This window comes from Pristis pectinata, chromosome 2, assembly GCF_009764475.1.
Source record: "Pristis pectinata isolate sPriPec2 chromosome 2, sPriPec2.1.pri, whole genome shotgun sequence".
Lineage (NCBI taxonomy): Eukaryota > Metazoa > Chordata > Chondrichthyes > Rhinopristiformes > Pristidae > Pristis > Pristis pectinata.
In genome coordinates, this window is record NC_067406.1 from 74,652,098 (window position 1) to 74,724,186 (window position 72,089).

Here is a 72,089-nt window from a genome sequence, read left to right on the forward strand (position 1 = left end):
AGCCATGTTTCCCCGGATCCCATGCTTCCTGACTTTCTGAATGAGCCTCCCATGAGGAACCTTATCAAATGCCTTCCTGAAATCCATGTACATTACATCCACTGCTCTACCTTCATCAATGTGCTTTGTCACATCCTCAAAGAATTCAATCAGGCTCGTGAGGCATGACCTGCCCCTCACAAAGCCATGCTGACTATCCCTAATCAGCCTATGCTTCTCTAAATGCTCATAAGTCCTGTCTCTAAGAATCTTCTCCAGTAATTTGCCCACCACTGAAGTAAGACTCATTGGTGTGTAATTCCCAGGGTTATCCCTACTCACCTTCTTGAACAAAGACACAACATTTGCCACCCTCCAATCATCTGGCACTACTCCTGTGGCCAGTGAGGATCCAAAGATCATCGCCAAAGGTGCAGCAATCTCTTCCCCTAGTTTCCTTTAATAAACTTGTATACTCCTATTATTAATGTCAAGCTAACTGGTCTACAGACCCCTGTTTTCTCTAGCCCTCCATCCTTTAAAAAGAATTACTTATGCTTCCTTCTAATCTGTGGTAACCATTCTAGTATCTATGAAATTTTGGACAATGGCAGACAGCATATGCATTTACTATCATTCCCACAGGCATGGCTATTTTTCTGTTTCTTGCTAGCCTACTCTATTCTATTTTCCCTGTCCATATCAAAGCATTGGGCCTCTTTTGAGAATTCTGATCCTCATTCCAAGCTTACTGTTTCTTGGCAACATTATCTGTCTTCTCCTTTAATCTAAAACTATCTTTAATTTCTCTTGATAACTATGGTTGGATCACTTTTCCTGTGGGGATTTTTTTTTGCCTTAAAGGGGATATTCTTTGTAAACTATGTATTGATTTTTTTTAAGTTATTCTATTACTAGTTTACTATAATACATTTTAACATTGTTTCCCAATCTATATTGCCAACCTATGCTTCATGCATTCACAGTTTGTTTTATCCAGATTTAAGACACTGGTTTTCTCTTGAACCAAATCAGTTGCAATCATTGCATAAAATTCTATCATATTGTGATCACTTTTCTCCTACTGTGAGATCCTGAATTAACCTTTTGTCATTAAACATCAGGTCAAAAATAACCTGCATCCTCACTGTTTCCTCAACATACTACCCCCAAAAAATCAATCTTTTATATGTTCTGTCCATACATCCTCCAAAAATTACTAATAATTTGGTTTGCTTAATCTATGTGTAGATTAGAGTCCCCCATTATTATTGTATTACCCTTGTTACAGACACCTCTAATTTTCTGTTTTATGCTGTGTCCTACAAGCCATTACTGTTTGAGAGCCTTTCTGCAACTCCACCAGTGTTTTAGTTCTTTGCTTTTTCTTAGCTCAACCCAAACCGATTCCACTTTGTGATTTTCTGAACTAGGATCCTTCCTCTCCACTGCCTTTGTCCCACTTTTTAAATTCAGAGCTATCCCACTTCCTTTTCCATGTTTCCTTTGCCTAAAAGTTAAATATCTAGAATATTTAGCTACCAGTCCGGGTCATTTTGCAACCACACTGGTAAATTAAATTAGTAAATTGGTTTCTTATTGTGACATGTACCAAGGTGCGGTGAAAAACCTGTCTTGCATACCGTTCATACAGATCAATTCATTACACAGTGCAATGAGGTAGTACAAGGTAAAGCAATAACAGAACGCAGAATAAAGTGTTATAGTTACAGAGAAAGTGCAGTGCAGGTAGACAATGACATGTAAGGTCATAACAAGGTAGATTATGAGGTCAATAGTCCATATTAGATTCTAACCTTTTATCTCCATGTGCCATTAATTCATCTACCTTGTTACAAATGCCACACACATTCAGGTAAAGAGCCTTAAATTTTGTCTTTGTACCATTTTTCCCAGCTCTTACTCTAACTGGAGACATTGTGTTATGCTTGTATGCTCTGTCCCTTCCTGAGACTCTGATGATCATTACCCATTTTGCTACCCATCTCTCCTTCACTTTCAAATTTCCCCTCATCAGCAAACACCTACCCTACTATGTAGTCTAAAACCGTATCTAAAACCCAAATTATTCAATTCACTAGGACACAAGTCCCAGTCTGATTCAAATAAAGACTGCCTGAGTGGAACAGCTCACCTTCTCCCCAGCACTGGCACCAGGTCCCCATGAATCATAATCCATTTCTTCAACACCAACCTTAGTCATGCATTTAAATCTCTTTACTTATTTACCCTATGCCCATTTGTACATCTCTGATGGAAATCCACTTCTGTGGTTCTGCTTTTTAATTTGGACTGATGCTGCTCATATTCTTCAGCAGAACCGCCTTCTTTGTCCTATCTCTATCATCGGTTCCCATATAGACCACAACAACTGACTCCTTCCCCTTCAAGTTCCTCTCCAGTCGTAATATGTCATTCACCCTTGCACCAACTCACCAACTTTTATCGATGCACAACAGAAAACATCCTACCTGGATGCATCACAGCTTGGTACAGCAACTGCTCTGCCCAGGACGGCAAAAAACTGCGGAGAGTTGTGGACACAGCCCAGTGCATCACGGACACCAGCCTCCCCACCTTGGACTCTGTCTTTACCTCTCGCTGCCTTGGCGAAGCAGCCAGCATAATCAAAGACCCCACCCACCTGAGTCATTCTCTCTTCTCTCCTCTTGCATCAGGAGAAAGATACAGGAGCCTGGGGTCACATACCAGCAGACTTAAGGACAGCTTCTACCCCACTGTGATAAGACTATTGAACGGTTCCCTTATACAATGTGATGGACTCTGACCTCATGATCTACCTTGTTGTGACCTTACACCTTATTGCACTGCACTTTCTCTGTAGCTGTGACATTTTACTCTGTACTGTTATTGTTTTTACCTGTACTACATCAATGCACTCTGTACTAACTCAATGTAACTGCACTGTGTAATGAATTGACCTGTATGATTGGCTTGTAAGACAAGTTTTTCACTGTACCTCGGTACAAGTGACAATAATAAACCAATACCAACACCAATACCCAGCAGGCAACACAGCCTTTAAGACTCATGGTCATAACACAGACAGCATTATTATTCCTCTAACTACTGTATATTGCCCCCTTTTATGACAATATTCCTCTTCACAACCCGAACTTGAATGATTCTCTGCACCAAAATGCTAAGGTTAGTTTTCTAATCAACCCTGCTGTCTCTGCTCTCCCCCAGATACTGTAGGCTGCAAAAATTGCATAATGTTGGACAAGTGAAAGGATTGAGGCTCCAGCTATGCTACTTCTGGATCCCTTTACCTGCCTTGCTGTCATGCCCTTTGTTGCTCCTTGACTGACCATTTCTACAATACATAATCAAAGTGTCTGACCACCTCCTGGAATAAAATATTTTAATGAAGTCCCTTATTCACTTAAGTCCACACGCCATGGACACTCCATTAAAGCCATTTAGATAGGACAACAATTTTATATTTCCAGGTAGCAGTTCCTTTGTTTCATTTTTCTTCAATTAACCAGTTGTAGCTATTTATCCAATTACCTGGAATACTAATGCTGCTTGCTTATTGCTTGCTTATCACTGCAATTTTAAACTATGTTTAAAAGAATTTATCTGTAAATCCAAATTAAACCAATATTTTTTTTAAATGGTCATAAATTTACCCCCTTACGTACCAAAATCCACACTCTGAGAACATTGCACTCAGAGGATACTGTGCTGAAAACACATGAAAAATATGATTATGCAAAAATGCTGCTTTCAGTGTCATTTAAATGAAATGTTGCAGCAAAGATGCTGTGCCTGCCTGTCGTACAACCTTTCAATCACACTGTAAATGGCGCTTGGATTTTAAAAGCAGTCTTACTGTGCCTATTCATTTCAAACATGAGGCTTATACCCATCAGAAACCAAGGAACTTTCACCTCATCTGTTTAAGCTTAGTACAAATACAAGAGATAGGAGAGTGTCCAAATCCACTTTATCATCTAATCCCCAGAATCAATTACTTATGATTCCTAGAATTAAAAAAAATGTCATGTTGATTCAGATAGTCTAAATAAATAAGTGGCGTTGTCTGATCTGTTGCAAAAAAAAGAATGATTAGAAAAAGTGAGAATAATTCATAGAAATCATGTTCCAAATATTAATGAAATGAAAAGAATTACCTTATCCCTGAGTTTTTTTAAACAGACCCTAATCTAGCTATTCTTACTTTGAGTGCCCATTTTTCACTGTAAAGTTTTGCTGAATCTTTCCTGTTTTGCCTCTGTTCAATTCCCTTATTGTGTTTTAAAGCGGTGGAGGAGTTACCTGTCTATTTGTTGAAAGATGCATGTAAGATACTGCATAATATGTTTTTGTATCAAACAATTGATTTATCATCATCTCATTCTGTTTTTATAACACTCAGCTTGGAATTCTTGTGCATTAAGTTCCAGATGGAAATCAGCTTATAGAGGCCAATACTGAGACCACAATATTATCGGGCAATCATAAAGTTTTTTTTCCATGATTTCTTTTCCTTGTGCCAATTATAAATTTGAGGACTTGATGCCTACTGCTGTGGACCTCTGCACTGTCACAAGGAACAAAGACAGAATGAGCAAGAGGCAAGAGACCAGCTCACCATTATTACAAACTTCACCACTCCGTACATATGGCAAAGGTGCATTGAGAAGTTCAGTAACCTCTATATCAAGCACAGTAAGAAAAAAAACATTTTTCCAGAGAAAACTATCCAGCCCCTTCAGCCTATTCCCCATTTAATGAGATGGAGACTAGTTTTGGCCCAACTCCTTGTACCTGCCTTAACACCTATCCATAAAGCCTTTGGTTAACAAATGTAGAACAATCTCAGGGGTAAAATTGGCAACTTACCTAACATCAAATACTTTGGTGTGAGACGTCTCTTTGTTGAAGGGATTGCTTGTAAGAGAATTCCAAGCTTCACTCCTAGAAAGTTGGGCTCTAATTTTCAGACAGATGGCTTTTAGTCCTAGATTCCCTGAACCAACTGGAAAAGATTCTCCCCTATCAATTCCACTTAACGTCTTGAAATAATAATGTCCATTTTCCACACAATTTGTGCTACCTCTTTGTTACCATTTTGTGACAGAAGAAATTCCGGACCTTCCATTGCAACCCTGGAAAAGATTAGTGGGATACTCATCTACTTCTTCTTCAACAGTGCCATGGGACCAAGGAGAACTTACTTCCAGTCAGTTTTTGTGAGTTCCCAGGTTGCTAATGAGACCAAAATAGGAACTGCAGACTTATTAACAGAAGAAGTAGGAAATGCCTGTGTAATTTGGAGAGGTGGTCCTCTCCTTTCACTTTCACAGTATTTCTTAATATTCCCAATGGATGAACTTGAGATTCTCAAAACCATCCTGAAAGCTCAAGAATTCTAATTTAGTTTACCAATGATAAAGTGTGAGCTCTGCCTGAGCTTGTAGTACTTCCCTCACATCAGTGGATAGCGATAACACATACCACTACTTCTCAACAATCCACAATTACTTGGGATCATTTAACAATAAAATGCACAAAATAAATGAAAAAAAAGACTGTATTACACATGCTGGAATACTATCAGGAAAATTGTTCTATTAATAGTTATGAATGTTTGAATAGCAAAATACATAAAAATAATTATTAACCATAATTACTTTGTTGAGGAAATTTTCCATTCTCTTTGCCAATGGCAGAATTCGAGAGTGGGGATGTAGGAAGTTGCTGCTCAGAAGTTTGCTGGGTCTGTGTGGCCCATTAAATTCTTGGCAGGCTATGCCATCTTTTATGGCAGATTGAGCTTCTGCTGCCAGTAAGTTTTTTCAGCATTCTTGATTTACGGGAATGAACATATTTCACCATGTCTTTTTCTGTCCTTATTGACCTCCAGTACACATTTCCAAAATCACCTCTGTCCTCAGGATTGGTACACTAAAAGTGGTGGGTTTCCAAATGATTTTGATCTCTATTTCCTTTCAAATTTCCAAATTGTTTTCATTGAATTTGTTCCTGAGCAATCCTGCCTTGACTTCTGCAGTAATCCCAATGACCTGTTAGAACAGATCTTGTACTCACCCCAAGGATCAAGGCAGGAATTTTCCATGGTGAAAATTGGAATAAAGAGTTGATGCATTTGAACAGGCAAGATGTTCTTGCCCAACTGCTGGCAACTAAGGGGATTATCTAAGTATTTGGAACAAAGTTTTAGCCTAGACACTATTGAACAGTCCCCTAGTATGATAAGATGGACTCTTGACCTCACAATCTACCTCGTTGTGACCTTGCACCTTACTGTCTGCCTGCACTTCACGTTCCCTGGAACTGTAACACTTTATTCTGCATTCCGTTATTATTTTCCCTTGTACGACCTCAATGTACTGTTGTAATGAAATTATCTATATGGATGGCCACAAAACAAGTTTTTCACTGTACCACGGTACTTGTGACAATAATAAACCAATTTACAGAAAAACAACTTAAAGGAACAATTGACAATTGGAAATAAAAGCCCCAAATTATTTTCCTGGGAATGACCCAATGTGACCCTATTAATATCTAGCAATCTTTCCATAGATTTTGTTGCCCCTTCTATAACTGGGAAGCCAGAATGTGTCCCTGACACACAGGTATTCAACATCAACAACAGAGTAAAGCTCCTCTGAAAAAACTCAACAGAAGCAGCAGTGGAAGATTCTCAATTTATGCTGAGGTGCAGCCAATCATAGATTATCAAAGGCATTATGCTCAGCTGCATAACTCTGCATAACTTTTATCCTGTAATACTTTTTATTCAAGGGCCCTTCATTACCGATTTAAACACCGGTGGCACGAGGAATTTCATGGAGTCATAGAAAAGAGTCATAGAAGCATATAGTACAGAAACAGGCCCTTCATCTCACCAAATCTACACTAACAATCAACCACCCATTTACACTAATCCTACATTAATCCTATTTTTTTTAATTCTCCCCACATTCCCATTAATTCTCCCCAGATTCTGCCACTTATCTACACACTAAGACAATTTGCAGTAACCTATTAACCTTACCATCTGCACACCTTTGGGATATTGAAGGAACTTGGAGCTGCAGGAGGAAACCCATGTGGTCACAGGGAAAACATGAAAACTCCACACAGACATCACCGGAGGTCAGAATTGAACCCGAGTCTCTGTCGCTGTGAGGCAGTGGATCTACGAGCTGCGCCACTGTGCCACCTGTATTTTCAGGGTTCCTATTGCCATCAGAAGCCTTGGAGACAGGAAGAATTTTCACCAAAACAACCAGAGCTTGGTATGCTGGTCTGCGAGGAGATACAGAAAGGCCTCAGGGCAAATAGACAGGTTACTTGAATAAGCGAGGACATGGCAGGTGGAATTTGATGTGGAAAGATGTGAGGTCTTACATAGCAAACATAGAATACCTTTGGTTACATGTGTAGCTGCATATCTTTTGGGTTTTATTGCTTTGGCCAGGAGGTGTTGTGTGAAAACTACGTCCATAGCATTGGTAATTGATTTATTATTGTCACATGTACTGAGGTACAGTGAAAAACTTTTGTTTGAATGCCTTTCAGACAGATCATTCCATACGTAAGCATATCCAGGTAATACAAAAACAAAACAGACTGCAGAAATATATTGTTACAGTTACAGAGAAAGTGCAGTGCGGGTAGAGAAGTAAAGTCCAAGGGCCATAACAAGGTAGATTGAGAGATCAAGAGTTCATCCTTATTGTATAAGAGGTCTATTCAACAGTCTTATAATAGTGGGATAGAAGCTGTCCTTGAGCTGTGTAGTATGTATTCTCAAGTTTTTGTAACTTCTGCCCGATGGGAGGAAGGGAGGGAGGGGTCCTTGATTATGTTGGCTGCTTTTCCAAGGCAGCGGGAAGTGTAGACAGAGTCAATGGAGGGGAGGCTGGTTTTCATGATGGACTGGGCTGCGTTCACAACTTTTGCAGTCTTGGACAGGGTAGTTGCCATACCAAGAACTAATGAACCTGCTTTCTCTGGTGCATCTGTAAAAATTGGTGAGGGACATTGGGGAATTAGTGAGGGTCTGAAAAATTTACCCTTCAGATCCCCTTTAAACATCTTCCCTCTCACCTTGAACCTTTGTCCTCTAGTTTTAGACACCCCAACCATGGGAAACAAACACTGACTTTCTACCATATCTATGCTTCTCATAATTTTATACATCTCTATCAGCCTCTTTTGCTCCAGGGTAAAAGACCTAGCCTATCCAATCTCTCCTCATAGTGGATATGGGGATGATGCTTCTTGTGGCTTAGGTGTTTAGAAACCAGGGGTTAATGTTCCAGAATAAAGGGTTGTCCATTCAGACCAGGGATGAGAAGAAATTTCTTCACCTTATGAACCTTTGAATTCTCTACCCAAAAGGGTTGTGGAGGCTCAGTCGATCAGTATAATCAAGATATAGATCAATAAAATTTTAGTTACAAAGGAAATCAAGTGATGTGGGGTGAGCACGGGGAAGTGGTGCTGAGATACAAGAACAGCCATGATCTTACTCAATGATTAGGCAGCACAGGGAACCAAATAACCTAGTCTTCCTCTTATTTATGTTCTTATGACTTGATGTGACTTGCTATTGCTTTAAAGGTTAGAAATACTAAGGCGTAGCAAGTCAAGTCGAGTTTATTGTCATGTGCACAAGTACGGTGAGGTATAGATACTGTGAAAAATTTGCTTGCAGCAGCGTGACGGGCACATAGGTTCAGACAACATACAGATTATAAATTATGCATAAATTATACATGTTATACAAGACAGTGACGGGAAGAAACGACATTAGTGCAAACAAAAAACAGAGGCAAGTTCATGGTAGTGCATGAGGTGGTCCGTAGTATTGCATTGCTGAGGTAGGGTTAAGGTTGTGCAGATTGGTTTAAGAACCTAATGGGTGAAGGAAAGTAGCTGTTCTTGAACCTGGTGGTGTGGGACCTCAGGCTTCTGTACCTCCTGCTTGATGATAGCAGCAAGAAGAGGGCATGACCCAGATGATGGGGATTCTTGGTGATAGATGCCACCTTATATCAAATCATCAGTATAAACCTGAGCAAAAGACAATTCCAGAACCTCCCCAAAGTTTTTTCACCATCTATAAGCTATTACTTAGACATACGCTGGAATGCTCTCCACTTCATTGAATGAGCAAAACAACAATCCTCAAGAAGCTCAACACTACCTAGAACACACCACTGGTGCACCATTGCCGCAATCTGTACCATCCATCAAATACACTGCGTCTTTTACCGGAGCCCTCACCAGCTTCCCCCATCACCACCCCCCCCCCCACCCCTTGCCCACTTCCTCCTAAAAGACAAGGACAATAGGCACAAACCACTACTCCCAATTTCCCTCAAAGGCTCAAACATTCTAACTGCAATATTCCTTTACTGCAAAGGTCTCAAAATCCTGGAACTACCTAGCAGCATAATGGGAATACCTTTACTACAAAACTGCAGCAGTTGAAGATGGCAGCAAAAGTTAGAAGAGAATTTGTGCAGTCGAATTTTACTGATTTCATCAGTAATGAAGAAGGAATGTCCATGGGCAATCTCCCATTTTCACACCAGAAGGCTTAAAGTGCTGTGGACAAAGCAGATACAAACAAACAAATTAGGCCACTTGACCCTTTGCGTCTGTTCCACCAATGGCTAATCAGATTGTAATCTCAACTCTGCATTCTCATTTTCTCACGGTAACTTTTCACCTTCTAATTTATCAAGAATCTATCCACTTTGTTTAAAAATATTTAGAGATTCTTCTTCCACTGCCTTTTGAGGAAGAAAGTTCCAAAGACTCAGGACCCTCAGAGAAAAAAAAACTTGCTTATGTGTCTTAAATGGGCAACCCCTTATTCTTTTAACAGTGACCCAAGTTCTAAATTTTCCCATTAGAGGAAGCATCCCCTCCATATTCACCCTGTGAAAACCTTTCAGGAGCAAGTGTTTCAGTCAAGTCCCCTCTTACTCTTCTAAACTCCAGTGGATCTAAGCCGAGACTGTCCAACCTTTTTTCATAAGACGACCCACCCATTCCAAGTGTTAGTATAGTAAACCTTCACTGAAGTCCTTCCAATATATTAACTTCCTTATCCTTATTTACATAAGGAGGGCAATACTGAACACAATACTTTGGATGTGATCTCAGCAGGTCCCTATATAACTGAAACATAACCTCTTTACCTTTTTCATTCAATTCCCAAACACTAAACAATGATATTCTGTTAGCTTTCCTAGTTACTTGCTGTACCTTTTGTATATTGTGTACTAGGACACCCTCTGCACCTCAGAGCTCTACAATATCTCACCATTTAAATAATATGCTTCTTCTTCAGTTTTCCTCCCAAAATGGGCAATTACACATTCTCCCAGATTTTCCCCCATTTGCCAGATCTCTTCCCACTCACTTAACCTATCTATAACACTTAGTAGCCTTCTTATATTGTCTTCACAACTTACTTTCCAGCCTATCTTCCTTCTTCAATCAATTCGGCAAACATGCCTTAGGTCCTTTCATCCGGGTCTTTTATCTTAACATCAGCTGTGGGAGTATTGCAATGATTTATTGCTTCCAGCATGCATATATCCATTGTCGTTAACTGTCATGCAGTGGGGTTGCTACTTCATGCATGTCACTAGTTTCAGTTTAATAATGTCTTCTCTCAAAACCGTGCTGTTCCATTCTCCATAGCAACCCAAGATTTCTCCTTGGTAACCACCTGTCCTTGTTTGACGGATAATGTCTGTTAATGTTCCTGTCCTTCAACTTGAAATTTAATGTGGTTTAGCCGCCACTGAAGTCCTTCCAACGTACTATTATTCACATTTCCAGCATCGGCAGTATTTTGCTTCTGTTCTAAAGTTCTTGTTGTTAGGGATTCATCGTTTGAAAAAGGTTTTTCTTTCAATACAAGATTTGAAAAATAAAAGATAAAGCCACTAATTCTCAGACTGGGGATGTTTCATACCCAAATTACTAAAACTTTGCTTCACTCTATATTCAGGAACTGCCTCTTTTGATTAAGGAGCTGCCACTGTCTCTTATATTAAAAGAAATGAGGAATAAGTGGATATATTGAGCCATGTTGTAGATGTTGAGTGGATCAATTGACACAAGTGTCTACATGGACCTCTGTTCCTATTTTGTTAGGAATAAACTGAGCGAGTACATGGACCCTGAAAGCTACCATGAACTTTCAATGGTAAGTCATGGCTAACAAATTATATGGATTTGTTTTTTTGAGGAAGTAACCTACAAGATAGATAAGGGAGAACCCTTGAATGTCATTTACATGAATTCCTGAAGAAATCTGAAATCATTCTACATAAGAAACCATTGATGAAATGGAAGATTGGGACGTTGGCTATCTACTGTAAGACAGTTTAACTGAGCAAATTGTCTAGAATCAGTTAATAACAAGGAAGGACTTCAATCAAGTCCGGAAGTAAATGGAAAGAGTAATGAGCTCAGTGAATGGAACAGTACTAGTACAGTAAAACTGATGACCCTCTTGATTAAACAATGTGACTGTATACTGAGTGGCTTGTAGGCCCTTAATAACGACAATGTCATGACCAATTTTTGAACAGTTCCATCATTTAAAGAAACCTCACCCTTGGCTTGTCATGTGTGAGACCACAAGTGTAAGTGTACATCTCATCATGGTATAAAGGCGTAGCCACCAGACATACAGCCCAAGACAAAGCTCAAGACCAATAAGACCAGCCAGTGACTTGAACTGGGTAATTTTGTATCCACAATCATGCTGTATATTATCTCTTCTCAATATTGGAATTGTAATTGCCTGCTTCCAATAACATCTTGGAAATTTGCTTTCATATCATTGCTTATAATAGAGTACAGGAAATCCGAATCTCTAATTAATTTGGTAGGGCATTACTTTTGCTCTCCACAAGGGATCTGTATTCAGGCTTTAGTCTTTCATTATATTTATATACTACTTGACTGAAGCTGATGACATTAAGCCTAGTGAGGTTGGAATTACATACAGATAGGAGCAGAAAGCTGCAATGGAATACTAAATAGGTGGGTAAAACTGTGGTAAATGAGCTCAAGGTGAAAAGCTGTGACATTAATCACTTTGGTTATAAAAAAAAATAAGACTGGAACAAGAAGCAAATGTAAACACAAAAGGAGTCAGTGACCAAAGATCTGCTCAGTCACTAAAATGTCTCATTTGTGGCTTAGGGTGAAACTTTGCTTGGGAAACCTCAGTATATCATTTTGGGATGTTCATTTCTTTAAACGTCCTTTATAAATGCAACATTATTGATTGTGTGGATGAGCTGAGAGATGAAGGGTATAGGTCCACAAAATCACTTAAGACTGGTGGAGAGGTAATAATATGAATAAAGGTGTTATTGAAATGTTTTACCTCAAGAAGAATGAAATGCAAATGGATAAAAAGTTCAGTTCCATCTGTTCAGAGACCTACTTTGAACACTACCATCCCCCCCCCCCCACCCGTCCTCCACCATCCTGGTCTGACAAAGTGTTTTTGACCTGAAATGTTAAGTCTGCTTCTCTTTCCACAGATGCTGCCTGACCTGCTGAATCTTTCTGTTATGGATCCTGGTTTGACTACCACCTGGAGTCAGTATTCAGCTCTGGCTAAAGCCCTTCAGGAGGGACAAGTTGCCCTTGGGAATAGAGTAGCACAGATGGAACAGAATGATACCGAGGTGGAAAGGGTTACATCATGAAGTTGGGTTGCAGGCTAGGCCTGTATTATCTTGAGTGCAGAAAACCAAAGTGTAATCTAATTGAAAAGTTTGAGATGATCAAAGAGGTTGATAGACAAGTTGGAGGAAGTTCAGAACAATGCTGAACCTTAAAATTAGAAATCTCTCTTCTCTATCTTGTTGGCTACTTCCTTAAAACAAAAATCCATCTAACTTGTTAGCCAAGACATTGGTAGCTTTCAGTCGCCAAAGAGGATAATGGAAATTTGGAACTCTCTCCTACCCCACTGCCCCTACGCCTCCCCTCCTCCAACTTCCCATGGCATACTTGGTTTCCCCTTTCACGTCAGGCTTTGTGATATCCCAACTCCAATTACCTCATTCTTTCTCCTGAGTTAAGGCAGAAAATACCACCAGATTATGCATTCAGCTCAATATAATAGGCATACATCAGAGATGTACATCACAGACATACATCATAGGAAGTATTTTATATAAAAGAAACAAGACGGAGCAGGGTATAATGGGAACCGTACAAGTTTGCACTCCAGAAGTAAGCATTAGTAACATCTCCCTTTTTAGACTATATTACATAGAAACAAGAAGGACCTAATCACAGAAGAATAAGACACCTCATCTGAGAAATGATTCATTAAATAATTTGATAATCCACCAAATCAAACAAACAGTATTTTGTCAACCTTCTTGTTGTGGTAATGTGTAAACTTCCTAATCAGCCCGCAGGGTTTAGAACTAAAACCCAAATCCTGGAAATCTGGGAGTGCAGAATCTCAAGACCTGAAGTGTGTTTAATGTTATATCCTCTGCCCAGTCAATGTGGATTGAATGATCTGGTGACATTATGGGGTACCTGATGGGAGCTCAGTGTCTGTGGAGGTTCTTGGGCTAAAGAAGACCAGGACGGTTGAGTGCAGCAATAGAACTGGGATGGAAGGTGATGCAGTCAAGTGGCAGCAATTGCAGAGAAGGAAATAGCAATAGCAGTGAAATGAGGAAGTAAAGTTCCATTGGGATTGGGCTACACAGGGCGCAAGTGGTTTGGCCACCAGCACCTACAGTCAATGAATGTGTTAAGTACATTTATAGATATTCAAGCTCATTCACGTAAATATTTTAATCCTTACCACGTCAATGTCAGTTGTGAAAGTCTTTCCCTTTAAGGCTATTTTTAGATCTGGAGGTTTTAAGTGCAAACTGATGTGTCAAGGGGTTTCAATGGGCATTAGTTTCTTTACATGTACATACATTGATATTTGGATATGTTTTCTCAATTTTCTTTGGACTTAGTAATATGGTGAGTAGTCCACATGCAACTCATAATAAGCTGGCAGTTCTTGCCTGTTCCCTTCCATAGCCAGGTACAGAGATTTATTTTACTGCACACGTTTCACTAATTTTCATGGGAGCTATCAAAGATCAAAGAAGGTATTAACCAATATCAAATAAGAGCCTGTTTTAACTGAGAAAACAGGTGAATTTCTTGACCTTGAGAACATTTCTTGGTCTTAAATAAACCAAAACTTCTGAATTCTGATGCTGGTTTTCCTTTATTAATGATACAGTGAGTGTGTATAGACTTATCAGGGTTAAGTGCATCCTGGTTTGAGTTTTTACTGAACAGACTTGAATCTCCATTTTAGAACTTGGTTACTAAAGTCAGTTTCCTTTTACGATCTCACTACTCTATTGTAATGCCGCCTTGGGAAAATCAAAATATTCTTTTGCCGGAAGAAAATGGCAAGTCGGAAAATCCTGAGTTTGTCATTTTGCTGGATCCCCATTTGCTTTGTAATCTTTTCACTTGGCTGCTCGCCAGCATTGATTGATGTCAAACAAAATGTACAAGAGCTGTGTCATATTGTGAAATATTATACCAAGAAGGTCAAATTTAGCCTTGCCCTTGGTTTTCCAAGTTCATCATCCAGCATAAAGTCTGGTGATTCATCCAGGGAGCAGGTAAGGCTCTCAAATCAAAGAATATTGACAAAACAATATATTTGGCCATCTACATGAATCCCATTTGCTTGCATTAGGGTCCGTATCCTTCTATATTTTGCCTATTTAAGTACCTGTTTAAATGTCTCTTAAACATAATGATTGCATCTTGACTCCACCACCTCCTCTGGCAATGAATTGCAGATATAGGTCACACTCTGTGCAAAAAAACTTTCTCCTCAAATCCCCTTTAAAGCTTTTCCCTTTACCTTAAACCTATTCCCTCTTGTTTTTGATACCCCTACCATGAGAAAAGGTTTCTGGACCAACTATCCTATCTATTCTTCTTATAATTTTATATACATTTATCGGGTCACCCCTCAGCCTCGTTCACCCCAGGAAAAACGTATCTAGCCTATCCAATCTCTCCCCATAACTGAGGTCCTCCAATCCAGGCAATATCCTGGTGAATCTCCTCTGCACTGTCTCCAGCATAACCAGATCTTTCCTATAGTGTGGTGACCTGAACTTCATACAATACCGTCTAACCAGTGTTTTGTAAAATTGCAACATACATCTCAACTTCTGTATTCTACCCTATGACCTATGAAGACAAGCATACCAAATAACTTATTCACCACCCTATCAATCTGTGTTTCTATTTTCAGGGAACTATGGACTAGAAACTCAAGGTCCCTCTGTTCATCAAAATTCCTTAGCATACTACCATTTACTGTATATATCCTACCCCTATTTGACTTCCCAAAATGCATAATGTCGCTCTTGTTGAGATTAAATTCTGTCTGCCAACACTCCACCCAACCTTCCATCTGATCTACCTCCTGCTGTAGCCTTGGACAACCTTCCCCATTATCCACAACACCACCAACGTTCACATCATCCAAAAACTTACTAATCATACCTCCTACGTGCACATCAAGTTGTTCAAACATATCACAAAGAATAAAGGTCCCAGCACCGAATACTGTGGTACACTACTGGTCACAGACTATCAATCAGAAAAGCACCTTTCCACCACTACCCTCTGCTTCCTTTCACCAAGCCAATTTTGGATCCAATTAGCCACTCACCTTGGATCCCAACTCCTTAACCTTCAGGACCAGCCTACACTGTCAAATGCCTTACTAAACTACATATATATCATGCCTACTGCCCTGTCTTTATAAATGTCCTTAGTTACCTCCCCAAAAAACTCAGTCAAATTAGTGAGACAGGATATCCCCCATAGAAAGCCATGCTGACTATTCCTGATCAGCTCCTGTCTTCCCAAGTGTACATAAGTCCTACCCCTTAGGATTTTCTCCAATAATTTTGTGATGCAAGGCTCACTGCGCATCATGCACTAAAATACATGAGAGACAATGAAGATCAAAAAAGGTTCTCTCAAAAGGAACCTTCCTGAATTCACCAAGCTGTATATGCTACCTGGCTATTATTCACTTGTGCCTTTCTTATTGCTCACTTTCTCATCAAGATTTGTATCATCAGCAAACTTGGACACATTACAATCAGTCCTTTCAGTTAAATTAGCAATATAGATTGTATACTTTCATCAAGGTTTCCCTATATCAGCTAGTCAATGACTTCTTACAATAGTAAAAGAGTTGTTTATTGATCATAGCAATCAATTTCTATCAACTCATTTATGAAAGATGCAGATATGACATGAAGAAAAGTCATGGAGGGCTCTAACAACCATTGGTCATAATTGAACCACATTACTCAAGCACTGTTCCTCAAGTCCAATGACCACTGCTTATGAATACTTCAAGGGCAGCTTCACTGAAGCTCAGGAGTAACCAAGGGTTCTAGGTATCGAGCAGAAAAATTGAATTGAGGACAATAGGTCAGATCAGCCATGATCTGGCTGAATGGCAAGGAAAGCTCAAAGGGCTGTGTGACCCACTCCTGCTCCTGTTCAGTAGCTCTGGGCTGGAGGCCAATCCATCCAGTAGAGCATTAATTAAAAATCAGCTGTTGGGCCACTGCTATACACCAATGATGCATACTTGAGTACTGTGGGAAAATTAAATTGCCTTGGTTCTGATAAGAGTTATCCATCATTGCGGGCTGCCCCCCAGCACATCCTCAGTAACGCAAAAAGATGCATTTCACTGTGTGTTCTGATGTACATGTGACTAATAAATAAATATCTTATCTTACACAGGATGTTTAACTAATTCTTCCCTTCCTAGCATTTCTGTTTTAATTTTTAGATCTTCAACACTTAGCTTTCAATTTATCCCTAGCATAGCAGTTAGTGTAACGATATTACCCAGCTTCAATTCCGCCACTGTCTGTAAGGAGGTTGTACGTTCTCCCTGTGTCTGCGTGGGTTTCCTCCGGGTGCTCTGGTTTCCTCCCACATTCCAAAAGATGTACAGGTTAGGAGCTGTGGGCATGCTATGTTGCACCGGAAGCATGGCAGCACTTGTGGGCTGTCCCCAGAACACTCTACGCAAAGATGCATTTCACTGTGTGTTTCGATGTACATGTGACTAATAAAGAAATCTTATCTTAATCTATGTTGAATATGTATTTTGGGAAGTCAAACCAGGGTAGGATCTTCACAATGAATGGTAGGGCCCCGGGGAGTATTGTGGAACAGAGGGACCTAGGAGTACAAGTACACAGTTCCCTGAAAGTGGCATCACAGGTAGACTATTGTGGTGAAGGCGGCTTTGGCATGCTGGTCTTCATCAGTCAGGGCATTGGGCATAGGAGTTGGGACGTTATGTTGCAGTTGTACAAGACGTTGGTGAGGCCACACCTGGAGCATTGTGTACAGTTTTGCTTACCCTGTTATAGGAAAGATGTCATTAAGCTAGAAGGAGTGCAAAGAAGATTTACGAGAATGTTGCCAGGACTCGAGGGCCTGAGTCTTGGAGAGAGGTTGAGCAGACTAGGAGCAAAGGAGACTGAGGGATGACATTATAGACATGTAATAAATCATGGGGAGGCATAGATAGGGTGAATGCACACAGTCTTTTCTCCAGGGAAAGAGAATCAAAAACTAGGGGGCATAGATTTAAGGTGAGAGGGGAAAGATTTAAAAGGGACCGGAGTGGCAGCTTCTTCACACAGAGGGTGGTATGTACTGTATATGGAACAAGCTGCCAGAGGAAGTGGTTGAGGCAGATACAATACTACATTTAAAAGACATTCAGACAGGCACATCGATAGGAAAGGTGAAGAGGGATATGGGCCAAATGCAGGCAAATGGGACTAGCTTAGGTGGGCATCTTGGTTGGCATGGATGAGTTGGGCCAAAGAGCCTGTTTCTGTGCTATATGACTCTATGATTCTAAATGATTAAACACGAGGATATGGGGGGGGGGGGGGGGTGTCAATCCCTGAGTAGTGGGTATCCAGGTCAGCAGGGTTGCTCCTCAAACCCCTACAAAACAAACTGCATTTCAGGGATTGGGGGCAGAGCAAAGCTGTGCATGGCAGCCACACCACACGCTCATTAGTTCCCCAGAGGTAATGTTAATTCATCATTGCAAGGCATGCCACTAACCAATTTGGTTGTGGGCCTGTTGCTTAAGAATTCAGTAGCACTGAACACTAAGGTGTCAGATGTAACATGAAGGTAGGGTTTATGCTTCCCCATTTCCTTTTTTTTAAACAGGTCTTCCACCTGGCTCCCCCCCTGTTATTGATGGAACCCTCACCCGCATCTCTATTTCCCACACTTCTGCCCTTATCCCATATTCCTCACCCCAAGGCAGAACAGAGATAGAGTTCCCCTGGTCCTCACCGACCACCCCACTGGCCTATGCATCCAATATATCATTCTTTGCAACTTCTGCCATCAACAACAGGATCCCACCACCAACCACATCTTCCCCTCCCCTCCCCACTTTCCACGGGGACTACTCTCTCTGTGGTTCCCTGGACTGCTCATCATTCCCCACCCATCCCCCTCCCTCCCCAGGCGCTCTCCCCTGTAACAGCAAGAGGTGTAACGCTTGTCCCTACACTTCCTCCCTCACCACCACCCAGGGCCCTAAGCAGCCTTCCAGTTGAGGCAGTCTTTCACATGTAAACCCTGCAACATTATTTATTGCATCCTGTGCTCCTGTTGTGGCTGCCTCTACATCAGTAAAACCGGACACAAATTGGGTGGCAGCTTCATCAAGCACCTTTGCTCCATCCTCTGAGGCCACCTAGACCTCCTGGTTGCCAGCCATTTTAATTCTCCTTCCCATTCCCACACGGACATGTCTGTCCTCGGTCTCCTCCACTGCCAAGTTGAGGCTAAATGCAAATTAGAGGAACAGGACCTCATATTTCACCTGTATAGTCTCCAACCTGGCGATATGAACTTCGAATTCTCCAGCTTCTGGTAATTGCTCCTCCTCTGTCCTTTTTCTCTCTCCTCCTGATCCACCTGGCCCCTAACGCCATTTCTCTTTCCCCTCTCCCACCTTCTCCATCTGCCGATCGCCCTCACAGTCCTCCCACTGGTTTCCTTCACCTCCCCCCCCTTTTATTCCATGCTCCACCTTCCTCTTCTATCAGATTCCATCATTTCCACCTATCACCTCCCAGCTTCTGCCGATAGTCCCACTCTCTCCTCCCCATCTGCCTATCACCTGCCAGCTCTTGCTCCACCCCTTCACCTTTTTATACTGGCCACCTCCCAGCTATCTTTCAGTCCAGATGAAGGGTCTCGACCCAAAACATCGACTGTCTATTTCCCTCCATAGATGATGCTTGACCCACTAAGTTCCTCCAACGTTTTGAGTTGCTCCAGATTCCAGCATTTGTAGTCTCTTGTGTCTGATGCTTCACTAAGATCATGGCCTCGGCCAGACACAAGCATCCATGAGGTAGAGAGATCCCTGTAGTGAAGAGAGGTTGGGTACAGGAATCAGAAGTAGGTTCGGGTGAGATTTGACTGCTGGTGGATGGTGATATGATCACTAGCTGCATGGCGGGATTGAGGAATTGCTGGGATGGCAGTAAGTCTGTAGGTGGTCAACACTGGGGGACAAGTTGAGATACTGTGAGCTAGGGGCTAGAGAAATGGCCCTCGGTGGTTGAGAATTCAATGAGTTGGGGGCAGGGTGGGGGCAGTTCGGACAAGGATCTTCAGCTTAGTGAGTGGATGATATTGGCACCATTTTGCGAGAGGTGTAGCTTGAAAGCGATCATGTTGGTAAATAAGATATTTACCAGCTTTACCCAGTCGGGTTCCAATCTCTGGGTTGGGACCTGATCAGGGAAGCTCCGCTTAACTTATGCTGCTGTGAAGAAAGACGTGCTATAGGCTATTTGGTCTGAGAATACCGAATGGCAGCGGTACCTCAGAACCACATGGACCAATATCCCCCAGCAACACTCAAGCAAGTGTTACATGGGAAATAACATGACATGTGCCTGCCCAACATAGAAGGCATGTCACCATTGCCAGTGCAATTCACAGCCGGTAGAATTTACAGAGTGGCACCATTAAACCAGCAACCATCAGAATCCCTTTTCCACTCCAGAAAATATTGTCCCTTGTGCACAATATTATAAGGCAGCACTGAGAATTAGAATCAGAACTGAACTAACAAAGGGTCACTGACCTGAAGCATTGATTCCGTTTCCCTTCCCACAGATGCAGCCTGACCTACTGAGTATTTCCAACATTTCATGTTTTTGTTTTAGAATTTCTAGGCTCATGCCTTTGCAGGAAACATCAGTTAAACTAAAGCTGTGTCTGTGTGAAAACTCACCTAGCAACAGAGAAGCTGAAAGATCTGTCCCGACAAACATCCCAGGATGGAATGAGAGGAAATATTTAAACATGGCAAGCAGCACATTCATGGTAATGTTTACATAATTTCTAATGATAACACTAAATAAACACAAAAGCTGCAGGTGAGGGCAAGTTGCTGAAAGAAACAAAGGCTCTTTATCATCTACAATCAATCCTGTCCTAAGTTTCAAAGGAAAGCTAAGCAGCAATAAATTTTTTAAAATGCAAGCTCTATAAAACACAACATAAAAGCAGATACAAATGTCAAGAGAAGAGGACGAAAAAAGATCTTTGTGAAAATATTTGTTTCCGTTGAAATCTGTCGACATCTTTGTGTCCTCTAGGTCAATGTTGTACGAGAATAGAATTCTTACATTCAATCCTATGATATATGAGGTGACCGTTAATAATGGAAAATGTATCCTCTGGCATGAAGGCATCCTGAATGCAGGTCACTTTCCCTTCCTGAATGCAGAATGCTGAATGGATTCAAGTTGATATTGCAGGTTTTTCACTGATAAGTGAGCTTTTACTCACCTGTTTAACTGGATGACTCATCTAAATCCTCTATTAGTTCAAAATTAGATGTCATTATGTGAGTACAATACTCCTGACTCCCGAACAGTTTCTGCATGTCTGAATATTGTCCTTGTGATGTAACTTTTTACTTTTGTTACCGCTTTTACATATATTTTGATGAGATACAAGGAATCAACATATTTAGTAGGAACTGGTGCAGGAATGACAAGTAGAGAAATACCCTTAGCAATGACGGGTTCTCCTGTAATCTTTAATTGTAATGTACAAGACTAGGTAACAACTCCAATGAGAGTAATCTGCTTAAAATAGATGAATATATTTGCTTTTAGGACTCTCCTCCAGGTATACTCCTTCAACTTAAGTAACTTTCAATCAGACTTTTCAAAACTTTTGCCCTGATCTTTATATGAATGAGTGGTACATTTTTTGGGTGTTAAGTTAAATATTTCAGTGGCACAAATACTCTCAATAACAGGCCAAATGGAATTTAGCAACTGCCAGCAAGTTATCCCGTCCTTAGTGAACAGCTTGACTAAGAAACAAGCTAAAAAAAAAAATCGGTGGACAATTTAATATGGATCAAGTGCATGAACACAAGCAGCATGAACAGTGCACAAAAGTCATTTAGAAACCTTGCCGTTAATATATATAAAAAATAAAAGATGATACCTTCTATCCAGCATACTGTATTCAATCCTAGGACATCTTATCAAAAATTACAAAATAGTTTTCTTGTCACGATTGCTTTAGCTCTTTGTTCATTACATTCTTTGTAATAAAGTTTTATCTAATTTTGAGCTAATAGAAGATTCAGAAGAATCAATTGGTTAAACTAATATGCAAAAGCTCACTTACCAGTAGAAAAGCCATAACATCAGAGGCTGCACATAATTGCAAAACCAGCACTGAAGCAGTAAACAATGCTTGCCTAATATTCGACTATACTTTGCACATTAACCATCCATAAGTAATAGAAAAAATGGAATTTTGTTTCAATTTAATCTTAAAGAATATAGACTAGTTTCAATGGAACAATTTTATTTAGACAAATGAAAACATCAAATAATAAGCAGGCAACACAGGATGGAAGATTTGGAACATTTTAGTAGATATACATCAGCCATAAGCTGAGCAAGCTTATGTCCTTATCGATATCAGAAGTTATTTATAGTTCAAAATTTGCTGCAGTTCTAGAGAGTATTTGTTATAGCTGTTAAAATGCAGACATGGATTTATACAAAATTCAACTCAGTATAAAAGTTCCATTAAAGATAAAAGTCCACAAGTGTAAGTCGAGTCAAATTTCCATCATACATATATACTTCAGAAATGTCAACATGGCAAAAGCGTGCAAGGGTTGGCAAAGCTGTGGGGAAGGAATCCTATTTAACTAGTAAGCCAACGACAATGAAAATCCAGTGTAACGGGATTTTCTAAGCAGTATCAACTGAGTAGAACTCTTTATACCTTACTGCGATTCATGTTAATGATCTTGCAAGGACTGATCACATTGTTGTAAAAGGAGCCCAGCAAGACATGGAGACTAATACCATGGCCGCTGAGATCTGGAAATAGTTGAGGAAAAAAACAAAGTACTGGCACTTCAGGGAAATGTCATAAAAGTACAATATTCGGGCACCATCTCTGGAGAGAGAATGATTCAGGCTGAAGCCCTTTCTTCAGAACAGCCTTGATGAAATGTCGTCAAATTGAAACATCTTTGGAACAGTATTAACTTTTTCAATCAAAGGCTTTCCCATTTCCCCCACAGACCCAGAATGAGTCAGAGGCGCCATTCCTTCTCAGGCTCTCACTCAGCCAGAGGTCTTCTGTTACTCAGTGCTCTAGGTCTCCAGAACCACTGTCAGTGAAGATCTTACAATCCCAAGATTTAGGAAATTCCTCCCTCTTAGCTGCTTTGCCATCAAGCAGACAGCTGGAAGGTTGTTGGTTAAGCTATTCCAGCCACCTTCCAAACTGAAAAGGTATGTGTTTTTGGTTATGGTTCAATTACTGCGTTACTGGTCAGATGTCCGGCTCAACATCAGCTATAATGGCAAAAGAGATCCAAGTTACTTTGGAAAAAATGTGTGGAAAAAATGTTTTAGTAGCTCTAATGCTTAGAGAAATTTACTTTTTAACAATTTTAATTGAAGATGTTGCATTATCAGAGTTAAGCACTTTATAGACTGACAATGCATCTTTAGATTACAATGCCGACTAAGAAATAGCTGCATTTTGTTTCTCGTCTCCAATAGGACGCCAGCTGCACTATTCTGATTAAGGCTTATTGGGTTCACAAGTGTTTTGAGTCACCAGGAAAATTCATAAAAATTCTTATATTAAATTGGAGTCCTAAACAGATATTTTCAAGCATTTCATTAAGTTTTAGTAAATACTCAGCCTATTATTTTACTCCAGCCAAATCAAGATTTCTTTTAAATTTTGATTTAGTTTTGTTTATTTAATGAGTTTTATTTTAGAAATCACAACATCATAGAACAAGACAGCAAAAAACAAATTCATTTGGACCATTATAATGTACTCAGTCTTTGGTATATTTGTTCAATTAGAACCCTTCTCATATTCCTGTATTTTCTTTTCTCCCTTTATTTACCTATCCATTTCCCTTCTGAATATTTCTCCTAAATCTGCTTCCACCTTTCCTTCAAAGAATTAATTCCAGATCACAGCTATTTCCGGTGAAAAATAATGATTCCTCAAGTAGCCATTGGCTCTTTTTGAGAATCATCTTAAATTTGTGTCTTCTGGTTACCAATACTTTATTCACAATCTTGAACACCTAATTTGCCCACCTCCTCTTAACCTTCTCTGCTGTATGAAGAACCACCTGAGTTTCTTCAATATCTGCACAGAAGTGATTTTCTTATCTCTGGTATTATTCTGGTAAACTGCTTCAGTACCCTCTCCAAAATCATGAAGCGCTTCCTAAAGTGTGGTGCTCAGAACAAAACAGAAAACTCCAGTCCAAGACTACCCAGTGTCTCATGACCAGCAGAAAACAACTGCAAAATTCCCTCCAATCTAAAAAAATGCTCTCTGCTTTTGGTCACAGAGTCAAGTTTGTATCCATTTTGCATTGTACCTCTAATTTTATATTGGCCACAGGGGGCAGGGGGAATATTACATAGGGTTTTCAGAACTGGATTCATAACTTCTAGCTAATCTTGCCAAGACAAAAAAAGAAATGAATCGATATTCACAACATCAACTATACTACCCTCAGTGAGACTCTCCATTAATTCATCAAGGAATTCAATCAAATTATTCAAACACAATTTGCCTTTTGCAATTCAGTGCTGACTTTCATTGAGAGGCATACTTAATACTTCAAGTGGAATCCTCAGCAATGGCACAATTACAGCCAGCAGTCCATTTTAATGCTGATGTTGTATTTTCTTTAATTTTGTACAACAGCCACTTGCAAATAATTATACTGTCACCTAAGCATTAAGATGGCCCTTTAACAAAGGGGATGACCTTTTCAGTTATGAATCATTTGCTAATGTTGAGGAATTCAGAATTAGTCTACATTTGGCACATCATTAATGCTGTTGCATTTCAACAGAAATGAGCTCTGAAGATGAAGATAAAGGGTTTATCCTGAAGGAATAAACTGATAACTAATGTGTTGGTGTACTTAGAGTAGTTTTGTGATGGTACTGTTGCCAACTTTTGAATCCGCCTAAACTATTGACAACCCTTTCGGTTTTGATAATTGCAATGTAACAAACAACTCATTCCTTTCTAATTACAGTTAACTTTCCCTTGATTATTGTATCTAAACATTTCCACACCCCAATTTCAGGTGACAGGCCTGTGGTCCTCAGGTTTATCTATCTCCCCTTTTCTAAGCAGTGGTGTAATATCTGTAATTCTCCTACCTCTGATGCCTCCCCTATACTCAAGGAGAATTGGAAGATTATCATCAAAACTTCGGTTACAATGTCTCATCACATTCTTTTATCAGTGATTTTGTATGTACCCCAGTAGTCAGTTAATTTTTCCAGCACCAGTCAACTTATGAGCCTCCTATTTATCTATTTATAGCTTATTCAATATGGCTACTGCCTCCTACTTTATTGCTGCATCAACAGTATAATCTTCCTATGAGAAATCAGATGTAAAATGCCATTTAGTTCATCAACCATGCCCTTTACCTTTCTAATCCTTGCCCCAGCAATTCAAAGTAGCAATTTATATGTCACCTATCTTATCCTTAATTCTAAGAAACAATGGGAGATGTCTCCCAACACCAACCAGAAATTGTCTAAACAGATTCCCCACTCAAAACATGAAATCAATGGGATAAAACGGCGATGGCTAAAAGAAAAGGGTATCAATAACCACTAACTTATTAAGGTAGAAATAATACACAAAAGTAACTGGACCAAATCATTTGTTGCACTGCAGTCGTCATTAGGATTGAAAATGTCATGCAGTTTGTTATCACTGATGAAGTCCAATCGTAATGTTCAGCAACCGAATAATTGCACAAAATTAAAGAAAACACAAAAACTATAGATCAGGGAAATAGACTGTTGGCAGTAATGTTGTCATTGTTAAGGATGCCACTTGGAATGCTAAGTATCCCTCTTGTAAGTTCTTGATGTTAGCTAAATGTTAATGAATAATATACCATCGCAATTACACATGATTATGAAAATTGGCTGGGGACAATTGAATGAAGTTGTTGGTTCAATAACCAATCTGGTCACATACTTGTCATCAGTTAGTCACCCTTCTCCCTTTTGTACTAGTTCCCGAATTCACAATTCCCGAATCCACACCCTGTTTGTCAACAGCAGAGTTAAATGGGATTATATAGAATTGCATTGGAATAACAGCAAAGCACAGGTCATTCAGCCCAAGTAATCCAGTTAAGTCCACTCCCATCTTTCCTTATTTAAATCCATTAGTGCAATTCTTTGTTTTTATGTGTATATATATATATATATATATATATATACACACTTGTCTTTCATCCCTCAAATGCATCCATTGTATTTGCTTCAACCATTCCCTGCAGTAGGAAGCTTAGCATTCTCACCCTCTGTGTGTAAAGAACTTCTTTTCCAAATTCCCCATCTTACATTGATGGACTCTTGTTTCAGAATTAGTCATGACGTTAAAGACCACTACTGGGTCACCCCTCACTCTTCTTTTCTCAATGGAAAAGAGCCAAACTGTTTATCTTTTCCCTGACATATCTACTGTCAGATTTCTGGTTTCATGCTCATAAATTTCTCTGCACCCCCTCCAGTGTTATTGAATCATTTTTAAATAAAATGGCATTCAGAAGTATATACAGCAATCTAAATGTGATCAAACCAAGTTTTGCTCCAGGTTTAACATAATTTCCCTACTTTTCAATCCTATCCCTTTAGGAATGAACCTCAATGGCTGGTTAGCTTTTATTATGCCCTGCTAACCTGTAGCACAACTTCTACTTATTGTTGTATTTCTATTCCAAGATCCCTTTACTCCTCTACCTCACCTCACTATTTTCCCTACTTGTGTTGTACATCTGTTGTCAATTATTTGCCCATTCTGCAAATTTACCAATGTCCCAGATTTTGCTGCCGTTCTCCCCAGTACTGAATATTCCACACACCTTTAGCCACCACCACAATTTGTTATCATCTACAAATGTAGAAATTGGGTTTTTGTTTCCAAAGGCCCTGAGATATAGGAGCAGAATTTGGCCATTTGGCCCATCGAGTCTGCTCCACCATAGCTGATTTTTTTTTCTTTTCTCTATCCCATTCTCCCACCTCCTCCCCGTAACCCTTAACCCCCTTACCAATCAAGAACAAAATGTGCATTGTTAATGTAAATTATGAACAGCACTGACCCCTTGTGTTGCACCATTATCTACATTTTGCATTGTGAATAGCCACCCTTTATACCCACCCTCTGCTTTCTGTCCTGAAGCTAGTAATCTATTTGCTACTCTTCCCCTAACTCCACATTCTCTGACTTAACTTACAATAGACCACCAAGTAATCTTATGAAGAGCCTTTTGAGAATCGAGATAACATACACCTACTACATTACTATAGTCTACTTCCTCTGCTACCTTTTCAAAAATGCAATAGTTACTCAAGACTGTCCCTTTGGAAATTCATGCTGACTAGTTATTATTATCATTTTTTTTTATTTCTAGATGTTATTTTATTCTTTATTCAATAGGGATTTCATTATTTTCCTACTTCTAATGTTAAACTGGCTAGCCTATAATTCCCTGGCATGTTCTATCCACCTTCTTAAATATAGGAATTATATTAGCCATCTGCCAGTGCTTTGGCATTAGATATTTCTCTAACACTATGAAATTTATGTAGTAATGCTTCTACTATCTCTTTGGATTATTTAAAAATGCATAGATGCAATCTATCCGTGTCTTATCCTCTTGAGTTTATTAGCTTTTTTAAATATCCCCATTTTCTATTCTATTGTTCATTTCATCAGAAAAATCATGTCCACTTGTTGCCTTTCCCTGGCAAATGTCAAAGTAAAATAATGATTTAATTGCCTGTTGTTACCTGTGATATTGTCTATTTTTCATTCAGTGACATTCTTATCTCAACCTTCTTTTGTATTGTTGTCTCGGCAGAATATTTTATTATTTTGTTTTATGTTCCTTGATAATTTATTTTTATAGTTCTTTGTCTTATTTTTTTACTTCTCTACTAGTCCTTAGTATTATCTCTTATCATGCACTCTATGTAATCAATATGTCTCTTTCCTTATCTCAAATTGTTCCTTTATGCCTTTATTCATCCATGGAGTCTCACAAGTGTTCGGTTTGTTCTTTTTAGTAAAATATATTTTTCTTGTACTCTGTTGCACACTGTTTTAAATGTTTATTTTGTTGTCCTACAAGGTTTTTTGCCAACATTATTGCCCATTTTATTTTCCATTAACAGCCTCCCAAAATTTGCTTTTTCTCCAATGTAATAACGTGTTTTTATTAAACTTATGCCCTTCTCTATTATGATTTTAAAACACATTATATTATAGTCACCACCGTCAATTCATTTCTCTACTTTTACTTTTCTTACCCACTTTAGTTCACTCCCATTGCCAGATCCAACAGCGAGATCTCCCTTGTTGGACTTTATACATATTGGGTTAGAAAGAGTCCCGCATAAATTGTAAGAACTCTATTCCCTTATCCCTTTTGTCTATCTCTTCCATCCAATTTGTATTGAGGTAATTGAAATAGCTCATGCTTATTATTCTCTCCTTTTCATTCATTTTCCCCACTTTGTCTTTATATTTATTCTTCCTCTCTTCCACTGTGGAATGGTTTGCAGACTACACACGTTGGCATGATTGATCCTTGATTATCTTTTATCCCCTTCAATTTGGATCATATCTTTGTCTTTTTTACAAGAGCATCCCTTTTATCTTCTGCCATCGTGTTACCCCCTAATAAACGTAGCTACTCCACCACTTCTTTCTTCTCCACTTATTCGAAATATCTTAAACCCTGCATTTCTGACTTTTCTCAGTAATCCTTTACATGTCTGGCTGCTCCCGATACATGATTGCTTCCAGCTCACCTACTTATTATGAACATTATATTGTTGTGGACAATTTAATTCATTTTAATAGGATTTCCTTTCACTTTTTGGTTAATCATCTATTTAGACTACTGTTCTATATTGCTCCCTTGCTGTTAATATCCTCCCTTTATTGATTTTTATTGCCCTGTTTAGTTTATATTTACTAATTTTATATTTCTTCTGGATCTCTCCCTCCCGCTTTCCAGTTTAAAAACTTTTCCACTTCCCTGAATCAGACTTCTGTTCAGACACGAGTCTCACCCAGTTCAGGCAGAGCTTGTCACACTGGTACAGCTCTTTCCTTGCCCAGAACCGGTCCAATTGTCCTATCGGCCTTTGACCATGTGTTAATGGTCCTGCCCTGCCTGCTTCTGTGCCAGTTTCCACTTGTCTTGAGCAATAATGCGGATTATTACCCTCAAGTTCTGGCTTTTTAAAGTCTAATTACTGATACTCTTTTAGCAGGACCCTCTCTCAATTCCAACCAATATTGTCTATTCCAGAATGGAGTATGACAATTGAATTTACTCCCTTCCTGTACATGTTCCTCTCTAGCTGTCATGGGGTAATTTTCCTCTTGCATTGGTAGGCAACTCACACATTGCAATTTCCATTCTCGACTTCAGAGAAGACTATTCACTCCCCTAATTATAGAGTTGTCTGCTATTCTGTTTTTTTCTCCCTACCCCCATCCTCTCCACCCACTGGATATCCACTTTGAGCCACAGAGCCTTGGTCTGCATTGTGGGTATATCACGATCATTGAGCAGGGCCAGTGTCTGTGCGACCTCCTCAACCTCTGGTGAATCCCCTACTTCACTCCCCAACAATCATACACTCTCTTTTCCGAATCTGTGCTTTCCTATGGGATGTGACTGTATTCCATACAAAACTTCACAGTAATTCTTCTCCCTCTCTTTTGTGTTCGAGTGTCTCTACCTTGCAATCCTGGTCGAAGAATGTGAGAAGGACAGATTCAAGACAACGACTTCCTTGCAGTAAGTCCCCCAGAATTCCTTGCTTGGGACAGTCCTGCAGTACACAAACACATACATGGACTGCAGTCCAGACACACAACCTGCCTTGCCATTTCTTAGACTAGCCTCATTTTTACTGTCTAATAGTCAAGGCTTTCTTTAATAATTATGTAGATATTTATTTATAGCTTCCCAGTACTCATTTAAACTATTGGGTTGGTAGGTTAATTGACCACTGTAAATTGCCCCTAGTATGTAGGTGAGTGGTAGAATCTGGATGGAGTTGATGACAATGTGGGGAGAATTAAAAATAGGACTAATACAGGATTAGTGTAAATGGGTAGTTAATGGTTGGCACGCTCTCAGTAGGGTGAAATACCCTTTCCCGTGCTGTACCTCTCTATGACACCATGAATCTACTTTCCTAGTTCAGAGAAAATAAAACTTTAATATTCACCAGCCAATCACCTACCCGCTCTCCTCTGACATCACTACTTTTGCTTTGGAAATACACTGTGTTGTCTCAAATCAGGTTGGGCTATTTGCCAGTTGTTTTATTCTCCACCACTACTTGTGTATCCAATCCAGCCACTGGTGATGTTTTCCTCACTCTCCTTTGTTTCTCCTCTCACATTCCCACTCTATGTTAATAAAAATAAAACATTAAGGAGTATTTTTGACTCACAACTGTCAATTTAAAAAACACACTATCCTTGCCATCCTAGAAAACAACTGGTGTGCTCAGCTAATGATTGCACCGTTTTTACATTAACTTTATTAGCACCACAGATAATGCAAACTAAGAACTCAAATGCATGTTAACCTGGTACAATTGGAGAAAAGTGTTCTCAGAACTTCACCTTGAGGGCTCAATTTTTGGAGTGGGTCTTTCAAATATCTTTCTGTCAAATTGTCATGTCCCAGGTAAGAGCCATTTTCACCAAAACACAGGTAAAAATGATAACTCTGGCAGAAAGTATCCATATTTCTGGCCTAGTTACATATGCCTTGTTATAGCTTAAATACAGTTAAACAAAGCACTGCCTGACTCGTCTGGTAAATAACCCATTTTTACGTTCTCTTCAAGAATGCAAGATTAAAAAGTAAAAGGAGTAAGTAGGTAATACAGACCATTCAATAAAGTCATGGCAGATCCAATCATTGTTATCAGCTTCATTTCCCATCCACTCCCCAAAACCCTTGATTCCCCTTTGGTCAAAAAAAAATCTGTCTCAATCTTCAATATGCTATATGACTCATCATCCACAATGCCCTGTGGTAGAGAATTCCAAAGTTTCTCAATCCTCGGGGATCTGCCAGCATATTCCTGGCATTCATGGTTTTGCTTTACAAAGCTACTGAGCAGCACTTCAAAGTACAAGAATGAGAGGTGCCTCAGGTCAGCAATTCATTGTCAAGTTACTGCTACTCAGCCTGTATTTCCCAGAGGGGTTTCCACTTCATAGAAGAGGAAGGGAGAAGAGAGAAACAAAAAAGGCGAGTGAAGTGGCTAGAAGGGAGAATGACATTAACTTACAATTATGTCCATGAAGAAAAATGCCCTGTAGAGTTTATAAGTATTTAAAAGAGGAACTCTGTTTCTGTTGTGTTTACTTCACCTTGGAACCCTGGATAAACCAAGGTATTGTTGGCCTGCTGCTCTGATTGCCAATAAAGCAGTAGCTTCCAGTTAAATACATCATAGTAAAGTGTCCCAAATGCTCCACACAGCTGTGAAGAAAAGTCAATACTCACAAGATCACAAGACAAAGGAACAGAAGTAGGCCATTCAGCCCATCGAGTCTGCTCCATGAGCTAAACTAAAACTATTCCTACCTAGCCCCAATTTCCAGCTTTATCCCCATATCCCTTGATAACTTGACTAATTAGATACCTATCAATCTCCTCCTTAAACACCCCCAATGATCGGGCCTCCACAGCTGTACGTGGCAAAGCATTCCATAAATTCACTACCCTCTGGCTAAAGAAATTTCTCCTCATTTCTGTTTTAAACCAGTACCCTCTAATTCTAAGATTGTGCCCTCTAGTCCTGTACTCACCCACCAAGGGAAACAGCTTAACTATATCTACTCTGTCCAGTCCTTTCAACATTCTAAATGTTTCTATGAGGTCCCCTCTCATTCTTCTGTACTCCAATGAGTACAGTCCAAGAGCCAACAAACACTCATCATAAGTAAGCCCTTTCGCTCTGGGAATCATCCTCGTAAATCTCTTCTGAATCCTCTCCAATATCAGCACATCCTTCCTAAGATATGGGGCCCAAAACTGCACACAGTATTCCAAATGAGGCCTCACCAGTGCTCCATAGAGCCTCATCAACACTTCCTTATTTTTATACATTATACCTCTCAAAATGAATGCCAACATAACATTCGCTTTCTTTACCACCGATCCGACCTGGTGGTTAACCTTTAGGGTATCCTGCACGAGCACCCCCCAGTCCCTTTGTACTTCTGTACTTTGAATTTTCTCCCCATCTAGATAATAATCTGCCTGTTTATTTCTTTTTCCAAAGTGTACAATGACACATTTCTCTACATTGAATCTCATCTGCCATTTCTTCGCCCATTCTCCTAAACTATCTAAGTCTGTCTGCAACCTTCCTGTTTCTTCAATACTCCCTACTCCTCCACCTATCTTGGTGTCATCCGCAAACTTAGCCATAAAACCATTTACTCCATCATCCAAATCATTAATTTACAAAGTAAAAAGAAGCGGCCCCAACACTGGCCCCTGCAGAACACCACTGGTAACTGTCAGCCAACCAGAACAGGATCCTTTTATTCCCACCCTTTGCTTTCTGCCTACCAGCCAATGCTCCACCCATTCTAATATCCTACCTGTAATTCCATGAGTCCTCATCTTATTAATCAGCCTCTTATGTGGCACCTTGTTGAAGGCCTTTTGAAAGTCTAAATATACAACATCCACAGCCTCTCCCTTATCCACCCTACCTGAGATTTCCTCAAAAAACTCCAATAGGTTGGGCAAGCAGGATCTTCCCTTCATGAAACCATGCTGGCTTGGACCTATCTTGCCTTACACCTCTAGGTATTCCATAACCTCATCCTTGAGGATTGATTCCAATAACTTTCCCACCACCGATGTCAGACTAATAGGTCTATAATTTCCTTTATGCTACCTCCCACTTTTCTTATACAGCGGAACTACATTTGCGACCCTCCAGTCCTCCGGAAACATGCTGGTGTCTATTGATTCCTGGAAAATTATCACCAATGCCTCCGCAATCTCTAAAGCCACCTCCTTCAGAACCCAGGGGTGCATCGCATCCGGTCCAGGAGATTTATCTGTCTTTAGTCCATTTAGTTTCCCTAGCACTTTCTCTCTAGTAATCTTGACTGAACCCAGTTCTATCCCCTAAGACCCCTGACTATCAGGTATATTGCTGATGTCCTCCACAGTGAAGACCAATGCAAAATACTCATTTAGTTCCTCTACCATCTCTCTGTTATCCATTATAATCTCTCCCACACCGTTTTCAATTGGTCCTATATCAACCCGTGTCTCGTTTACTCTTCATATATTTAAAAAAACTCCTTGTATCCTTTTGAATGTTATCTGCCAACTTCCTTTCATAATTCATCTTTTCCTTCCTAATGACCTTCTTAGTTTCTTTCTGTAAGTTTTTAAAAGTTTCCCAGTCTTCTGTTTTCTCACTAATTTTTGCTTCCTTGTATGCCCTCCCTTTTGCTTTTATTTTAGCCTTAACCTCTCTTGTTAGCCACATCTGTGCCATTTTTCCATTCATAATCTTTTTTCTTGGAATATATCTATCCTGCATTTTCCTTATTTTTTGTAGAAATTCCATTCATTTCTGCTCTGCCGACCCTCCAACTAGCTTACTTTTCCAATCAATTTGGGCCAGTTCCTCTCTCATGCCATTGTAATTTCCTTTGTTCCAGTGAAATATTGACACATCTGATATCAGCTTCTCGTTTTCAAATTTGAAACTGAACTCAACCATATTGTGATCACTAGTTCCTAATGGTTCCTTTACCTTTAGTTCCCTAATCACCTCAGGTTCATTGCATAGCACCCAATCCAAAACAGCTGATCCCCTGGTGGGCTCATCAAACAAGTTGCTCCAAAAAGCCATCCCGTAGACACTCCACAAACTCGCTCTCCTGAGATCCACTGCCTTCCTGGCTTTCCCAATCTACCTTCATGTTAAAATCCCCCATAATTATCTTGATATTGTCTCTCTGACACGTTCTTTCTATTTCTAGCTGTAACTTATAGTCCACATTCCGGCTGCTGTTAGAGGGCCTATATATAACTGCTATTATTTTCCTTTTACCCTTGCCATTTCTTAGCTCCACCCATAAGGATTCCTCTTCTTCTGACCCTATGTCCCTTCTCTCTATCGATTTTATATAATTACTAACCATCAGGGCCACACCACCCCTTCTGCCTACCCACCAATCTTTCCTATACACTGTGTAATACTGAGCCAAAATACAAAGTAATAGGAAGAGTGTCTCAGTCAAAAAGTAAGTGCAGTTGGGAGGAAGGTCCAGGAAAAGAATTCTAGATCATAGGACACAGGTAGCTGATATGAAACTGGATCTGCCCTCTGAAATAGTGGAACTTTGGCAGTTATACAGGTTATACTCTGTGGTACGTGCCTTCTATTAGCTGCGTGATACTGCTTGTTATTCTTTCCTTGCTAGATTACTTAAAATTCTACTGGCATCTCCTAGTATTTCTATGTCCTGTAGGTAATCTAGAAAGTGTTCAATCTGGTCACTATTTATTGAGCGTGCTGTATCATCGTTGTCTGGGGAGAGAGTCTTGGAGTGCAACATTGTGCATGAACCTTCAACCTGTTCCAATGCAGCAGATGTCCATTTTGCTAACCAGGACACAGAGGCATCCAGTGCCACTCTGTCACTTGCCCTTGGATTCCAATCTGCGTCTCTACATGGCTTTACATAAAATATAGAACAGGCACAGGAAAAGTCCCTTCAGCCCATCATGTCTGTGCCAATCATGATGCCAATCTAACTAATCCCATCTGCCAGCACCTGGTCTATATTCTTCTATTCCCTGACCTGCTGAGTTCCTCCAGCACTTTGTGTATTGCTCTAGATTCCAGCATGTGCAATCTATTGTGTCTCCATCCTTCTATTCCTTGCCTGTTCATGTGCCTGTCTAATAGCCCCGTAGACACTCCTATCATACCTTTTTCCACCACTACCCCTGGCAGCGTGTTCCAGACACCTACCACTCTCTATGTAAAAAGCTTGCTCGCAATTCTCCTTTAAACTTTCACCCTCTCACCTTAAACCGATGCCCTCTATTATTTGATATTTCCACCCTGGGAAAAAGACCCTGAACATCTAACCTATCTGTGCCCATCATAATTCTATAAGCTTCTATCAGGTCACCCCTCAGCCTTTGAGAAAACAATCCAAGTTTGTTCAATCTCTCCTTATAGCTAATACACTCTAATCCAGACAATCTAACATCCTGGTGTAAAAAAAATAATCTGTTGGAGGAAGCCAAGCAGCATCTGTGGACAGGGAAGGAATTGTCGACATTTCAGGACCGAGAGTGGAGAGGGAAGTTAGCTAGTATAAGGAGAGGGGGAGGGGTGAGACAGGAGGTCTGTGATCAGTGATCTTCTGCAAGGATCAGTGCTGAGATCCGCATTGTTTATAACACCTTGGTGGGTTCAAATGGATTGAGGAGGGGTGAAGGATGATGGGCAGAAGGAGCCAAGTGGGGGAGGGGGAGGGGTAAAATTGGCAGACAGAAGCAGGTGGACAGACAAGGGAAAACAAGGGAAGAGGGCAGATCCTGGTGAACTTCTTCAAAGCCTCCACATCCTTCCTATGGTGTGGTGACCAAAACTGCACTCATTACTCCAAAAGTTTTATACAGCTGCAACATGACTTCCAATTTTCATATTCAATGCCCCAACTGATGAAGACAAGCATACTGTATGCTTTCTTCATCCATGTGTTGCTGCTTTCAGGGAGCAATGGATATACCCAAAGATCCCTCTGTAGATCAATGCTCCTCGGGTCCTGCCATTTACTGTATATTTTCGCCTTGCATTTGACCTCCCAAAATGCATCACTTCACACCAAGGTGGATTAAACTCCACCTGTCATTTCTCTGCCAAAATTTCCAACTGATTTCTCTGCCAAAATTTCCAGTGACAACCTTCCTTTCTATCCACAATGCCAACAATTTTCATGTCACCTGCAACCTTACTAATCAGACCACCTATATTTTCATACAAATCATATATATTATAAACAACAGGTCCCAGCACTGATCCTCGCAGAATGTCACTGGTCACAGACCTCCAGTCAGAAAAAAAACGTTTCTACCACTATCGTCTGTTTTCTATAACCAATTTACCAACTCGTCGTGGATCCCACGTGACTTAATCTTCTCGACCAGCCTACCATGAGTGACCTTGTCAAATGCTTTACTGAAGTCCATGTAGACAATATTCACTGCCCTATCCTCAATCATCTTCGTTACTTCTTCAAAAATAAAGTTGTTCATCCTTTCAGTTTTCCAGTTAAATCTTTCACCCTTCCATATAGCCTTTCCAAATCCTGAAATTTACTGGGAGAAAACTTCATTAATTTTGTCACAATTTTCACCCCAATTATAGCCATTTACCTTCAAGATACTATCATCTAGAAATTGAATAAAACACGGGCATATTTTAATGTACTATACAATTCAACTTCTACAAAAATGGTTTGTTAGCCAAAAGCATGGATTGTGAAGGTCATGGTTTTTGTTAGAGTTGTCTGTGTTTCTGATGTACATGATTTGTCCACACAACAGTGGCATACAAGTGTCTAATGCATCTGTGAGCCATACATGCAGAAATAGGCTTCATAGGCTTCCAGTGTACCTTTACTTAATTTTACTTTACTTTACTCTGGTAATATCAATGGCTAAGATCCAATAATACTGGGACATGTAAATGCAGCATCCATGTCTATGTCTTTGTTAGCTCCCAATACCAATGATAATCTCACAAAGGACAAAATGAGACCCACGCTTCAAATAATGCTCAGTTCCAGAAATTCATACTGCTTTTTGAGCACAGTAATGCCAGCTTTTGAAATAAAAACAGAAAATGCTGCAAAATATCAGCAGGTCAGGCAGCATCTGTGGAAAGATACTGTGACCCTTTAATTGAAGTTTCTGTTTCCACTAAATTACCCTTGACTCAATATCTAATTCAAAGCCAGGAAGGTACCCGTGTTTGATATTAATGTTTTTTGGCACCATCACATTGACTAATTCAGATGCTAGCTCATTCTGCAGTTCCTGGCGTAGGTCAATCAGATCTTGTCTGTTGAGCCTTAAGCAGGTTGAGATGTACCGTTTATACAGAGCCAAGTAATTCATCGTTATCAACTGCAGTTCATTCTGAGGACTTGCCCTTCAGAGCCTATATCTATGCTCTCAAAAGGTTCAAAGACACTCAATTGCTGGAAATGTTTTATACACAATAGATTTGTAGTTCCATGATACATTTAACCTGAATTTCAACTTAAACTAAATAGCATCAGGAATTATTTCTAAATTATTCTCATAAATATAAAAAGTAAACATCTTTCCCACCGTTACATGGTTTGTTCATTTGCAACGAGTGGATAATATATGCCAGAAAACGACATAAATTTACATCATCCTTCATCACCTCTAAAAAATGTTAAATTAACCCAAAGACTGATGCACAGTCTTAGGCAGGACAGATATTATTGTTTCATTGTTCAGTGTTTGAACTGCAATATTTTATAGGAACCAATTTACTAAATTTGTAGCATAAATAGAGGAATTAGTTGGCTATTATTCACTGCTGCTGGCACATTCATTTGCATTTAAATGTATTTCAGGGCAGGCGTGCGTGAATTTTCAATTGTAAATTATGCTGTCCTTTCTTCAGATATTATCTGGGATCATCAGAGTCGTCAGTTTCTGGGGATTTGTTCTTCTACACCAAGGGAAAATCCAGCAGCCTTGCTGGTTTCTATGCAGCAATGATATTTCACAAACTAATAACCTTTAAATAGTGAGGATTTGTTCCAGGTTTTTAAAAAAAATGGTCATATCCTTTCATTCAAACAACTCTAAAGACTCTCATTTCATTGAGCACTTGCAGTAATGAATATGAAATGGAATTAGAGACATGAAGATGCCTATATAACATGGTTTAACTTATTATATTCTTTAAATAAAGCAAACCCTGTTATATTTTAGAGTTTGGAAAGGAGAGCCTCTGCTGTCTTTAAAAAATTAAATCACACTTTTACGTTGGAGTTGTTACCCTTACGTTGAACCATTACTGTCAAAAATGAGAACACAATTCTCTATTAAATGCTGCACACACTCTCATTACAGTAGTACGTTGATTGATTATAGTACAAGAGCTTGACAGTTAATATTGAGACATTCTGTAATAAAAGATTATGAATAATAATGCAGTACGTTAAGGTCAAAACATACAAACATTGACCCCAGAATACTTTGGGAATCCTGTGGAATCCTGTGGAATCCATCAATTCATTTGGATGGAAGGTGGCCCCGTAAAACCCAACAGAAATGGCAGGTGCCTGCTTACACTGGGTTTTCACTGATACCAGGATTTCCAGTTTGCCATGTAGCGGGGAAGTCATGTAAATGAGTCCTCACAATCCAGTTCCCTGCACTAATCAGGACACAGTCAAAACTGAGAGCTAGCTTGGAGAGGGTGAGAGGTTATCATCAAATGAGGGGCAAAAGCCACACTCAACAAGAGAACTGGTTCATTAATGTGTAGGTGCCAAATGCTCCAGAGGCCTGGAAAAAGTGTTGCCAGAGATGTAACAGTGTTGGGTGGGAACTCAAGTCCTAAGCAGGATACATTCCTCCTGGTCCCAGTACTTTCAGCAGAATTAAAACAGAAGAGCACTAGGATCCATAATCTCAAGAATTCTGTCCAAAACCAAAGTCAAACCAATTTTCTGCACTGCACTATGAAAGAATGACCAAGGCACATGCTAAACTAAGGCACCATTTGTTACGTTCTAATTTTAAATTTTGAAAACAAAATTTACATATACAGTATTTTTTATATGCAAAACTGCCGATACCTTTTAGGATAGCAGAAATTTAAAAATTATTTTCTGTGCAGTTACACATTGACAAGATCTCAGTGAAGTCACTGGAAAAGATGATTATTTGAAATTTGCATAATTAACAAAATCCAGTCAAAAACCTAGATTCCTTCAAACTATTGAAGTTGGCTTTTGCATACAAATAGCTGTCCCGCCTATAAAAAGAAGACCCAGCCCTGTTTCAGGAAGCTTTTTTCTTGATAGTTGCTTTTGATTTTAAGACTTGAATGTTTTATATTGTCTTAAAAACCTATTGAGAGGGTCTTGAAACTAGAAATGCATGAGATAGGGCAACTCTTGGGCAGTCTTGTTTATGAAGGTGAGGCATGTTAGACCAAGGTACAAACAACCAGCTCAAGTATTTGCCACCCACAACTGAGAACCTTACTGTGACAGATCGTACCACCAAAAAGAACCACATTGACCACAAATACATTCCAGAAGAACACTAAAGCTTAGTAGCATAGCCTTAAAACAATCCACAAAGCCATACGAAAAGAATACACAGAATTGGCAAGTCCAAGACCAATGCCAATTAATATTAACATTTATCTAGATAATAGCACAGATTACAATACAAGAGCATTCTGCATCATACAATTAGTTGCATCTTGCCACTAATAGTAGCAAATTAATTTTGTCCATATGTGTAGACCATTACATGTACAAGATACAAACTAGTGAACATGTTATTGCTGCTCAATTGTATCTGTTTTGCATAATATATTTGATGAAGTTAGGAAGATTTCCCTCAGATTACAGAGTCCCCTAGCTGTATCAGTTAAATGTCGAAATATATTTTAATCAGTTGTCCTGGGATTAATTAAAATTTCAGGCTCCATTACTCATTGGTATAATAAATATTACAAGAATATGAATGCATTTTAACTTCTTCATGTTATTCCTAATTGCTGGTTACAAGGGCCCTTTGCATTTGGCAGGTCAGGAAAAGAAATGAAGCAGGTGCCAAGTCCCTGTTCCTGGCATTGAGTAATTAGCCTGTGATCTTAACTTTATTGGTTATATTCTCTGAATATTGAATGAGTTGATGAAAAGATGATTAACTATACAGCTTTGGGGACTGTGGCTGTCCTTGAATCTTGTAAGAGATTTTAGAACATGGAGGACAAAATCCTTTAGAGATGTAAGCAGTTTGATGAATACAACCAGCAGCTTATCCACAGCCCTTCAATGCACATGCTGCCTTGCACGTACATCCATTCAACCATTGACCCACGGTAAATCCTAACACGCAAGAACTTCAACTTTACAATCCTCATCCTTATTTGTAAATCCTTACCACCTCATCCCTTTCTATCTCTACAAGCTCCTTCAACTCTATCACACTCTGAATTCTCTGCCCTCATCACATTTGGGCCTTTTGCCTATCTTCATTTTTTTTTGCACTTCAGTTTGGAACCAATGCCTTCAGCAGGCTCGACACTGACCTCCAGAATTCCCTTCCCAAAATTTGGCCCCCCAAACACCTCCAACTTCTCCTTTGAAAGTCTTCAAAACCTATTCCCTTGACTAAGCCTTAGTTGCCCACCCTAATATCATGTTAAATAGTTTTCTGTCAAATATTGATTAAGTATGTTCTTGAGAAGCACCCTGGGATAGTAACCTTGAAACAGGGCTGGTTTCTTATTGCATGAGTCACATAGAATGGCAATTTGTTTCAGGTCCATCAAACACGTAGTGTGCTTTCCCACGGAGATCCCGGATGCATGCCATCACATCCAACAACATTCGATTCATGTTTGGATACCATTCACTTAAAACTGTTTTGAATGAGCATATTCCACAAACAGCATGGCCACTGATATAGAAGCAGGTCTCCACGACGGTGGGAAGACACCTTCTGAGTCACTGAAAGAGAAGCTGGCTTACTCAATTCAATGCCACAACATTTGATGTCTGGATCATCTTGCAGTTGAATATTCTTTAAGATGTGAAGGACGCCAAACATCTACAACACACCACCCACTCACTGCAGCTGGCTTTGGGCCTCCCAATCACCTCATCCCAACCAGAGTACATCCTTCAAACCATCCCCCCTTGCCCCGCATCCCCACCATCCCCTACACACGCGCACACACAAACTAATTGCAACACCTTTCTCTCTCTTTCTTGATTGCAACCTCTCCCCACTCCTGCAGTGTCCCAGTCTGATACTGGAGGTCCCAATTCCACACTGACTGATGCTCAGACCTTCCTTCTTTCTAGTTCTTTCTCTTCCTTGCCAGATATGACATATGATCTGTGACCTACAACCCAAGGCATGGCATCTACCCAAGTTCTTCCATTAGCTCCACCATTGCAAATAATGACTTAGACTCATTGAGCAATAAGATATTGTAGGAAGGAGGTCTCAGGTACAAAATGTACGTCAGGCCTCCATGTATCACTGTCTTGAGGCAACTTTCCTCCCTCCATTTAAATGCAGGTAGTACAGATGTATTAGGGAAATGGGAAAGAACATGGGGGGGGGGGGGTGGGTGGTATTAATGACTACAAAAGGAGGGAAGCTTTATCAATAACTGTTAAGGTCTCAACTTTGAATCACCTTAGGTAGGAGGTCAAATCCTTGGAAAAATGTGGGAAGAGATTTATTGACTTGGTGTCAGAGATGAGGGTATAATCTGGAGAAGGCAAGGATTTCCTCCTCGGGGCAGATTTCAGAGGTTGTTTAAAATCGTGAAAGATCTTGAAAGACTAAAGTATCTGCTTCCAGTCACAGTTAGTTCAGTAACCAAAGGACACAGACTTAAGCTGAACGCCCAGAGGAGGATACAGCTATTCACACAAGGTGCATGACTATAATGGGCCATTGTACAGTTTTTCCACATTGCAATATGTTCTGAACGAATGATCGAAGCAGACACAGTAGTAGTACTCAAAAGTAAGTTGAATAGTTACTTGAAGAAAAAAAATCTACAGGGTTCGGCGGAGGGGGAAGAAAATCAGATAATTGGGATAAATTGGATAACTCTATCATACACACACAATGAGCCCATAGCATCCTTCTGCACTGCTTCATACTTAAATACTAAGCCAGGCCTTATTCTTGCATCTGCAATTGTACAGTCAAGTCTGGTGATCACACTGCTGCAAGTGACACAGACTTGATAGTGTACACATAATTGATATATTATTCTCCCCTCGCTGCTATTCCTGAGGATATTACCCAGCTTTTATTGCAAGAAGTTGCTGAAGTTTTTGCTAAATCTTCTCTTTCATTAGACTGTGCTTTTTGAGAAAAATAAACTTTGTTTGCAATAAGCTGGTTACTGAGTCATTCACTGTTTCAAACCCAGCTCCTTGACTGATGCAGTGTTGTTAACGAATTCCTATCTTTCAACTTATCATCTGTCCGCAGATTACCAATATATAATGCTTTCAAACATCATCAAGATGTTATAAGATATGATAACTTACATTGTGCAATGTTCCTGCTGTTGAAGCTAGTCCATCCTCTTACCCTCAGAAGCATTATAGAAAATCCAATACGACATAACAATTTCCTCATTAAATTTTTAGAATATTTTGAACTCTACAATCACAAAGTTAAGATCGTAAACTGAACACCAACTTAAAAACACATCTTACTTTTATGTTATGCTGCCGTAACAGAAAATGAAAGCTTTTTTATTGAATATATTAAGAATTTTATACACATTTTGCCAATTATTAAAACACTGTCATCAGCATTCATTGAAACTACTTCATTGACACCTTTATATGTGCGATTTCTTACAAATAATGCCTAAATTGAGATGGCACTACACTCTTTAATTGTGCCATTGTCCTGAATAATTATTGTAGTAAATTTAGAAAATGGCATTGTTCATAGGAAACCGCATAGAGAGTCATTCACTGATCCAGAATTACATCATCTTCAATTTCCTCAATACTGCTGTGCCCTTGTGACTCTCCAGGTAAGTAGACTAATCGTTATCTAAGTAGGAGTCATTCTTTCTCAGATTATGAAACTATACTTACACTCCTATCTTGAGAATAATTATCTGCTACAATTATACTGCTTTGTGCATTTCTTCTCCAACCTGCGTAGAAAAATGTGGTCATTACTTTATTTCCTCTGTGACATACATACGTGTTAAAAATAAATTCAAATGGATTTGTCGATTGTTGTCAGTGTACATATTTAGAAATTCCTAGTGGGTAGTTAAACAACATTCTGGCAGCAGATTCTGTACATTCCCAGATGAGATTAAAATCTTCAACTCCACCCAGCCAATGATTATGTTCATAACATATATTCAAATGCTTTTAATTATTTTCCTTTATATTCGTCTTCTTGCTTCATTAGTCTTCCTTCAACTTTAACCATGTGGCCAGTCATCAATGCTGTTTGGGAATGAACAGATACAAAGCATTAGCACATCCAAATAACAAACAATCTACTGGAAGAACACAACAGGTCAAGCAGGATCTGAGGGAGGAAAGGAGTTTTCAACATTTCGAGTTGAAACCCTGCATCAGGACTCTGCAAGAATTTGACCCGAAACATTGACAATTCCTTTCCTCCCACAGATGCGGCTTGACCCATGGAGTTCTTCCAGCAGATTGTTTGTTGCTCCATATTCCAACATCTGCAGTCTCATGTCTCCAGCATATCCAAATATTTCATTTCCTGAGATGAAGAGCAGCTTGTTAAACCCACCCATCAGTCCAAACCTTATTGGTTGGGAATCTGAGGAAAGGAACTCGGCATTCTTCAGCTGGTTTCATTCTTAGTGTTACCATTGTAACGCTAGAGCAGTTTGGCCACAAGGGTCTCATAATGGGGTGGGGAACAGCAAGTAGGAAATTAGCAGGCCTGCCTGGAAGAGGATCCATGTATCAATAATACAACTCAACCAAAGGAAGATTGGGATTCATATGCCTCAAAACACTGTGGACACTGGACAATTCAGCCTAGAAGGTGTTCAACTCTAAGAGAAAACTTAAACCTTTGATGTACAGGGACCTACCAAGTGTTGTACACAGCCCTCCTGCCCAGTATTCTATTGTGCCTTCAGCCCAAGGCATGAAGCTCATTATCAACCTTGCATGAATCAACGGAGAAAAAGGCCTTCCCTCCGCTCATTCAGTCATCTCATTAGTTTATGTGTTGCAGGATATTGCAGATAAGACCGAGGAGTGGGTGCTGGTAGGGAGGGTTGGATTTTCAGTCATTGGGACAGGGTGCGATTGAGAACATAAAGGTCAGGTCAAGGCATTGAGAAGGAGCCAAGGTCAGATGGCTCCAGTCAGATGCTGGAGGGTTGGATATGCAATCGGGCAATAGTCCGATAATGGGCTGGGAAAGAATAAGTAAGAAAATAGTGGGTCATCCTGGAGAAAGATCTATGCATCGTACACCACGGCCATGGAACTAGGAAGGCTGATTCCTTTTAGACAGAGCTGAGGTCTTGCATTGGCCTGCTTCTGCATGAGCAGACCGCACCCTTCAAAAGCTTTGACCAAATGAGATTAACATCAGGATGCGCCTTGACGCCTTGGTGCGCAAGTCCATCATGTACATTGAGGACAGGAAATCAGGAACAACAAACAAACAATCTGCTGGAGGAACTCAGTGGGTCAAGCAGCATCTGTGGGAGGAAAGGAACTGTCGATGTTTCAGGTCGAAGTATTGCATCAAGACTCAAAAGGTCTCAGAGGACTGAAATCAATTTAACATTCAATGAGAACCACACAGCATAAATAGAGTTGTGTTTAGAGATCAGGTTTGTGCAGCTCAGAAATGTTGCTCCATCCAAACAATTTCCAGGTACTGGAGTTTTTGAAAACTAAAATGGGTGGATTTTTTTCAGCCAGGAAGTGAAGAGATGTGAGTTTAAAGTTGGAAAAACCAAGATGCCAATCATCTAGGAAGTATTTGATTGGAGCCTTCTTAGTGGCTATATGGCTTAATCATGTCCATATGCCCTTTAAATAACATTTCTTCATTAAAATACCAAATATAATCAATTTTTTCAACCAGCATCATATGACTGCTGAAGACACTGTGAAATTATATTTTGTATACTAACAGACTGCATTACCATACAAAATTAATTTTAAGTGCCAAGTTGTTCACTTTAATATATGTGGTAAGATTACAAAGCATTGGGCTTTAAGGTACCAAGGTTCTATAGCCAAGAAGGATGCAAGCATTCAAAATCAAAATACTGCAGGTGTTGGAAGTCTGAAATAAAAGTAGAAAATGCTGCAGTATCTATGAAGAGAAAAAACGGGGTTAACATTTAGGGCTGGTGACTTCCTATCAGAAATGAAAAACCTTAAGAGAAATATCTAGATGTGTGGGAAAGGATGGAGGAGAGAAGGAATAAATGGATAGCTCCAAGGCAGGATGGCAAGAGAGAATAAATAGCAAATTACTTACAATCTACATTGATGAAATAGATGAAGAGGTTGAGTGTACTGTAGCCAAATTTGGTAATGATGCAAATTATAGGTGGGTTATCAAGTTATGGGGAAGATACAAAGTACCTGCAAAGAGATAAAGATAAGTTAGGCGCATTTGCAAGGAAATGGCAGGTCATCCACTTTGGAAAGAAGACTGAAAAAACAAAATTATTATTTCTACAGAGTAAGACTACACACTATTGAGGCACAAAGGAATTGCAGGAGGTGGCAAGTCCATGAAACAAAAAAAACTAGAATGCAGGTACAGCAATTAATTAGGAATGCTAATGAAACATTGGCCTATATTTCAAGGGAAATGGAGTAAAACTTTAACTTCAAAACTTTATTTATACAGTACAGTAACAGGCCCTTCCGGCTCAATGAGTCCATGCCGCTCATTTTAAACCCATGTTAACCTACCTAAGTATCTTTAGAATGTGGGAGGAAACTGGAGCTCCCAGAGGAAACCCACGCAGACACAGGGAGAACGTACAAACTCCTTACAGACAGTGACGGGAATCAAACCCCAATCGCTAGTACTGTAATAGCGTCACGCTAAGCGCTATACTACTGTGCTGTCCCAAAAATAAAAGTATAAAAGAAGGGAAGTATCAATGGAACTTTACATGGCACTAGTGAGACCAAACCTGGACTACTGCATACAGTTTTGGTCTCCTTCATTAAATGTGCTTGCATCAGAGAAAGTGCAGAGAAGATTCACTAGACTGATTCTTAGAATGAAGGGGCTGATGTATGAAGAGAGACTGAGAAGATTTGACCTTTTCTGGTTGGAGTTTAGAAGATTCAGAGAGTGAGTGACAGGGTGGACTATAATTTGTCCCGAAGCAAAATGCCGCAGGTGCTGGAATCTGAAACAGTAATTTTGTTTCTCTCGATGTTTGACAACCCAAGTACCTCCAACATTTTGGTTTTTATGTTCTCCAATTTGAGGATGATTTCCCCATTGCAGAGGAAACAACAAATTAAAAACACAAAGCTGGAAGAACTCAACAGTCAAAGAGCATCTGTGAAGGCAAAAAGCACAAATCAATGTTTCAGGTTGAGACCCTGCATCAGGACCTGTCGACATCTTCCAGCATCTTGTTTTTTGTTTAGATTCCAGCTATATAGGGCGTGGTCAGACTCCACTTGGAGTACTGTGCTCAGTTCTGGTCACCTCACTACAGGAAGGATGTGGAAGCCATAGAAAGGATGCAGAGGAGATTTACAAGGATGCTGCCTGGAATGCAGAGCATGCCTCATGAAAGCAGGTTGAGGGAACTCGGCCTTTTCTCTTTGGAGTGACGGAGGATGAGGGGGGACCTGATGGAGGTATATAAGATGAGAGGTATTGATTGGGTAGATAGTCAGAGGTTTCTCCCCCGGTCTGAAATGGTGGCCACAAGAGGACATAGGTTTAAGGTGCTGGGGAATAGGTATAGAGGAGATGTCGGGGTAAATTTTTTTTACTCAGAGTGGTGAGTGCGTGGAATGGGCTGCTGGCGACAGTGGTGGAGGCGGATACGATAGGGTCTTTTAAGAGACTGTTGGATAGGTACATGGAGTTGAGAAAAATAGAGGGCTATGGGTAAGCCTAGTAATTTCTAGGGTAGGGACATGTTTGACACAGCTTTGTGGGCTGAAGGGCCTGAATTGTGCTGTAATTTTTTCTATGTTCTATCTGCAGTCTCTTTTCTCTTTGTATGTGGATACAGTTCCCTATATTAAACTCAGTAAATTGCTGTTTCACCAGGAAGGAATGTTAAGTGCCTAGTCAGAAGAGGACTGATAAAATGATTGTTTTGATAAACGGTAATCAACCCGAGACATTAATTTGAATTTTCTCTCCACAGTTGCTGTCTGACCTGATGAGTAGTTCCAGCCTTTTGTTTCAGATGCCCAGCATCGACAGTATTTTGGTGTTGCATTTCTTCCCCTGCATGGAAAGGTGCCGGGGAAGGAGGGCAAGTTTAATGTGTGATTAAGGAGTGTGCAGAGAATCACCCAGGGGAAAATGTCTCTTTGGATTATTTTGGCCGTGGAATCATGCAATGATGGTGAAAAAGGCAGAAGAAGGGGCAAGAGGAGTATTGTGTGAAATGGAATTGTCATATTTGAGGACCCTATTAACTCTGGTGGAGAGCATTCCTCAACTGAGGAAAAGGAAAGAAATATCTGAAGTTCTGGAATGCAAAGTTTCACCATCAGAATAGATAAGACAGAAAATGGAATAGCTGAGAAAGTGAAATAGAGTCCTTCCAGTAAGTGGAATTGGAAAGAACATGGCTGTGGATTATAGTGGAAACAAGCATGCCTTGAATTTATTATATGTATCTATTGTAATTCTAACGTAAATAGGTTTATTAAAGAGCAGAGTCTTCTTAACTTACTTCCATGGAAATCAATAATTTAGTTTCTTTCTGGTCTGATTTTGAGTTTAATTGCATTATAACTGCATCTCTAATTATTAGTGAATTTTGTCATATTCATTTTATTCTGTCACAAGTTCTTTTTATTATTCATGTTGGACTGTACATCCACAAAAAGGTTTGGCACAATGCATTTCAATAGAGAAGCCTCTCTGCATTCGAATTGATGCACTGCACTGTTCAAGAAAGAAAATCCATTTAACCAGCTGGTTTTCATGTTCTGTTGCATTTCTACCTTTAGCACTGAAATATTTGGTAGTAATAGGGACCATTAGTGTTCACTGGAATTTTGATGTCCCCTCTTGGTTGTAAGCCATGCCCACATCAAAGTGAGAACAGCCAGCACCATAGTAGGGAAGAGGATTCTTGAATCTGAATACCTCCTCTTAGATTGTTTCAATAGAGGCCAAGAGCACTTAAATCGAATTGTGATATTTTGATGGGACCAGACTTAATAGATTCAAAATGGAATTGGTTTCTAAAGGTGCAAAAACAGCAGTTACGCCATTTCAAAGATGCTATATTATAGCTTACTTCTGGTTTTTCTATTTGTTTTGGTAAGGTGAGCATATTTTTGCTTGTGTTTGCAGACAAAACCAAACCTGAACATTGGTGCTCAATAATACATGACATGAGTGCCACCTGCTGGAACTAACTATTCCATCAACCTAAATAAATAAAATCCCAGATAGCAGTTTGCATTCTCAACATGGACTTAGTATCTTTCATTTCTGCATTAAATGTGTTGCAAATTTTTTTTATTTACTCTGTTATAAGTCTTCCAAAGTGAAAGGGTAATATCACCTGACAAGACAGAAAGACTCAGATGGCAAAGATTTCTATATAATTACGATTTTACTTTAATGACTGGAATCACTTTCTTTAGCAAATTTCTGGGGCACAGTAACTTAGAAACAAACCATTCCATCATCTAACCACAACTGAATTAGAAGATTGTGGTTTTAAGTTTTACACTGAGTCTAGAATATAGAGATTGAGGCTGGAGCACAAAAAGTGTGCTACACTATCCATGCTCCTATATTTTTTGTTACATATTATGGGAAGCAGAGGTCCTATCTACTCTCACAGATGGATGCAAAGGATTTCCAGGCTCCGTCTCAGAAAAGTTTTACCTGCAAAATCTTGGAAAACATATGTCCATTGCTCCACAGCACCCAAACAGATCATCAGCTTACCGCTGGTTATGGGACCTTTTTGTTGGCAAATTGGATCCCAAAATAATATACTTCAAAAATACTTCTTTAGCTACATAGCACATTGGGATAATTTGAAAAGATATAAAATAAAGCAGGCTTCTCTTTCTTAAGCCAATGCAACCTTATGCTTTTCAACCTTGATGATTTTCTATATTATGGACTGAGACAACCATGTACACTTTTTAAAAACAGTAGGAAAACTACCAGCAGGTTTGTTGCTACCAGCTGTGACATTAAGCAACTCCCCCTTCAAGAAAGGACAATTGTATCCTGCTAAGATTTCAGTATTACTTTCCAGGGTGGTTACTTTGATGTGAAACTGGCATTTATTAACAAGGCCAAAATAGAAGTTGGCACTTCAGAGTTCCCAATGGTGTACTTCCTAGCTGAACAACTCAAGCACAGAAACTGCTCTTTGGTTAATTGAAATCATATTTACTTAAGTTGTTCACCAATTTGGGTTGATAGTGTTGAAATCATGGGAAATAGATTTGCTCCAAAATATTTGCAGAGTCAACCTGAGACAAATGTTAGGTCCTGTTTTTAACTGATTTTAAGCGCAGATCCCAGGCATCAATTTTTATCCTCATGTCAATATAACAGTTAGCATTCCTTTGGATGACAACGAGTGTGAGTGTGCACCTCCTCTCCACCGTACTGGAGCTATAGCCACCATTTAACAATGGAAAATGCTGCAGCAAAAATTTCATTTCCAAGATTATGTCTCTCCAAATCTCCAGTGTGATACTTCAGGCATTGATCTCTTTTAAAAAAAAATCATCGAAGTGCAAAGTAAGGAGAGTTTCAATCCTGGGTAAGTAAACATTTTTCACTACAGGCATCCCAGCAGATCCCAGATCAAGTATAACATAACAGGATGCAGGGGAAATCTCTCTCCACAGCGTTGGAGCAATTTACTTCAGAAACCACCATACAGAGGACTAGTGTAGTATTTATATCTACCACATACTGCCTGTGCAGCTTTGCAGTTGCATTTTATCAAAGTGCACTCTGACCCCTTAAATTCCTGTCCATTAAAATTATTAGATTTTAAATTATGTGTTGGAATGTAGGTTAACTTCAGAATGTATATTTGCAGTATCCACTGGGAACCAGAAAAGATCATTTACCCATAAATTGAAATTGCCAAAACTCATTTCATTCAAGACTTTCACATCCAAAGAAAACTTGCACCCTGGCCTGTTGGACTGGATTTAAAAATCAGACCCCAGAGGAAATAAACTAATATCTAACCCACAACCCTACCATCTTCCCAAACTCAAGCTAACAGCCTGGAAGGAGATTATTCAAATGTAGGTGAGAATCAGGATTCTATTCTTTTTATGAAATGCTTCTTTTGTGACTGTTTAATCTAATCTTTGGAAGAAGTGATTTTAGTTAAAGAAGGAATGTCTTCTTCACAAAAAAGCAGAACAAATCCAACCCAGCTATCTACTGCCCAATCAAATCACCAGAAAAGTGATGGACGCTGTCACTGATAGTGCTTGTGTATTAGTATAGATTATTCATCAGTAATCTACTCACAGATGCCCAGTTTGGGTAGCAACAGAACCACTTGATTCCAGACCACATCACAGACTTAGTCCAAAAATGGAGCTAAAATTTGACTTCCAGAGACAGGGCGAGGGTGACTGCCCTTAACATCAAGGCAGCATTAGTCAGAGTGTGGCATCAAGATACCCTGGTGAAACAGAAGGTTATATGCATCAAGGAGAAAACACTTCAATGGTTGGAGTCAGACCACTCACAAAGGAAGATGGTTGTGCTCAATAAGAGGCAGGGCCAAGATATCACTGTAGGAGTTCCTCAGGCTAGTGTCCTGGGCCCAAACATTTTCAGCAGCCTCAAGACTGAGTGCTGATGAGTGCACAAATGTTCAATTCCATTCCCAACTCATTAGCAAATGAAGCAGCCCATTCCTGCATACAGCAAGACCTGGACAATTTTAGGCATGGGCTGACAAGTGGCAAATAACAAGTTACACCACAGAAGTGCAAGGCAACCAAAATGACCACCTTCAATAGCAGAGTCTCATAACCTACTCTTGGCATTACCTTCATCAAATGTCCCCATAAATCAACATCCTGGAGGTTCATCATTGATCAGAAACTCAACTGGACCAGCTCTATAAAACCCATGGCTACAGGAGCACGTCAGAGGCCATGTATCCTCACTTCCCCGAGTCATTCCCCACAGGCCTTTTCACTATCTACATCGCGCAATTAGGACCATGATGGAATAATGTCTGCTTGTCTGGATGAGTGCAGCTCTATCCACTTTCAAGAAACTTGGCAAACCAGGCTGCTTGATTAAATGTCTAACCATCCTAAACATTTCACGTGTGCAAAGTGGTTGCAGTGTGTACTACCTTACAAAATGGACTACAGCTTGCCCAGGCTTCACCAACAGTACCTCCCAAGGATATGACTGCTGCCAACAAGAAGGATGGAGAGCAGCAGAAACTTGGGAACATCACTACCTGCGGGTTCCCTTCCAAGCCACATACCATCTTGTCTTGGAAATATGTCACTAGTCCAATAATGTTGCTGGGCCCAAATCCAGGAACCACCCACCAACTCCACTATGGGAGTACTTTCACTGGAAGGACTACAGTCATTCAATAAGGTGACTCATCACCACCTTCTCAAGGGCATTTAGGGGTGGGCAATAACTTCTGGCCTAGCCAATGATACTCAGATCCCAAAAATAAACAAACAATAAATCTCCTGTTTCAAAGCTGTAAATCCACACCTAATAAGAATAGAATGGTCTACAGCATCTAATTATACCTGCCGGACTCAGGAAAAGATTGTTAGAGTTGCTTATTGACATTTTTAGTCAGATGATAAAAATGAGAACAACATCATTTCCTGTTTCTCAGTGTCGACCTTTGCTTGGTCAGAAATAGAAAATTCATTAATTCTAGTTAAACTGTCCCAGAGCTCCCAAACTTGCACAAAATCACTTGCCAGCTAATCATTTTCTTTTTAAAATAAGAACCTGTGCTTCAGGTTTGTTTTGCAAAAAAAATGATTGGGTCTCATGTGAACTGATGGTTTTCCCCAGTTGCCTTTTGGAGCTTCAGAGAAACATAATGGAAGACTGTGGTCAAGAAACAAAAGCCTGCAAGCCTGAAATACAGTGAACGTGACCCAACACCAATGTGGTACATTTGAAATAGCAAAACCATGCCAAATAAAATTGGTGCTAACTACCAAGCAACTTCAGCAATATTAAGTCAGTTGACCAAAATCATGGTGAAAAGTGTAGGTATTAAGAAGCGTCTTTTATTCACTTTATGTGACACAGGTGTCACTGGCAAGGCCAGCCTTCATTGCCCATCCCTAATTGCCCTTAAGGTGATGGTGAGCCACCTTCTTGAACCATTGCAACACATCTGATGAAAGTACTATAACACTGCTGTTGGATGGGATGTTCCAGGATTTAGACCCACCAAACAATGATTGAATGTCAATAATTTCCAAGTTGTACAACTTGAAGGTGAACCTATAAACAGTGGTACTCCCCAAAAGCTGATGTTCTTTGTGCGTCTTGGTGATAGAGGTCATAGGTTTCTGATCTTCTGTCAGAGTTGTCCATACGAGTAACTGCAGTGCATTGTGGTTGTGATGGAGGGACAATGTTTAGCATAGTCCTTGCAGTTCCAATCTAGCAGTTGCTTATTCCCAGATGCCGCTGAGTATCTTGAGTGTTATTTGAGCTGCACTCATCCAAGGAAAGTTCAGAGCATTCCATTATGCTTGAACCTTTCAGATAGTAAAAAAAATACTGGGGTGTTGGGGGTGAGTCCTTTGTCACAGGATAGCCAGTCTCTGACCTGCTCTTGCAGATACATTATTTATGTGGCTGGTCTAGTTGAATCTCTAGTCAATAGTGCTCCCCAACCCAAGGACATTGATAATAGGGTTTCAATAATGATATTGTTGTTATTGTATGTCCATAGAACAATACAGCACAATACAGGCCCTTCAGCCCACCATGTTGTGCCGACCTTTAAACTACACCACAGACACAAGGCTCACTGGTCTGTAATTCCCTGGATTATCCCTACTACCTTTTTTGAATAAGGGGACAATATTTGCCACCCTCCAATCGAGGGTAAATGAGTACATTCTACCCCTGCTGGAGATGTTCATTGCCTGGCACACAACAGTCCATGCCTGAATGTTGTCTGGATCTTTCTGCATGCGGACGTGGCCTGCTTCATTTGCTGAGGAACTGTGAACAGAATTGAATATTGTGGAATCATCCGCCTAATCTTGCCTTCTGATGGAAGGTCAGTCATTGTTGAAGCAGTTGAAGATGGATAAGCTACAATACCGCTCAGAGGAACTCCTACGATGATGTCCTGAGGCTGGAATGATTGACCTTCAACAACACAACCATATTCCTTTGAATGAACTTTGGCTCCAACCATTGAGGTGCTTTTCCATTAATCCCCATTGACATTGGTTTTGCCAGGGATCTTGGATGCCACACTTGATCAAATAGTTCCTTGATGTCAAGGATGGTCGTTCTCACCTCACCTCCAGACTTCAGTTCTTTGGTCCCTGTATGATCCAAGGCTCTGATGACAACTGAATCCAAATGGACCAGTGCCATTTAACAGAGAAAAGACTTGAAGAGATGGAATGGTTCAAGGAGCGATATCCAGCAAGGATTGAGTCATGGTCTCAGTGGAGCAACTAAGTTTGGGGAGGAGCAAGGGAAAAAGAATTGCAGGAGCTTAAGTTTCTTTTTCAAAGAAAAAAGGAGGCTAGAAGATATTATGGAGATGGGGAAAGTTTGGAGGGAGTGGAGGGTGGGTTTGGCAATGCAGACAATTGCAGGATTTGAAAACCATGATGAAAATTTTAAAAACAAGCTGTTACTTCACCAAGAGCCAGTGTAGATCAGGCATCTCAAGAATGATGGGAACAGGTGTACGTAGGAACAAAGGCATTACCATCTTGGATGATCTCCAATTTTGAAAGTTGGACCAAGGGAAGCTGGCCAGTAGCAATCTGGAATAGTCAAGTCTAGAAATAACAAAGGCTCAGCAGGTCTTGAGCTGAGACCAGGCCAGTGGTGGGTGACGTCAAAGAGGTAAAAAAAATATCGGAGGGCTTGGAGATAGCATGATGGGAGTTTCAACAGTCAACTCAGCACCACATGCTGCACTAAGGTTCCTTACAGCTCAGTTCAGTTTCAGACATTTACCCGGAAGGTGAAATGAGTATCTAGTGAAGGGAGTTTGTGGCTGGGATCAATGGGAGTGATATTGGTCTTCCTAATATTTGTTGTTAGAAATTTTTGCTCATCCAGATGTTGGATGAGAAGTAGAAGGGAACTAAGGATAGATCCCTTGAGAATGCCACTGATTAGTGTGGAGGTTCAGGAAAACATTTTTTTTTGGTGATTCCCTGACAAAAAAATCGGATAAATATTAATTGTCTGGGTACGGCTCCACTTTCAATACCACAATTCCAAACAAACTCACCTCCAAACTCCTAGACCGAGGGACTCGGCACCCCCCTCTGCAACTGGATCCTTGACTTCCTGACCAACAGACCATAATCAGAAAAGAGAGGGAGCAATACCTCCGCCACAATTATCCTCAACGTTGGTGCCCCACAAGGCTGTGTCCTCAGCCCCCTACTCTACTCCCTGTACACTTACAACTGCGTGGCCAAACTCTGCTCTAACCCTATGTACAAGTTCACAGATGACACCACCGTAGTGGGCCAGGTCTCGAAAGAGCTTATCATTGACTTCAGGAGGCAGGTCAGCTTGGTACGGCAATTGCTGTGCCCAAGGCCACAAGAAATTGCGATGAGTCCTGATCGCGGCCCAGTCTACCACAAAAACCAGCCGCCCCTCCATTTTTGGAGAGATTTTTGGAAGATGGTACTGGAGCTGGGTGACATTTTGTGTGCAGCTCCCAAGGGAATTATCAAATACTCCCGTCTACAACTACTACAGCTGAAATCTGCAGTCACAGACACTGCAGTGAGCAACATTGCTTCAAGTCATTTAAAAAGAACCAGAGATCTTTAGAACTGACAGACTGAGGACTCCAGACCACCCAGGGAGTGAGTGCAGCAGCTCGAAGCTCAGGGAACCTCTCATTGTTTCAGGAAATGTGGCTGCAGGTAAAGCTGAAAACGCAGGGTCCTAAGGACCATCTTTACCACCTCCCTACCATCCTCCTGGCTAATGTCCAGTCCCTGGAAAATAAAACTAAAGACCTCAGAGCAAGACTGCAGTACAAGAGGGGCAGCAGGGACTATTGTGCACTCTGCTTCACAGAGACATGGCTCACCCCCAGACACAGCGCTCCAACCCGAGGGCTTCACCATCCACCGCATGGACCGGACTGCGGTGTCAGGTAAAGGCAGAGGTGGCGGCGTTTGCTTCATGATTGACTCATCTGGTGCACAGACGTGGCAGTTCTGACTCAGTCCTGCTCCCCCGGCCTGGAACATCTGACGATCTGGTGTCGTCCATTTTATCTGCCGAGGGAGTTCTCTGCCGACGTCCTGGTAGTGGTGCACATTCCACCCCTGGCAAACGTCAAGCTGGCACTGGAGGATCTGAGCACAGTGATCAACAGTCATGGGACAACGCACCCTGGTGCCTTCCAGATCATCAGGGAGGACTTCAACCAGGCTGGCTTGAAGAAGTCTCTGACAAACTACCACCAACATGGCTCCTCTGGTTCCACAAGTGACAACACACTCGATCACTGTTACACCACCATCAAGAACATTTACCGTGCCATCTCGCGCCTGCACTTTGGCAAGTCCGATCACCTGGCTGTACTTCTACTCCCGGAATATAGGCAGAGACTGAGGACCGTGGAGGTATGGTCAAGGGAAGTGGAGGAGCATTTACAGGACTGCTTTGAATCGGTGGACTGGACCATATTCAGGGATTCATCTTTGGATCTGAATGAATATGCCACGGCCATCACCAACTTCAGCAAGACCCGTGTGGATCAGTGTGTGCCTTCAAAAACATACCAACTCTTCCCAAACCAGAAGCCCTGGATGAACCAGGAGATTCACAGTCTGCTGAGGGCTAGATCTGTGGCATTCAAGATCCAGAACCCTACAAGAAGTCCAGATACGATCTATGGAAGGCCATCATGAAAGCGAAAAGGCATTTCTGTGTGAAGTTAGAGACACAATTGGATTATGGTAGCTGTGTCAGGGTTTATATGCCATTACTTCCAATAAGGCAAAACCTAACAGCATAAATTGCAGTGATACTTCACTCCCTGATGAGCTCAATGTCCTTTATGTATGCTTCGAAAGGGAAAATAACACTACCTGTGTGAACCCCCACACCATCTGGCGACCCTGTGATCTCTGTCTCAGAGGCCTACATGAGAACATCCTTCAACGAGGTGAACCCTCGCAAGGCATCAGGCTCCAACAGTGTACCTGGCAGGATACTGAAAACCTGTGCCAACCAACAGGCTGGAGTGTTCAAGGACCTCTTCAAACTCTCACTGCTGCAGTCAGAGGTTCCCAAATGCTTCAAAAGGGCAGCAATCATACCAGTGCCCAAGAAGAGCAGGGTGAGCTGCCTCAATGACTATCACCCGGTAGCATTCACATCTACTGCAGTAAAGTGCTTTGAGGTTGGTCATGACTAGAATTAACCCCTGCCTGAGCAAGGACCTGGACCCACTGCAATTTACCTACCGCCACAACAGGTCTACGGCAGACGCAATCTCTCTGGCTCTCCACTCGGCTTTAGAGCACCTAGACAACTGCAAAACATACTTCAGGCTGCTGTTTATTGATTACAACTCGGTGTTCAACACCATCATCCCCTCAGTACTAATCAACAAGCTTCAAAACCTGGGCCTCTGTACCTGCCTCTGCAATTACATCCTTGACCTTCTTATCAGGAGACCATGGTCAGTACGGATCTCCTCCTTACTGACAATCAACACAGGCACACCTCAAGGATGCATGCTCAGCTCACTGTTCTACTCTCTCTACACTCATGACTGTGTGGCTAGGCACAACTCAAATGCCATCTATAAATTCACTGATGACACCACTGTTGTTGGCAGAATCTCAGATGACAACGAGGAGGCATACAGGAGTGAGATAGATCGACTGGTTGAGTAGTGTTGCAACAACAACCTCGCATTCAACGTCAGCAAGACCAAGGAATTAATTGTGGACTTCAGGAAGGGGAAGTCAGGAGAACACACACCAGTCGTCATTGAGGGGTCAGCACCGGAAAGGGTGAGCAGCTTTAAGTTCCTGGACGTCAACATCTCAGAGTATCTATCTTGGACCCAACACTTTGATGCAATCATGAAGGCGGCACGCCAGTGGCTATATTTGATTAAGAGTCTGAAGAGATTTGGTATTTACAATTTACAAATTTCTACAGATGTACAGTGGAGAGCATTCTGACTGGTTGCCTCACTGCCTGGTATGGAAGCTCCAATGTGCAGGATTGCAAGAGGCTGCAGAAGGTTGTAGACTCAGCCAGCTCCATCATTGGCACAAACCCCTCCAATATCAGGGACATCTTCAAGAGGCGGTGTCTCAAGAAGGTGGCATCCATCATTAAGGACCCTCACCACCCAGGACATGCCCTCTTTGCGTTACTACCATTGGAGAGGAGGTACAGGAGCCTGAAGACTCACACTCGACCTTTTAGGAACAGCTTCATTTCCAACTCCACACACCACCACCCCCCCCCCCCCCCCCACCATCAGATTTCTGAGCGGTCCATGAACATTACCTTATTTTTCCTCATTTGCACTATTTATGTAACTTATAGTAATTTCTATGTCTTGCACTGTACTGCTGCCGCAAAACAACAAATTTCATGACACATGTCAGTGATAATAAACCTGATTCTGACCTACTCTGTCTATGCTTCCAGTTGCCTCAGAAAAGCAGCCAACATAATTAAGAACCTCTCCCACCTCAGTCATTTTCTCTTCTCCCCACTTCAATCAGGCAGAAGATACAAAAGCTTGAAAACACGTACCACCAGACTCCAGGATAGCTTCTATCCCCTGTTAGAAGACTCTTGAATGAACCTCTTATGTGATAAAGATGATCTCCCAATCTACCTCACCTTGGCCTTTGCACCTTATTTGGCTATCTGCACTGCACTTTCTCTGTAACTGTAACACTATATTCTGCATTGTGTTTTTTTTTTCCCTTTTGTATTACTTTGATGTACTCAGGTATGGAGTGATCTGTCTGGATGGAATGAAAAACCATGCTTTTCACTGTACCTTGGTACATGTGACAATAATAAACCAATTACCAACCAAATGGATGGCAGTCAAGAGGTCTTGGAAGAGGATTGTGTGTTCAGTTCAGTCTAAGGCAACAGACAGGGCAAAAAGAACACAGAATAATGGATTACCTTTGTCACAATCATTTAGAATACCATTAGTATCAGCGTTGATTGCCAGGTAGTTTATTATTAAATACTGTGATTGGTATATTCTCTTGACATAATATTTAATAATCTAGTATGGAGTAGTTTTGCTCAACATTTTATTGACTACATAATGAACTTTATTCATTAATTAAAGCTACTTGTTTATTAATAAATTTTCTTTTCCACAAATTAAATACTCTGATTGGTACATTCTCTTGACATCTACTATTTAATTATCTAGTGTGCAGTATTGATGTTCAACTTATAATAGAGTACATAACAAACTCTATTCACTAATTAAAGCTATCAACAAATTTTCTTTTCCACAAGCTAGAGAACACCAAAGGGGACCATGAATTTTACACTCAACATCCACAAGACCAAGGTGCCCTACCAGTCTGCCCAACTGTGAGGAAAAGGGTGTTTGAAGATCAAAACGTTAGGCCTGGCACAAGATTCGACGTCCACTAGGTAGCAATGACCCTGCCCTCTAATATACTTCTGAGGCTTGGTCTACCTACTGCAGACACCTTAAGGTACCAGTGGAGGCTCTGCAAAGTCCTCCAAGTTCACCAGAAAGATAAGCAGGCTGATGTCTAGGTCCTCTCCCAGGCCAACACCCCCAACACTGGGGATGGTGTAACTGAGGAGGTGTAACAAAATTACACCTCCTGAACTCTATTAGGCAAGCCACATCACTTGCATGCCCAACCCCAAATTTCCAAAACAGATATGCTATTCCAAGCTATTATGGAAGGACATTACCAGGCAGACAGAGAAAAAGATTCAAGGATGTGCTCAAAGTTTCATGCAATATTCCCTGTTAGTCCTAGAGATCACTTACCTGGGACTGCTCAAAGTGGAAGAGCTTACAGGATGGTTTTGAGAAGAAAGTCCATGCATCAGGAGCTCCGTGCAAACTGCAGAAGGAGTGCACCATCTCACAAACTACCCACCCGCCCCATCAGGGACCTCCTTCCCCATCTGTGGAAGAGGCTGAGGTTCTCACAGTGGCCTCATCAGTCACCTCTAAAATGCACAAAACCAGACTAGAAGCATTATCCTTGATTCCAAAGGAGTACCTAAGTAGAATAGATCATCTTTCTCTTATCACCTCTAAAATCTCTAACAGATTTATCAAACTCGATTTTCCCTTCATAAATCCATGTTGACTCTGCTCAGTGAGTGTTCTCTTACCATTCCTTAGTAACAGATTCCAGCATTTTCATAGATGTCAGACTTACTGTCCAGACAGTAAAACTCCAATAATTCACTGGCTATTCAGAAATCCCAACAGTTCGACATCCAGCTCACTGGGTGCTGATTTCCACACTCCCATTAATGCACCAGGAGACTAGTTCTCGCAGTCACTGTAAATCCATTGACTCCCAGTTCTCATGCTTCCTTGGAAGTCACCTTGTTCCATTTCCAGTGCTTTCGTGAAACTTACCAAGGCATTGTTTCCTAAGCTCCCTTTAAAATTAGATTTATTGTTTAATTGTGTAACATCAAAACAAAATTGAATTAAAAGTGTTTTGGAATATTAATAGAATAACATGAAATCCAGAAAATCTGCTGGTCCAGCACCGAAGTCCTGAGTGTGCTGGATTTTTACTGTAGTTTTCTCTCACTTTCCTTTAATAAATAGCAACACAAAGGAGCTGGAGGAACTCAGCAAGTCAGGCAGCTTCTATGGAGGGAAATGGACAATTTACATTTGAGTCGAGACCCTGCATCAGGACTGGAAAGAAAGTGGGGAAGATGGCTGGTATAAAAAGGTGGGGGAGAGGGGTGGAGTAAGAGCTGGTGGTTTACAGGTGGATCCTGGTGAGGGGGTGGGGGTGACAGGCAGGTAAGGGAGGGGGGAAAGCGGAAATGATGCAAGAAGCTGGGAGGTGATAGGTGGAAGTAACAAAGGACTGAAGAAGATGGAAACTGATAGGAGAGGACTGTGGACCATGGAATAAAGGTAAGGATGTGAGGAGGTGAACAGGTGGGAGGAATGTGTGGGTGACGGGTGGGTGGAGAGGACAGAGGAGGGGAAAGGGAAAGGGAAGAGGTGATGGGGACCGGTGGGAGCCCCTCTGTCCCCCTTTTTTCCCTTATCCCAGCTCTGCACAATAATGCAATTCAAACAGGAAATAAAAATGCAAAATACTGCAGATACTTAAAATATGAAGTCAAACAGAAATACAAGGCAAGAAATACTTACGAACAGAAACAGAACAAACTCTGACATTGCAAGTCAGTGAACTTTTCCTGTAAATGTTCCTTTCTGCTGCATTATTGGTTCAAGCTATTAAACATATTTATTTTGTTTCATAGAATTGGCTGGTCTATCTCAGGGTAGAACTTAATTTTGAATGGCCATATTAAAGGCATGTGAAAGTATTGGCCATTAGTTGTACTTCCTTCTGTATACTCAGTTCCAATGAGGCCAATCAGAGCTGAACTCACACTGTGGAGCGAGTACCATCAGCAGCTAATACTCACATGGAATACTAGTGACAATACATGAATTTCACCCCCTTCATCTTTATTTCTATTCCTCTAACATGACTAGCGTTTTTGAGTTCTGCAATATTCCCCCCCCCCCCCCACCAGGTGCCTGGTAAAATATTGATAAAATGTTTCAAATGGAATCCATCATCTGAGTTTACCTAAATTGGATTCAAAGGCAAAATTTCCACAGGTGGACTGAATTCTAGCACCATGACACTTGGCTCTCAGTTTATCCTTTCTATTCTCAGAGAAAAGGCTCTGCAAAAAAATAAATAAATGGAATTTCTAGCCCATGATTCCAATAACTGACCAGAACATGGGGCAACTTTTTTTGGTGTATTGAAATCTGTTAACAAATTTGCAAAAGGAAACTGAAGAATATTACCCAAGCACAAGAACTACTTTGGAACAAGTTGCACACAAAAGAATATCTGCTCCTGGAACAGAAACAGGAGTTACAGGAGGGCCGAATAAAGGCTCGGCTTCATGCCCTGCACCAAGTTTTAGCAAATAAACAGAAGCAAAGATGTGAAGAATTCTTTAACAGTCGAACAGTTATTTCTGCCAAATTTTCTTGCATGTGCCGCACACAATGAATTGACGTAACCAGTATGAAAATAAAATCTGCTTATTTAGTTCAGAAAGTCCCAGCTAAGAAGCAGTAATGGCTTCAAATGTTGTAAACTGAAAGAGGAGGCTTAGGAGTGGTGCCCTATCATTCCTCTTCTCCTTAACTGCTTACTTGCTCAAGGCCTAAGGCACTGTCAAGACTTTAAGCAAAAGCACTGTTGCAGTTTTTGGAGATCTGTGACTCCTTTAGTCTTGTCTTTGATCTCTCCTGCTGCTACCACTGAGGCTGCTGAACTGCATTACTCCCCAAATCATCCTAGGGGGTATTGGTGAGCCCTCACCCATAACTAACCTATCAAAAATTTATATGATTCAGAGTGGAATTATTCAAGGCATCAGACGGAAGTCCAGCTCGAGTCTAAAACAGAGCAAAAGGAAATTCAACCCTAAAAATAATTTGGAAAATTAATGAGAAGTTTATGGATCAAATAGCTAAGCTTGTGTAAAATATGTCTTTCCAATCCAGATATTCTAATTTTAGTTCCCCTATTTTCAGTACTGAAGGCAGAAGAAAGATATGCAAATCAATTAAGGAGTCATCAAGACCTCATTAACCTGATAATGTCCCTTTAGAATTCCAGCTGCATAAACTATAAGTGTATCATCAGTAAACTCTGGGCAAATATAAAAATAAATTAACCTTACATTGCAGCTTGTTTTAATAAGAAAAATATCTTTATTATGCTTTCGAGACTTTATCTTCTACAACATCAGAAAATTTATTCAAATACCCATCACCAGAACCTACAACTTCAGTGGGGGGATGTAAAATAAACTTTCATAATGCACCATGTCCAATTTTGCTTTCATCATTGGACATCATGCGATTTTGGCTATTCTATCATGGAAAAGTTTTTATTAAGAGTTATTTTGAAATGCATTTTTAATTAATGTTTGCACCATAAGGATTACATTCTCAGAACACCCAACTTAGCCTTTAAATCCAAAGTCAGTTGTAAGCTCAGATGATATATTAATCGTGTATTATTTTCCATAGAATCCAAGCAATAAGCAATTCACTTTGAATGCATTATATTGAGATGCTTTGATCTTTTCCTGGCTGTTAACAGTCAAGAATTAAGCAAAATACAATCTAAGAAAGACAAATTTGTTGATGAAACAGAGCTCAAAATTAAGTAGCAAAGATTGAAGGAACAATTGTTCTGTCCCAAGGTATTGATTACATGCAAAGTGATCACATTGTAACACAATCCAGCAAAGTGGCATAATATCATTTGTTTTTTTAAATTTCATACCGTAATTCATTCATAGGTCATACCAATTGAACTAATGACTGATGTCAAAATGTTATTTTGTACAGTGTTGTCCACTACAAAATAAGGCAATTTATGAATTGAATAAAATTTTATCTGGAGATAACTTCATTCATCTTTACAGTGAAGGTTTACATATGCAAGAGGTCCAGTTCAGATCACAATGGTTTTTATGTTACAACCTCATGTTCCAGCATCTGTAGAGCAATGTGAATCAACAGCAACAAAATAAGGCACTCAGACCTCCAATGGAAGCAATTGTCACCACTGAGTGCCCATAGGCATCCAGGGCCGATCAAAACATTAACTTAGCCTTTTAATACAGAGAATGAGCTTAATTCTTTTTGTCACTGAAAGGTGGCATGTGGGTATAGCAAGCAATTAAGAAGGAAAATGGTATGTTGACCTTAATTGAAAAAGAATTTGAATAAAGAGCAAGGATCTCACTTCAGTTACTTAGACCCCTTGAGAGACTGCACCTGGAACACTATGAGCAGGTCAGGTTCCCTAACTGAGGAGGATATGATTGCAATAGAGAGAAGGAGGGAAAGTTCACCAGATAGTGAGTTTATCCTATCTCAGGAATTTACATGGAGAGATTAAGCAGACTGGAACGAGTTTATTAGAGCGAGAGGTGGTCTCATTGAAATGTAAGATTTCCTTACAGGGCCTGACTAGGTAGATGTAGGGACATTGAGAAATAGAAATAAAACCTTCCCTTATATACAAAATGGGAATCACAAAAACTTCAACAACAACCTGAAACCAGTAAATACATTTTACAATCCCAAAGCCAAGGGCTTAAAACACAGTACAGGTAGAAAACATGAACAAGAATTACATCAAAAACTTAAATTTGGAAGCACCTGTGCAGTTTGCTCCAAGAAATACAAGAGAGTTAAATATGATTATATACAGAACTGATTTACTTCAGGACCACGCCGCTAAATTCTGTTCTGCCTAACATGACCTGTATTTGAACATTTGCGCAACATAAGAGTCATAGAGCTACACCGTGTCCGAGATAATGATGCTAGCTCCATTTTCCAACAACATCCCATAGTCTTCATTAGCATTTCAAGTGCTATCCAAATACTCAAGTATTTTAATGTTACCTGCCTCCATCATCCCTTCAAGCAATGTGGAGAAGATTTCAACCAGCCTCTAGGTGAAAAAAACTTTCCCCAATTCTCCCTAAATTCTTTTACTCTTTACCTTAAACCCATGCCCTCTGATTATAGACACATCTGCTAAAGGGGAAAAAAGTTCTCATAATCTACCCTATCCATGCATAGTTGTGTACACCTCTGTGAGGTCCCTGTTCACATCCTCTCCTGTCCAAAGCAAAAACTCAGCTAATCCAGTCTCTCTTCATACCTGAAGTGTTTCATCCCAGGCAACAGTCTGATGAATCTTCTCTGCATCCTCTCCAGTGTAATCACATCATCTCTGTAGTGTGACAACCAGACTATACAAAACATTGGTTAGGCCACAACTGACAGAAGTACTCCAACCAATGTTTTATGTATTGGTACCATAACCTCCTCGCTTTTATATTCTGTGCCCCAGCTAATAAAGGCAAGTATCCCTAATGCCTTCTTAACCTCCTTATCTACTCATGCCACTTGGGGATCGTTGGACAGGTACACCAAGGTCCCTCTGTTCCTCAATTATTCCTGCAATTGACTGTGTATACTCTCACCATATTAGTCTTCCCCAGAAACATCACCCAACATGATACAGGTTTAAACTCCATTTGCTATTTCTCTGCAAACTCATCAATATCATTCTACCCTCCTATCAACAACATGAGAAGACTTGTTTTGTGTCATCTGCAAATTTACTAATCATCCAGATCAATAACGTATACAACAAATAGTAAGGGTTCCAGGCTTCCAATCACAAAACAGAATCAGATTTATTATCACCGAATACGATGTGAAATTTGTTGTTTTGCGGCAGCAGTACAGTGCAAAGACATGACGTTGCTATAAATCACTAAACAAATAAATAAATAAACAGAGCACCATTAAAAAAAAGAATGACAAAGTTGTGTTCATAGGTTCATGGACCATACAGAAATCTGATGGCAGAGGGGAAGACACTGTTCCTAAATCATTGAGTGTGGGTCTTCGGGCTCCCGTACCTCCTCCCCAATGGTAGTAAGAAGGCATGTCCTGTCTATCAATCATCTACATCAACAACTATCAACCATCAGCCTCTGCCTCCTATCACCAAGTGAACTACAGATCCAATTTGCCAAATTACCTTGGACCCCAAGATCTCTCACCTTTTAGACCATCCAAGACCTTGTCAAAGGTCTTACTAATGTCCATGAAGAAGACATTAATCATACTACTCTCATTAACACACATAGTCAGTCAAGTAAGTCAGTTAATATTCCCCTTAACTAAGCCAAGCTGATAATTCATGATTAATCCTCATCACTCCAAGTGGAGATTAATCCTATCCCTCAGAATTTCATCTACTAACAGCCAAGATGTACCTGCAAGTCAAAGCCTAATAGTAAAATGGGCTGTAAATGGAGAAACAATGGTGATGATGATTGGGCAGGGCCTTCTGACAGCTATCCAAATAAAGCGGTCTGGAGCCATCCAGCCAATCTCTAACCCAATACATTTACAAAGAGGGAAAGGGTCACTACTAGAGTCTTGCTGATGTCCAAACCTCAAGAGGCAGAGTGACCAAAAGGGCCACAGAACATTTCCTCTGAGCATTGCTCCAAATGGGGAGGGTGAGCTTTCTGCTGGGAAATTTTTTTTAACCAAAATAAACTTTATTCATAATAAAAGACAAACTATATACAATAAGAAGACAGTACAAACCTTCACATTCAAGTACAGATCAATCATTAGTGTTACTTTTTATATAAAAAAAACCACAGCACAGATCCCACACATGTGGCTCCCTCCGGGGGGGGGGGGGGGGGGGGGGGGGGGGCGCGGAGGTGGGAGGAATACCCCCCAATCCCATATTTACTATATTTAAGGGGCTTCCCCACCTGACCCACCCCTCCCTCTCCAGTGGCAGAAAAACCCTAAACTGTAGTCCTTCCCCATCGAGCCCTTGCGTTAGCTGCGCCCAGCTTCAGTGCGTCCCTCAGCACGTACTCCTGCAGCCTGGAATGTGCCAGTCGGCAGCATTCCCCTACGGACATCTCGCAGGGCTGGGAGACCAACAAGTTTCAGGCAGACCAAAGGGCGTCTTTCACCGAGCTAATGACCTTCCAGCAGCAGTTGATGTCCGTCTCTGTGTGCGTCCCCGGGAACAGCCCGTAGCTCAGAGAATCCTCTGTTACACAGCTGCTGGGGATGAACTGTGACAAGGACCCTTGCATCTTTTGCCACACCCTCCTCGCAAACCCACAGCCTGCAAATAGGTGGACAACCATCTCTTCCCCAGCACAGTCCTCCCAGGGGCAGAGCACTGGGAGTGACGTTCCAACCATGCAGGAAGGATCTGACTGGGAGGGCCCCTCTCACTGCCAGCCAAACGAGGTCTTGGTGCTTGTTGGTGAGTTCTGGCCATGAGGCATTCTGCCAGATGGTCTGGACAGTCTGCTCAGGGAACCACACCACAGTATCCATCGAGTCCTTCTCCTGCAGTGTCTGCAGGATGTTACGTGCTGACCACTGCCTGATGGACTTGTGGTCAAAGGTGTTGGTCTGGAAGAACTTTTCCATGAAGGACAGGTAGTGTGGCAACATCCAGCTGACTGGGGTGTTGCGCGGCAATGGGGCCAGGCCCATCCTTCGCAACACCAGTGACAAGTAGAACCTCAGTACGTAGTGACACTTGGTGTCCACATACTTTGGTTCCACGCACAGCCTGATGCGGCCACAGACGAAGGTGGTCATCAGGATGAGGGCGGCACTGGGGACACCTTTACCCTCATTGTCCAGGGACTTGTGCATGGTGACCCGTCGGACCCGCTCCATCTTGAATCCCCCGATGAACCGGAAGGCGGCACGGGTGATTTCCAAGCCGGAGGAGCGAGGAACAGGCCACACCTGCGCCAAGTACAGCAGCCCTGAGAGCACCTCACACCTTATGACCAAGTTCTTCCCGGTTATCGATAGGGAGCGCCGTTCCCACAGTCCCAGTTTCTGCTTCATCTTCCCAATCCGCTCCCGCCAATTTTTGTTGCATGCCTCGGCCCCTCCGAACCAGATCCCCAGCACCTTCAGGTAGTCAGGCCTGACGGTGAAGGGGACATTGGATCGGTCCAGCCAGTTGCCGAAGAGCATGGTCTCGCTCTTCATGGGGTTAACTCTGGCCCCTGATGCCAACTCAAACCAGTTGCAGATGCCGATCAATCTGTGAACTGACCTTGGGTCCGAGTAGAAGACGGCGACATCGTCCATGTACAGGGAGGTTTTCACCTGGGTGACCTCACTGCCTGGCAACGTCACCCCTCTGATGCTCTCATCCTTCCTGATGGATTCAGCAAAGGGTTCTATACAGCACTCAAACAAGACAGGGGAGAGAGGGCAGCCCTGCCTGACTCCAGACGATGGGGAAGCTGTCTGTTTCCCACCCATTGATTTGGACTGCACTACAGATGTCTGTGTAGAGCAGTTGGATCCAATTCCTGATTCCCTCCCCAAAGCCCATTTTGGAGAGCACATCCAACACATACATGTGTGATATTCTGTCGAAGGCCTTCTCCTGGTCCAAGCTGACCAGGCAGTTGTCCACCCCTCTGTCCTACACGTAGGCGATGGTATCCCTGATCAGCGCAAGGCTGTCAAAGATCTTATAATCCACATTCAACAGTGAGGTGGGTCTCCAATATCTGATGTCCTCCCTCTCCCCCTTCTGCTTGTAGATGAGGGTAATGGTGCCCTTCCTCATGGATTCTGACATGCTGCCAGCCAGAAGCATAGCATTGTACACTTCTAGCAGGTCCGGGCCCATCCAGTCCCACGGAGCCAAGTACAACTCAGTCGGTAAGCTGTCGCTTCCAGGAGTTTTATTCGAATCAAAGGAATGGATGCAGCCAGTCAGCTCCTCCAGGGTCAGTGGTTGGTCCAGACTCTCCCACTTGCTGTCATCTAAGACCTCCGTGATAGAGGACAGGAAGTTCTGGGAGGCTGTGCTGTCTGTGCCTTTGGGTCGTACAGACTGGCATAGAAGGATCTGCAGATCCTTGCTATGTCTGTCTGTGAGGACATTACTGAGCCGTCCTCTTCCTTAAGGCTGTGGATCACACAGCTCCCCTGTGCACCTCTTGGAAGAAGAAACGTGAGCATGTCTCATCCTGCTCCACAGAGCGAACCCCAGATCAGAAGATAATCTTGGAGGATTTGGAAGCATGGAGCTGGACGCCGGCTCTTCGCCTCTTGGAGTTCCTCCCTCACATTCACCCCCCTCAACTGCAGGAGGAGGAGTTGCTGCAAGTTTGTCTGGAGTTGACATAGTTCCCTCTGACTCTATCTTGCTTTCTGGACCCCTCTGCGGATGAAGAACCTCTTGATGTTCTCCTTTGTCGCTTCCCACCAGTGCGCAGGGGAGTCAAAGAGGGGTTTCACGGTTCTCCAACCTGCGTAATCCCTCTTTAGTTCCTCAGTGCTCTCTGGGATCAGCAGGTTGACATTCAACTTCCACGTCCCCCTGCCTGCCTGCCTTCTGGTCCTCCTGTGGGTGACAGGAGGCCCAAAGGAGATGGTGGTCAGAGAAGAACAGCGGCGTGACATCAGTGGATCTGACCATGACTGGCTCTGACACAAAGAGGAAGTCAATCTGGGACCAGGCTGAGCCGTGTGATCTCAACCAGGTGTGTTGCGGCTGTGCTCCGCCTGGAGGGGTGCTGAAGGCATCGCTCAACTTGGCATCTTTGACCTTTTCCATCAGGAGTTTGGTGCTGTCCAGTCCGCTGTCGGCACTGCCCGATCGTCCAGCCGATGATGTAGTTGAAGTCACTGGCCAGAACGACCAGCCAGAACATCGCCAGCAGCTGTGGGAGCTGCTGGAGGACAGCCAGCCGCTCGCTCCGCACGAGCGAGGCGTACACATTAATTAACCGGAGTGGAGTGTTCTGGTACATCACATCTGCCACGAGGAGCCGCCCACCCCCACACCACCTCGTTGACCTCGATGATTGAGAAGTTGCCCCCCCTGTATCAGAATCCCCAGGCCAGAAGCGCAACAATCATTGCACGCCCCCCCCCAAACACCAACAGTCTGTGGGACCACCATCACAACCACCTCCGATAATTGCAGAGGTGCGGCAGCCCGCACTCTTGAGGGAAAGTCACATCCACCTTGACCTTGGCGAGGAACTGCAAGGCATTAACACATCGCACAATGCGCTTCACACTGCGCACGTTTGGAGATGCCAGTTTTAGCTCCATGGCTCTTTTGGAGTTCAGCTGGGAAACTGTGCAGGTTCCATACTATGCACAGCTTTGTTACCTTTCAAGAACTATGACAACTACCTTTGTTGCTGCTGATCCTCCACCACCTTGCAGTGAAAATGATGTATGGCAGGAAGTTACTCTAAATGATAGCTGCATGCATGGATGAACTAATAAACAGATCTGGAATTACTTGTTTTAAGTAAACGTCAAAGATTTTATGCCTATGCATAGTTTAACATGAGATATTAAGCATTTATCAAAGTCATGCACTAACAAAATCTCTTAAAAATACATTATTCTGCAACAAGGGCTGGTGGACTCTTCCTGATCCAGAGAATAACCATTTCATTATATCTTGAATAAAAAGGAGGAGAGAAATAAAATTTAAATAAATAAACCTGTCAAAAGGATAAAACTACTGAGCCAAGATGCACCTGACAACCACAAACCCAACACAGAAAAATATGGCATATACCAAGGATCAGGCAGTACCAACAAGATAGTCTCTAATGTATAATGATCCTTACTGACCTGGAGGAATAAATATTAATTAGATATCACTGCAAATCCAATGAACACTGACCACAGTAAAAGTATAAATGTGGCCAGTAACTTCAGCAAATTTGCAGATTGGAGTAAATGACCTCTCACATGCAGTGGTGTTCATAGGTTATTGTCGTAGACTTGTTTTTAATCAGATTCAGATCTCAGCCAAGAGGAAAAAATACTAATTTGAAGCTCTTCAGCCTTTTTTAATTAGTACAACACTGAACTCTGCCATACATACCACAAACCACTGATTCTTCCTTGTTAACTAATTTAGCACATTAAGGAATCAATAGGCTACAAACCATCACACATGCAGCATTGTTAACACATCTAATTCTGCTACTAATGAAGTAAAATACCACAAAATGTTAGTAGCAAATAAACAAACACTTTTATCTAAATCATTATCAGGTATTCCCACATTGCTCTCACTCTTGTAATTGGGTAGCTATTAATTAGCACCAAACCCAGTCAGAAAATAGCCCAAAAGAAATCACTCATTCCATGAAAACAAGTTGTTCTCTTGATCTTCAAACTCGCTGAAAAAAATCAAACACAGAACTTACAGAAAAATGTATTTGATTCAAATTGAGGTCTTTCTGAAACAACTATCTTATTTACTGCCATATTTATTAGCTACTTCACATGGAATCTTTGTCTCCATTAACCTTGATCTGATTCCCATGACTGCCAAACCCTGCCTCCAGCAACCAACCAAAATAACAGCAGATCATTGTCACGGTAATCATTCCCTTTAAGTTTCACTCTAACCACTGAACTTATATCTAAACATGATTGCTCAGGAGAAAAGAAAATTTCACTATAAAACATCACAAATACTTCTTTAAACTTTGCACCATCATTTACAGTGCTTTTTAAATACATAAATCATGTGTACTGCAGAGATTAATGCTTTCTGAAGAAACAGGGTGCAACTGAAATCTCATAACACAATTGCACTTACAATATGTTCCAGTTTTATGGTTTGTCCTTAACAGTTATCTTTTTCTCATGATTCTAGTCAGATAAATGAAAATCCTGATTGGCTGAGAACCACTGTAAATCCCCTGATATAAACTGAGTTTTCTTTCAGCGACTGAATACTGTATTCTTCTGCTACGGTGACAGAGCTATAAAGTCAAGGGTTAGTTAAAGATAAAACTGGCTGAAAAGCAATGGTATAATAATAAAAAAGTAATCACTGTCTGGAGAGCTCATTGAACCTGTTCACTGATTTACTACTTCATACATGAGAGGTACAGGTCCCTGGCTTGGGCTGAACTTGCTGATCTGAGCCAGATTACCATCCAGGCACTTTAAGTGGCTTTGATTAGTAAAGGGAAATTTGGCAAAGCTTCTGATTATTCCTGTGTAAAGTGTACGTGTGAAGTGGTGAGTGAGCATAGGACTGGGTTTAGTTATGGCACTGCATGCTGGTAAAACCTTTCCTATGCTCAAGGTGAAAGGCTTGAAGCTAAATATTTGCAACATGGTGTGACACTGCAAGGTGACCCAGAGAAAGGAGAGGAGCAATGTGCTGAAAAAAGAAACATTACAAATATATAAATAAAATAAATATTGAATATTAAGTGCCTGTATTTTCTTTGCAGCAAAGCATGAATCATTGGCAGCCAAGGGCTCTGACCCATCTCTTGATACTCCCCTAGTTGCTCTCACTACAGTTGATGCCTGATCTGCTGAGTGTATCTAGCATTTTCTGTTTGGTTTCAGATTTCCAGCATCTGTGGCTCCTTAAACCTCTCTGCCACTTGTAGCATGATGGACCACAGCATGCTCCTTCAGCCTCTCCTGCTCCTTTAGATTTGCACTTCCTTATGTACTCCGCCACAGCATTTTCAGCAAGCATTCTCTTTGGAACCCTGTACTATTACTTCTGGAATCCATTGGGAATCATGGATACCTTTTTAATCTACAAGATGGTCCAGGAGACATTATCAGAATATTTTGAATCAATTTCCTCCATTGTACTGCTATCTCATAGTTTTATCTTGCCACAGTATTATTATTGTCATTATTATTGCTCCTCTCCCCTTCCCTCACCTTGGGATCAAGTTTCATTGGTTCTGAGATGACTGATGAGGCCAATGTGGGAACCATAGGATCTTCCACTGTAGAAGAACAAACCAGACTTTGAAATAAAACAGGGTGCAAGGTCAGCCTTGAGAGGTCCGCCTTGAGAGCTCCGCCTTGAGCGCACGGATAAAGGGAACTGATTGGTGTTGTTTTTTTGTCTTATCTTGATCTATGTGCTACATTGATTAAGTTCTGAAGTGTGTAACAACCATAACTGGACTAGTCACGTGATATAGCTGTTGTTTTAACATATAAAATAAACTTGTAACCTTCTGTAGGTTAGAGTCTGGGTGACAGTGGAGATCGCTGCCCACTCTCCATGGTACCATGTAAAGTAAAGCCTTGGAACGAAACTCGGAGTTATCGTCTTTTATTGTGGATTAA